General features: G+C 48.0%; 1 protein-coding gene across 1 annotated transcript; it reads right to left on the bottom strand.

Annotated features, from left to right (window-relative positions):
* Window positions 1-19,247: 19,247 nt before the first annotated feature.
* Window positions 19,248-63,305, bottom strand: KCNK16 (potassium two pore domain channel subfamily K member 16). The gene is made up of 5 exons (XM_056568640.1): window positions 62,104-63,305; window positions 32,980-33,094; window positions 31,137-31,303; window positions 23,765-23,930; window positions 19,248-19,702 (listed from the first exon to the last, which is right to left on the bottom strand). Exons 1-5 carry the CDS (start codon window positions 62,314-62,316, stop codon window positions 19,485-19,487), a joined length of 879 nt encoding a protein of 292 aa, XP_056424615.1. The 5' UTR covers window positions 62,317-63,305; the 3' UTR covers window positions 19,248-19,484.
* Window positions 63,306-72,089: the final 8,784 nt, after the last annotated feature.

The following is a 72,089-nucleotide window of genomic DNA, read 5'->3' as shown; positions in this document are numbered from 1 at the left end:
GGAGATTATGCGTGTGTTATGTTTTCTGTTGCTTGATTTATTTATTTATTTATTTTCCCAAGTATGGATCATTTTGAGTTATAGCCAGGTGGTGCTGAATTTTATGTTGGTTTATTTATTTCATTTAATTAGCCAAGTTGAGCTAATTAAATTTTTGTATATATAAATATTTTTTTTTAATTTTTTTTTTTTTTTTTTTTTATGTTATGTGTGTGAGTTTGAATTTCATAGTTTGCTTAGGTGTATAGGTATAGTATAGTTGTAGTTTGGTATATTTTAGAATTTATTAAAGCTGGGCTGGCCGGTTAGGCAGGGTTTTATTTTATTTTGCATTTCTGTTGTAGCTGGTTAAGCTTGTTTTGTGTTTTTGTTTTTTGGAATTGTTTTGTATTTTTATAATAAAAAAGAGTGTCAGCAGAGAGCACTGTAGACAGACTGGAAAGAACTACACAACTTCCTGTGGAGCATTCAGCAGCTGATATGTACTGGAAGGATTACGATTTTTATATAGAAGTAATTTCCAAATCTGTTTAACTTCATGGCACCAGTTGAAATGTTTTCCCCCAGAGTACCCCTCTAAAGTAACATTCCATATCCTAATTTTGTCTTCCCTCTGAATGTTTTCTGACCCTGAATCTGGAAACTGAAGCGGAGAAGTTACAGTTTGTGTAATTCCCCTTGACTTTAATGTTAGTTGTGCAGAGCTCCTTGCAGGAGGGGAGATGTCAGTAGTGCAGCCTCAGGATTCAGGCCTATAACTTCAGCCCATTGTATTTCCCTTCTTGTTCTCAGGCCGGGCCCCACAATAGGCGGAAGCTGCGGTGGAAGGAATGTGGCTGAACCCTCCATCATGGAGACCTCCGTCCTCCTATCTCCTCTATAACCCCCTCTCTGCTTCTGTAAACTGTGCATCCTGCTTCTATATACAGCAGCAGGTGGTCCTGTAATACACAGAGAACCCACCATATCTCCTCACAGCATGTGAGGGAGCAGGGGCTGTCCGTGTCACCGCTTATCAGACTATTTATATTAATAAATATAACACTATCCCTGAGGGATAAAAAATATATATATATATTTTTGGTGCCTAATGGGTTAATAAATAATAATAAATAATGAGTTAAGTTTTCTTACATGATACTTCTACTTCAACAGTGTTAATATCCTTAGTGCCTAGTGGGTTAATAATAATGATAATAATATCCCTGGTGTCTAGTGGGTTAATAATAATGATAATAATATCCCTGGTGTCTAGTGGGTTAATAGTGAATAATAATACTTCTAGTGTCTAGTGGGTTAATAATAGTGATAATTATATCCCTGGTGTCTAGTGGGTTAATAGTGATAATAATACTTCTAGTGTTAAGTGGGTTAATAATATTGATAATAATATCCCTGGTGTCTAGTGGGTTAACAGTTATAATAATGCCTCTAGTGTTTAGGGAGTTAATAATAATAATAATATCCCTGATGTTTAGTGGGTTAACAATAATAATAATAATGATATAATATAATGATATCATATAATATAATAATAATAATGATTAAAAAAAATATTAGTAGTAGTATTGTTAACCCACTAAACACCAGGGAAATAATTATAATGATTATTATGATGCTGATAATAATAATAACTAATAATAATAATGATAATATCATCCCTGGTGTTTAGTGGGATAACAATAATAATAATAATAATAATAATAATAATGATGATATCATCATCCCTTGTGTCTAGTGGGTTAATAGTAATAATAATTCTTCTAGTGTTTAGTGAGTTAATAATGATCATCTACAGTGATCCCTCAACTTACAATGGCCTCAACATACAATAGTTTCAACATACAATGGTCTTTTCTGGACCATTGTAAGTTGAAACAAGACTCAACATACAATGTACGGACAGTCCAGATCTGTGAAACGTGTCACAACTGGAGGAACCGACCAATCAGAATGGACATTCACTGGTAAAACCCCTGTATTACTGAAGTGCATGCACTGACTGGTGTCTGGTAGCGCCCCCTACAGTAAAGGGAGGTATTACATGTTCTGTACTCTTTACCTGTATTACTGAAGTGTATGCACTGACTGGTGTCTGGTAGCGCCCCCTACAGTACAGGGAAGTATTACATGTTCTGTACACTTTACCTGTATTACTGAAGTGTATGCACTGACTGGTGTCTGGTAGCGCCCCCTACAGTACACGGTGGTATTACATGTTCTGTACTCTTTACCTGTATTACTGAAGTGTATGCACTGACTGGTGTCTGGTAGCGCCCCTTACAGTACAGGGAGGTATTACATGTTCTGTACTCTTTACCTGTATTACTGAAGTGTATGCACTGACTGGTGTCTGGTAGTGCCCACTACAGTACAGGGAGGTATTACATGTTCTGTACTCTTTACCTGTATTACTGAAGTGTATGCACTGACTGGTGTCTGGTAGCGCCCCCTACAGTACACGGTGATATTACATGTTCTGTACTCTTTACCTGTATTACTGAAGTGTATGCACTGACTGGTGTCTGGTAGCGCCCCTTACAGTACAGGGAGGTATTACATGTTCTGTACTCTTTACCTGTATTACTGAAGTGTGTGCACTGAGTGATGTCTGACAGCGCCCCCTACAGTACAGGGAGGTATTACATGTTCTGTACTCTTTAACTGTATTACTGAAGTGTATGCACTGACTGGTGTCTGGTAGCGCCCCCTACAGTACAGGGAGGTATTACATGTTCTGTACTCTTTACCTGTATTACTGAAGTGTATGCACTGACTGGTGTCTGGTAGCTCCCCCTACAGTACAGGGAGGTATTACATGTTCTGTACCAGGGTTATTTGCTCCTTTGGACACCAGGTGAGGGCGGCTCCATGTTACTTTTTTAGGACATTGTGTACTGTACAGGACCCTGAAGAAGCTTCTGTCCTCTACATAGACCAGTGTTTCCCAAGTAGGGTGCCCCCAGCTGTTGCAAAACTACAACTCCCAGCATGCCTGGACAGCCGAAGGCTGTCAGGGCATGCTGGGAGTTGTAGTTTTGCAACAGCTGGAGGCTCCCTGCTTGGGAAACATGGACATACAGTGATTTACAGCTCCCAGCAGATCTTTCTTTTATATGTAAGGATTTGCTTTATCTCTATTATATTATCTACTTATTTTTCTTTAATCCTCACTTTTTCCTATTTTTGGATGACATTTTGGTGCCTTTAGAACCAATTACCAGGTTTCCATAGAGTTCTGGTCTCAACATACAATGGTTTCAACATACAATGGTCGTCCTGGAACCAATTAATATTGTAACTTGAGGGACCATTCTAGTGAGTTGATATTTATATTATCCCTGGTGTCTAGTGGGTTAATAGTAATAATAATTCTTCTAGTGTCTAGTGGGTTAATAATAATCATAATAATATTATCCCTGGTGTCTAGTGGGTTAATAGTAATAATAATTCTTCTAGTGTCTAATGGGTTAATAATAATCATAATAATATTATCCCTGGTGTCTAGTGGGTTAATAGTAATAATAATTCTTCTAGTGTCTAATGGGTTTATAATAATCATAATAATATTATCCCTGGTGTCTAGTGAGTTTATAATAATCATAATAATATTATCCCTGGTGTTTAGTGGGTTTATAATAATCATAATAATATTATCCCTGGTGTCTAGTGAGTTTATAATAATCATAATAATATTATCCCTGGTGTTTAGTGGGTTTATAATAATCATAATAATATTATCCCTGGTGTCTAGTGGGTTAATAATAATCATAATAATATTATCCCTGGCGTCTAGTGGGTTAATAATAACATTAAAAGAATAGGGGTCAGGTGCGGCACAGTATTCACTCGGAGCCTCCTGGGTGAACTACAATTATCAGCGACTCCAGGCAGCGCAGCTCGGGGGCTCGTACAGTAATCCGGTATATGAACAATCCTAGAAGACGGTCAGTGCCGGATTCTTCATTGTAACCGCGCGTTTATTCCGGAGTATACGGCGGAGCAGGTAACACAGACTCACAGGGGATACAAAGGCGACCGGCCGTTTCATGCTATGAATAGTACTTGGTTGTTACACCTGTGGGTGGGTTAAATACCCCTCTGGTTGCTATGGAAACGTCTGTATACGAAAAAAATAAGACGTGTGCACATCAACAAAGCATTAAATACAAAAGAATAAATCATCCAACACAGCGAGCGAATATTATTCACACAAAGAGCCGGGTCATGTGACGCTGCTCATTGTCCGTCCCCACAAAATCCCATCAATCCTCTAACCTGACAGAATTGTGGGATAGAAGAAGGAAAAGTTCTGAAACTCTACAAACAAAATCACCGAAAAAGATAACAAATAGCAGAAACTCTCCCCGCAATAAAACGATCGATATCGGAGGGAACAGGACACACAGGACACCGTCGCACGCAGCCCCATACAGAACACTGGGGGAAAGATTAAAAGGTAACACAAAACAAAAAAATGGGGAAAAAACAGGAGAACTCCGGGGCATGAACACCTATCCCTTATACAAAGGATACGGGATGAGTGTCTGATCTGGGGGGTCCGATCACTGGGACCCCCGTGATCTCCTGCACCCCGGCAGCCTCCAGAAAGGGGGTATGTGAGCCCCGCAGGAACCGGCGGCCCACACGCCCTCCCCCATGTATCTGTATAAGAGTCGGAGGTACAGCAGTTTCCATAACAACCACGGGGTTATTTAACCCGCCACTCTGAGTATGTAGGTGTAACAACCAAGTACTATTCATAGCATGAAACGGTCGGTCGCCTTTGTATCCCCTGTGAGTCTGTGTTACCTGCTTTGCCGTATACTCCGGAATAAACGCGCGGTAACAATGGAGAGCGCCGGCACTGACCGTCTTCTAGCTTTAGGATTGTAAATAATAATAGTATCCCTGGTGTCCAGTGGGTTAATAATAATAAAAATTCTAATAATATCTCTGGTGTCTACTGGGTTAGTAAAAATAATATCCCTGCAGTTTAGTGGGATAATAACATCAACAGAAATAATAACAATAACATAATAATAATAAAAAAAGAAATAATAATAACATAATAATAAGAAATAATAATAATTATAAAAATAAAAGAAATAATAATAATAAAAAAGAAATTATAATAACATAATAATAATAATAATAATAATAATAAATAATAATAATAATAAAAAGAAATAATAATAATAATAACATAATAATGGTAAAATAATAATAATAATAATAATAATAATAAAAAAGAAATAATAATAAATAATAATAATAATACTTTTATCCTTTGTTTGTAGAGGGTTCATGGTAATACCCCTGATGTCCAGTTGGGTGAGTAGTAATAATAGTTCCCTTGGTGGTCAGAGGTTAATAAGCCCCGCCCCTTGCAGGTCATGTAGCATCATACACGGCCATGTTGTATGGCTGAGCAGGTGACACAGTGTTGGGGTCATTCATTGTACTGGCTGCTCTATTGAGGGGCTCTGGCTCATACTGGGGTTCCTCACCCCTCCATTATCCTGCCCCTCTGTCCTCACCCCTCCATTATCCTGCCCCTCTGTCCTTACCCCTCCATTATCCTGCCTCCTCTGTCCTCACCCCTCCATTATCCTGCCCCTCTGTCCTCACCCCTTCATTATCCTGCCCCTCTGTCCTCACCCCTCCATTATCCTGCCCCTCTGTCCTCACCCCTCCATTATCCTGCTCCTCTGTCCTCACCCCTCCATTATCCTGCCCCTCTGTCCTCACCCCTTCATTATCCTGCCCCTCTGTCCTCACCCCTCCATTATCCTGCCCCCTCTGTCCTCACCCCTCCATTATCCTGCCCCTCTGTCCTCACCCCTCCATTATTCTACCCCTCTGTCCTCACCCCTCCATTATCCTGCCCCTCTGTCCTCACCCCTCCATTTTCCTGCCCCTCTGTCCTCACCCCTTCATTATCCTGCCCCTCTGTCCTCACCCCTCCATTATCCTGCCCCCTCTGTCCTCACCCCTCCATTATCCTGCCCCTCTGTCCTCACCCCTCCATTATCCTGCCCCCTCTGTCCTCACCCCTCCATTATCCTGCCCCTCTGTCCTCACCCCTCCATTATCCTGCCCCTCTGTCCTCACCCCTCCATTATCCTGCCCCTCTGTCTTCACCCCTCCATTATCCTGCCCCCTCTGTTTCACCCCTTCATTATCCTGCCCCTCTGTCCTCACCCCTCCATTATCCTGCCCCTCTGTCCTCACCCCTCCATTATCCTGCCCCTCTGTCCTCACCCCTTCATTATCCTGCCCCTCTGTCCTCACCCCTCCATTATCCTGGCCCTCTGTCCTCACCCCTCCATTATCCTGCCCTTCTGTCCTCACCCCTCCATTATCCTGCCCTTCTGTCCTCACCTCTCCATTATCCTGCCCTTCTGTCCTCACCCCTCCATTATCCTGCCCCTCTGTCCTCACCCCTCCATTATCCTGCCCCTCTGTCCTCACCCCTCCATTATCCTGCCCCTCTATCCTTACCCCTCCATTATCCTGCCCCTCTGTCCTCACCCCTCCATTATCATGCCCCTCTCTCCTCACCCCTCCATTATCCTGCCCCTCTGTCCTCACCCCTCCATTATCCTGCTCCTCTGTCCTCACCCCTCCATTATCCTGCCCCCTCTGTCCTCACCCCTCCATTATTCTACCCCTCTGTCCTCACCCCTAAATTATCCTGCCCCTCTGTCCTCACCACTCCATTATCCTGCCCCTCTGTCCTCACCCCTTCATTATTCTACCCCTCTGTCCTCACCCCTCCATTATCCTGCCCCTCTGTCCTCACCCCTTCATTATCCTGCCTCCTCTGTCCTCACCCCTCCATTATCCTGCCTCCTCTGTCCTCACCCCTCCATTATCCTGCTCCTCTGTCCTCACCCCTCCATTATCCTGCTCCTCTGTCCTCACACCGTCGGGGTTGTCTCAGTTGGATGGTTCCCTTCAGTATTTGGCGGTGACAATAATTTCTTATCTCTGTTTATCTGTAATGATAAAAAAATTGACAGAAGTAAAAATGTCAGGAACATAAACAACAGCAGATTATAATACCGCATATTGGACAGAGTTTATGTAAAGCACTCAGTGATGCCTAGTGCCGGGCCTGAGGGGCGGGGCTGACACAATGCATGAGAGGAGGAGCCTAACACGTGTCATGGGGGTACTTGGCTGTGCCATTGGGGGCACTTGGCTGTGTCATTGGGGGAGGGGAATTCAGCAGTAATATTGAGGGTCATTTGGCTGTGTCATTGGGGGCACTTGGCCATGTCATAGGGGGCACTTGGCTGTGTCATAGGGGGCACTGGGTTGTGTCATTAGGGGCACTTGGCTGTGTCAATGGGGGGGGGCATTCAGCAGTAATATTGAGGGTCATTTGGCTGTGTCATTGGGGGCACTTGGCCATGTCATAGGGAGCACTTGGCTGTGTCATAGGGGGCACTGGGTTGTGTCATTAGGGGCACTTGGCTGTGTCAATGGGGGGGGGGGCATTCAGCAGTAATATTGAGGGTCATTTGGCTGTGTCATTATGGGTACATGGCTGTATCATTGGGGCACTTGGCTGTGTCATAGGAGGCACTTGGCTGTGTCATAGGGGGCACTGGGCTGTGTCATTAGCGGCACTTGGCTGTGTCATTGGGGGGGGCATTCGGCAGTAATATTGAGGGTCATTTGGCTGTGTCATTGGGGGCCCTTATCCGTGTCATAGGGGGCACTGGCCATGTCATAAGGGGCACTTGGCCGTGTCATAGGGGGCACTTGGCCGTGTCATAGGGGGCACTTGGCTGTGTCATAGGGGGCACTTGGCCATGTCATAAGGGGCACTTGGCTGTGTCATTGGGGGGGGGGGCATTCGGCAGTAATATTGAGGGTCATTTGACTGTGTCATTGGGGGCACTTGGCCGTGTCATAGGGGGCACTTGGCCAAGTTATAAGGGGCACTTGGCTGTGTCATGGGGGGGGGGCATTCGGCAGTAATATTGACGGTCATTTGACTGTGTCATTGGGGGCACTTGGCCATGTCATAGGGGGCACTTGGCCATGTTATAAGGGGCACTTGGCTGTGTCATGGGGGGGGGGCATTGGGCAGTAATATTGAGGGTCACTTGGCTGTGTCATTGGGGGGGGGCATTCGGCTGTAATATTGAGGGTCATTTGGCTGTGTCATTGAGGAGGCCTCCCCTGTTCCTTAGACAGTTGCAGAACATTAGCCGCTCAGTGCCACCCCCTCTGGTGATTGATGGGGTCACACCTGTTAATGGTGGATGGGTGTTCAGTGCAGGAAGTATCATCGTGATGAATATTTGGCAGTGATATCCTCAGGGAGTCATAGATGTCTGTATTGTCTCTTTTCTCACAGCAGATTGCTTTACCTTTCCATTTACTTTTATGGGCGAACATTTAACCCCTTCTCTCCCACCCCTCACAAGTGACACGAGGATGTGTATGTATAAGAGTTTATTCATCTCTATAGATCAGAACATAAGGGAGGCAGCAGAGACAGAGTGTGATGTATCCAACTCCCACTACTAAGGGTTCGTTACAATGTATCAGTATAGATGAGAACTGTCCGACTGAAGTCCTGGACTGGATATGTGATGAGGGCAGATGGAATTACCCTAGGGGCAGATGGCATTAACCCCTTGTGCTTGTGACGCCAGGGCATGGTTTATCCTCTACACTACCTGAAGGTATACCGCTGGATCCTGGGCTAGGCACGGGGGCAAATGATGACTCCGACTCCAAGTTACGGAACAATGGCAGCTTTACTGAGTCAGACAGGTGTAACAGTCTATACAGCTTGGCTGGGCCCACGGAGGTGACCTGTGACTTCAGAAACCACAGGGCTTGCTGGGACTTATAGTGGACTTGGACAATTTGGATGCAGGTAACGCTGACTTGAGACAGGATGACTTGGACTGACTTGACTATGACAGACTATGACTGACTTCACTCCTTCTGTAGCTTACCAGGCTTTGACTTGACCTGTGGGGCAATGGACTTGGGAATCCGTGGGTGCTGGACTGACTTTAGGTCTCCTCTGGACTCCAGACACTCACCTAGGACCTGACCTCACTGCAACTCAGCTACAAGAGAGAGAGCAGAGGTTCCACCCAGGGCTTATATGGGGGAGACTAGAAGGGGTCCCATAGGTCACCCTTAGGTCACATGGTCACTGATACCTCACTGGGTTACAATCAAATGACAACAGGTTAAACACATGTCAACTATTCTTAAAGACATAACACTTTTATATACAATACACAGCATAAAGATAACTATACAAGGGGAACGGATGCAGAGGCCCAGGGTACACTGTATGGAGGCTGCCTGACAGGGCAACTAGGGTACAGGGGTGCAACTCCTGTACTGGGCCACCACAAACTCCCCCTCTGAACAACAGCTATCCTCGATGCCCAGTCCTGGAGGGTGGACAACAGAAATGGCCACTGGAGCCTAGTGATGACAACAGTTCCTGGGGCATTGATGTAGAATGTCCTTCACAGGTCTGGGGAAGTGAACAACTGGGGACGAGTCCATGTGGCATTAGATGGCAATGTCCTTACATGCTCCTTTGTTTAGGGATTAAGAACAGAGATCATGAACATGTGAGATTTGTGAGTTTTATACAACATACACAACACATTTTGGTGCGTATCGGGCTGCCAGACACTTTCTACACGAATACCTTAGCTGCTGGGGCCCTTTGGCACTAGCTACTTCTCCCCAGAACACTATACACATTTTTAGACAATTTATTCACGTTATTTACTTATGTTTCAGGGGAACCCTCTGGCCAGTAGAGTACCCTGTACACGTTAGACATTTGAGCATTTTGACATTGCTGACTATGGACTGGAATATATTTTTGTTAGCTACAGTCCTAACTAGGCATTATAGTTGACTAGTTTATGCACAATACACTATGTACATGACATTAGAGTTAACGTTACAAAATTACATTTGGCATAATCTATGCTAGAATGACTAAATATGACTGTACTTTAGACTGATAACTTTATACAAGGTACTAGGACTATTCTCTGTACCTGGCTGGTACTTGTCCCTGTCTTGACCTTTGGGATTTGCGTAGCACCACCTCTGGAGGATCTGGAGCTCTTGGGACTTCTGGAGCTGCAGCCGGCTCTTCTTCAGCGAACTCAGGAGCTGGGATCAGTTCAGGACTTGCTGGACTCAGAATAGCCGGCATTTGTGCTGGAGAGGTTGGAGACATGGTCGGCACTCGGGAGGCAAGTGTATAGGCCGGAGCCAACAGTGACAGGACTGGGACTGGTGTGGTGACTAACGTGGGTTGAACTAGTCCTGAGGTTGGAGACACACAGAAGATTGCCGGCTGGTTTGGAGAAAACATGGGAAAATCCATAGATGGGTGGATCCCCTCGCCAGGAACGTACTCCCTCGCAGGCCTGACATCTGGAAGAGGCGGTGCTAGGAACACAGGTAGATCCTCTTTGAGACAAAGCTTGATACGATTCCGATGGACGACTTGTGGCTCATACCCAGGTTTCTGCACTTTGTATATGTGATAGCTTGGGGGTGTAGGGTAAGTAGGGTGTAGCTGTGCAATGATGAAAGGGTGTTGGATTAACCCTTAACTGTCATGACGCCAGGGTATGTCCTACTGCCACCCGTCCCAGGAACGATAGGGAGGAATAAAGGATTGTCCACAACCAGAGTTTTAGTAAACTGAAGATAACTTTATTCCAGATTTTATGCAGGTTAAACGTAGTAACAGTCTTTACAGAGGACCGGACTTTAGGCTCCTCACAGGTTTGGTTGGGACCTTGTAGGGAATAAGCTTGAAGGATTTGCTTTACGCTGTTCCACTGGATTTAGGGGAATTGTTTAGGTCCAGCAGTCACGTAGGATTAGGATTGAGTTAGATTGAACTCACGGTTTTGTATTCGGCAGGCTTCAGGCCTAGATTTGTCTTGAAGGTAATCATGGAGCTTCTCTCTCTCTCTGCTAGTCCGGACCCCAAGAGAGCGAGGAGTGGATAACAGCGCACTTATATGGCAAGGGGCAGGCTCGAAGCTTATTGGACCCCCAGACCTGTCAGTCCTAATACAAAGCATTGTGGTACAACACGTGACATGAGCACCTTACCTAGAAGGTCCTTAACCTTAGCAGAACAATATAATTATTAATCAAGTGACCTAAGGTCCTGGAAGCAATATTTACACTATACATTATATATAATATATACACAAAAACTTAAAGAAAGAAGAGGTGACTAGGGGTTATCCCACTAAGAGCATCCTATCAGTATGGAGGAACTCTGACTTTGGGGACTTATAACACAAGGTACAGTACGAGTACAGTACCAGGACACCACATACACATCGGACTCAGGATAAGGTATGGCCGTCACCGTATAGGGTTCTGTCTCCCAGATGGAATCTAGTTTGTTAGTTCTTGGAAACTTTCGTAGCCAGACTTTATCACCCAATTGTAGTGGTTTGGCAGAGGCGTGACGGTTGTAGTCTTCTTGCTGCCTCTGTTGGGCCTCACCCATTTTTTTTTACTGACAATTTCTTTGGCTTCTTGGATCCTTCTCTGATGGTCAGAAACCCACTCAAGAGAGGCTTGTGGAGAGTTGTCAATCGGGGCCTGTAGCCCAAATGTCCGGTCTTTAGGCAACTGCCCATGTCGCCCCATCATCAAGTAGAAGGGGTTGTACCTCGTAGCACAATGGACTGTGTTGTTATAGATCTCTAGTAATTGGGCCAGCAGTCAGGGCCACTCTTCTTTTCTTGACACAGAGGCTGCTCGCAGCATATGAATAAAGACTTGATTGATGCGTTCACAGAGCCAATACCCCTGAGGGTGGTAGCCGGTGGTCTGAAGTTTCTTGCAGTCATGGAATTGACACAGCTCTTGGAAGAGTTGGGCCTCGTAGGTCGTTCCCCGGTCAGTTAAGACAGACTCCGGACACCCAAGGGTTTGCACCCATTTGGAGTAGAACATCTGGGCCGCTGTCTTGGCTGTGAGATCTTTGACGGGGACAAACGACAACCCATTTGGAGTAATGATCCACCATAGTGAGAGCATAAGTATACCCAGACCGGGTAGGAGACAGTTTGACATGGTCTAGCTTGACCAACTGGTTGGGCCTTTCACTATGTATAGAATGGAGGGGTGCTCTTGCGTCCTTGCACACATTCTTGGTGATGTTGCAGACTGCACACTCACTGCACCATTTCCCAATGTTGCTCCGCATTCCGATCCAATAGAATCTTCGCCTGACAGTAGCTTCGGTCTTGTGGACTCCAAAGTGTCCCAATTGCTCATGGTATGCGTTGAGAACCATCGCCGCGTCTCTTTGGGGAACCAGAATCTGATGAAGTCGATCACCAGAGACCCGATCCAAAGAATTAAGGTACAACAGTCCTTTGTGAACAAACAGTCACTTCCTCTGTCACCACAGATGTTTTAGTTTGTAGTCACACTGGGCACGGCGTAGTCGGGTTGGTACCTTTTTCGCTAGAAGGTAGTCCAACAGATCCCCCACGACTCTCCTTTCATCTTGAAGAGTCTTCCAGGTGTACAGGTCTTCTTTAACCTTTTCGGACCTGGGTTCACCATCCATCAGGGCGGTCACAACATTCTGGTTCACCAACCATTGATAAAATGGGGGCATCTCCATGTCTTCCCACACATTTTTGACAGGTGGTTCTTTGCCGGGAGTCATTCGAGATAGTACATCGGCATTGGCATTTGACTTCTGTACTTGATAGAGAAGCTGTAATTGGCCAATCTTGAAGCCCATCGCTGTTCAATGGCACCCAACTTGGCAGTGTTTAGGTGGGCCAACTGGTTATTATCCGTGTAGACAGTGAATGGCGTGGTGGCCAAATAGTCTTTGAACTTTTCAGTCACAGCCCAGACCAGGACGAGAAGTTCCAATTTGAATGAGCTATAATTCACATCATTCTTCTCTGCTCCTCGCAGGTTACAACTGGCATAAGCAATTACTCGCTCTTGTCCATCGTGGACTTGGAACAGGACAGCTACCATACCTTCAAAACTGGTATTAGTGTATAGCCAGAATTGCTGACTGTAGTCTGTATACGCCAGGATGGGTTGTTCTGTCAACAAATGTTTAAGAGCTGAGAACGCTGTCTCTTGCTCTTCGGCCCATTCAATAAGTAGTCTTCCATTATAATTCTCCTTCACCGAACCCCGTAGGAGAGCTGTGAGGGGTTCCGCAATCTGGGCAAAGTGGGGAATGAAGCGGCGGTAGTAGCCGGAAAATCCCAGGAAGCTCCTGACATCTTTCATCGTGTGCGGGGTAGGCCAGTTCTTGACAACTTCCAACATTTCAGGATTGGGTTGGACTCCCTCTACACTGACAACATGACCCAAGTAGTGGACCTGAGGTTTGAACAAGTGACACTTTGACGGTTTAATCTTCAACTCATGCTTGATCAGGACTTGGAAGATAGATGTCTGACAGATGACTGAGGTGTTCCTGGTAGGACTTGGAATACACAATGACATCGTCCAGGTACAATAGGACACTTTGAAAATTCAGATGGCCCAGGCACCTTTCCATCAGATGAAGGAACGTAGCAGTGGCATTACATAGCCCAAACAGCATACTTTTAAACTCAAACAACCCCATGGGTATCACGAAGGTGGTCTTCTCCCCATCCTCCACGGCCATGGGTACTTGCCAATATCCTCTGGTTAAGTCCAGGGTGGAGAAGTAAGCATCCGGCCCGAGGGCGGTGAGTGACTCTTCGATTCTTGGCAGAGGATAAGCATCCTTATGTGTGACATTGTTCAGCTTCCTGTAGTTGACACAGAAGCGCACGGTTCCGTCTTTCTTCTTGACGAGGACAAGTGGCTCCACCCAGGGACTCTGACTTTCTTGAATCACGTCTGCCTCTTTCATGTCGGCCAGCATATTCTTGACAGTCTCCCACCTGGAGTTACGCCCCACCAGGGTTCTGGAGGGCTCGCACTGGATCCTTCGGCCACTTGAGCTGCACGCTGTCAGGCCATCAAATGTTCTGTCACAATGTCCTTTGACTCTAGGAGGTGCAACTGAGCTACTGGAGTGTATTTGGGGAAGACAGTAGCAGAAATAGACAGGTTTAATAACCTCATCGGGACTCTCCTGTTGGTGACAGTGACAAGGCTTCTCACAGCTCGGACAAGAGGGTGGTCTTCTAATTGCATAGGTTCAAGCAGGGCTTGATAGTCCCTATTCTTGACTCAGGGACGTGGACAACACCAGATGATGGTCTTCGTGTTGGGTTGTAAGGTCATGGACTGGATATCTTGAATTCGTACTCTGCAGATTTCACCTTGCTTGTTGACAAACTTCTGCTCCGCCTGTAGAACTTTCAAGTGGTGCTGCGCAGCCCACTGACCTGAAGGGGAAATATGGGGGAGGAGAGGCATGCAAGGCCTCTAACACTTCAGTGAAACAAGTTTTCATAATGTTCATCCCCAATATAAACTCAGCAGACCCCTTATCTGTCACATTAGTTACAATCACTCCCTGCCCGGTAAGCACATGCTCTCCCAATTGAATGGTTGGCTCCCAGTATCCATGTCTGGTGACTGGTTGCCGCACCCCTACCCCTTAATTCCCTGGTTGAACTTGATGGACATATGTCTTTTTTCGACCGTACTAACTATGTAACTACTCTGAAGTTAACATTCTCCGGCTCACAAAAAAACTAGCATCCCAATGCTGATAGAAAACACTTTTAGGTATAGTAGACACTTGTGACCCTGTATCTATCAACGCCTCCAATGGCACACCTTCTACAATAACTTTTACATAGGGGCAGGAGGCGACATAAAGTGAGAGTCCTGACTGAGGTCGTTCAGGGGGTTGGACCTGATGACTTTTCCTGAGGGCCGGTCCGCGACCTCAGGGGAAATCCGTTTAAATCCCAGCACTGCATTTTCAAATGTCCTGACTTGTGACAATAGGTGAAGAAAGGTGGATTACGGTAATTGAAATTGCGGGGAGCAGGGGCAGGTCTTCTAGGTACAGACAGTTCACGATCAGGTGGAGTGGCCCAGGTGGCAAGCTCCTTCACAGCCTTAGTAAGTCATCAATGTCTTGCCTAACACTCTGTAAATCTGAGGCTGCAGTGACTGGCACTGGAGCGGGGGCTGGTGATGGTGATATAGATCTGGCTACCACCCCTAGTGGCTCTTGAACGGGTGTAAGGGGTGCACAAACTTCCTCTAACTCAGTCCCGGACTCAATCGCTTGGATAGCCAGTCTTTTGAAAGCGGGGAATGACATGTAGGGGTTTTGGACTGCTAACATTCGCAGCTGGGCCTTTATCCCACTTATTATAAGCTCCATCAATAAATCTGTCCATAAACACCTTGTTGCCCTGCTCGGGAGTTATACCATCTATTTTTTGGACAGTCTCTAGGGCATTCTGTAGGGCTACGGCATATGCTCTCAAGGTCTCACCTGGCTTCTGTCGCCTTTCATACAGCTGTAGACTTACCTCTGATGGAGAATGTGACTCAAATACCTGGTACAGTCCTTCAAAGATCTGCTCTACAGTCGCCTTCTCGGAGGCGGGCCAGGTGCGGACTTCCTCTAGCGCTGGTCCCTGGAGTTGTTCTGTTTGCAATTGCACCTGTTGATTAGGGGGGAAAGAGTAGAAGACAAACAAACTCTGGATCCTTTCTTTAAAATCCCTCAAGGTGAAGGGGTCTCCATTGTAGATAGGGAGGACAGGATTCCCCATGAATACCTGTGCAGACGCTGGAACACCAGGACTGTTGATGCTGACTGCAGGCAGGGGGGACAAGGCCCTGGCTACTGGAGCAGGCGACGACCTCGCTGCTGGAGATGAAGCGGCGCTGACGCCTGCTTGATCTGGAGAACTGGGTTCAGACATTCTGTTGATTTTTGAGTGCGCTGTCGCTTTAGGAGAAATAAGGTACGTTCCCCCTTAAGATGCTTGCTGAAGCGCTGCAGTGGCTTTGACTTGATTAATGGGGATACTGTAATGGATACTCTCCCTCTATTTTGCAGGCACACGGTTATGGATAGTCTCACGCGGGGCATAACGTGGTAATACTGATAGCTACTGGCACTGGAGACTTGATACTGACAATCGATGGTGTTTGCAGAGTTTGCGCTGCAGCGGGTGCTTGACAGATAACAGCGGAGATGAGCGCAGCAGCCGGAGCCTCCAATATGGCTGCGCCCAAGGAACTTCTGGTTTTGGTCCGGTCGGCAAAATATTCCTCTGTGCAACACAGGGCGGCTCTTTGGTTCCTCCTTGCAGCACTGAAGAGGCGTCACTGCTGGGGACTGACGGGGCTGAGCTGTGACCGCTCGCGCGCTCGGGAAACATTGGACCAAGTGAACCCTTTCAGGTACCGACTCTCTACAGTTCACAATGGCAAATAACAGTCCTCTCTTCACCACCCCCTCAATTTCACAAGCGCCTCGGGTTAAACACCTTTCACTGACAAAGTCCTGTACACTTTCTGGCGCAATTTTTGTCGTACGCTTGTGCGTTTTACTCTGAAATACTGGACACAGTTCAGACTGGTGGGGTACTTTAGGCATAAGGCACACACCCGTTTCCTGTTCGTAGGATGCCAAAAGTTGTGATGAGGGTGTGATGAGGGAAGATTGAACTACCCTAGGGGCTGATGTCAGTAACTACTTGTGTTCGTGACGCCAGGGCCTGGTTTATCCTCTACACCACCCGAAGGTATACCGCTGGATCCTGAGCTAGGCACAGGGGCAAATAATGACTCCGATGCCAAGTTACAGAACAACGGCAGCTTTACTGAGTTAGACAGATGTACCAGTCTATACAGCTTGGCTAGGCCCACAGAGGTGACCAGTGATTTTAGAGACCTTAGGGCTTGCTGGGACTTATAGAGGACTTGGACTATTTGGATGCAGGCCACACTGACTTGAGACAGGATGACTTGGACTGACTTGAATATGACAGACTATGACTGACTTCACCCCTTCTGTAGCTTACCAGGCTCTGACTTGACCTGTGGGCACTGGACTTCAGACACTCTAGCAGGACCTGACCTCACTGCAACTCAGCTACAAGAGAGAGAGCAGAGGCTCCACCCAGGGCTTATATGGGGGGGACTAGGAGGGGTCCCATAGGTCACCCTAAGGTTACATGGTCACTGATACCTCACTGGGTTACAATCACATGACAACAGGTTAATCACATGTCAACTATTCTTAAAGACATAACACTTTTATATACAATACACAGTATAAAGATAACTATACAAGGGGAACAGGTACAATGGGCCCATGGTTACACTTTATGGAGGCTGCCTGACAGGACAGCTAGGGTACAGGGGTGCAACTCCTGTACTGGGCCACCACAGATACATTGTAACAAACTGCGTTTTAAAGGGGCACTCCGCTGCCCAAGCGTTCAAAACATTTAGTTCCAAACAATGGGTGCGGGCTGCAGGGGTCATGACGTCACGGCCACGCCCCCTCAATGCAAGTCTATGGGAAGGGGGCACGATGGCCACCACACCCCCTCCCTTAGACTTGCATTGAGGGGGCATGGCCGAGACATCACTAGGGGCGTGGCTGTGACATTACGACCCCTGCAGCCCGCACCCAGCATTCGGAACCCATTCATGAAGCGCTCCCTAGGTCCTGCAATAGACAGTTTTAGTCCATTAAAAGGGATTTCCAATTAATAAAACCCATTGTCCTAAAACGATTAGTGAATTCAGGATTAAAGAGTCGTATCCAACCCCTTCCCTCAATTTGATTTTTAACTTATTTGTAAATCAATTCATCTACCAAAAATGACTCCTTACCCCAGGACAAAGCGGCTCTAGTCTTGGCTACTAGGTATCTCACCTCTCTGCAGTTCACTGCCTGTTGTTAGGGGAATTCTGTCTCCAGGGAGACCAAGACAGAACACATGAAGTGGGGGCGGGGCTTAGCTACAGTACAGATAGCGAGCCTGGGCTGTATACCTGCAATATGTGAGCCTGTCTGCCTCCTCCAGAGAGTCTACACCAGTGATTGTTAACCAGTGAGCTTTCAGATGTTGCTAAACAACAGCCGGAGGATCACTGGGTAGGAAACACTGGTCCGTACTGTCCTGTAGAGCTAAATCAAGGCTTCCTGTTCATCTCTAGTAACAAGAGTCACCATGTCCACCATACAGCATCAACAATACATATCATGAGACCCCAAGAAGTACACCCCAACCTTCATAATCCAAACCTTCTGTGACTTTCTGTATCTGTATAAGTCATGGTGCCCCCCGGGTCCCATTGGTACAGTAATAGGTGATGGTCTGGTGTTGGGGCGGGCACATGTCCTCTGCCATGGCTTCTCTATGGGGCTGGAATATTCTCCTTATTCAGGATCAGAGTTGTCCCACTAAAACAATAAAGACTCCATAATTCCGATGTAAAGGAATCTTGTATGATGTGATGTCATCAGATGGCAGAGCGGTGATGTCATCAGATGGCAGAGCGGTGATGTATCAGATGGCAGAGCGGTGATGTCATCAGATGGCAGAGCGGTGATGTCATCAGATGGCAGAGCGTTGATGTCATCAGATGGCAGAGCGGTGATGTCATCAGATGGCAGAGCGGTGATGTCATCAGATGGCAGAGCGGTGATGTCATCAGATGGCAGAGCAGTGAGGTCATCAGATGGCAGAGCGGTGAGGTCATCAGATGGCAGAGCGGTGATGTATCAGATGGCAGAGCGGTGAGGTCATCAGATGGCAGAGCGGTGAGGTCATCAGATGGCAGAGCGGTGATGTATCAGATGGCAGAGCGGTGAGGTCATCAGATGGCAGAGCGGTGATGTATCAGATGGCAGAGCGGTGAGGTCATCAGATGGCAGAACGGTGATGTATCAGATGGCAGAGCGGTGAGGTCATCAGATGGCAGAGCAGTGAGGTCATCAGATGGCAGAGCAGTGAGGTCATCAGATGGCAGAGCGGTGAGGTCATCAGATGGCAGAGCGGTGATGTATCAGATGGCAGAGCGGTGATGTCATCAGATTGCAGAGCGGTGATGTCATCAGATGGCAGAGCGGTGATGTATCAGATGGCAGAGCGGTGAGGTCATCAGATGGCAGAGCGGTGATGTCATCAGATGGCAGAGCGGTGATGTATCAGATGGCAGAGCGGTGAGGTCATCAGATGGCAGAGCGGTGATGTATCAGATGGCAGAGCGGTGATGTCATCAGATGGCAGAGCGGTGAGGTCATCAGATGGCAGAGTAGTGATGTATCAGATGGCAGAGCGGTGAGGTCATCTGATGGCAGAGCGGTGATGTCATCAGATGGCAGAGCGGTGAGGTCATCAGATGGTGATGTCACGGCTGCGGACCCCCAGTCCATCCCTGATGACCAGTTCTGTACATTGATATGTGGCATTGTCCTGTCCCCTTGTGGCCATAATACGGGCCGAACGTCCCACCTGAAGACCCTAGAACTGGACCCTGCGCTGGACATTTTGTTCCTCTGTCTTCTGCACCGCCGCCTCCTCCTTAGTCACGTGACTTCTGTGCATCCTCCGGTGGATTAACTTTTCCACCATTTCTGCTACCAGGTTAAAGACCATGGAGAGCCACGCCAAGCCGAAGATGATCCACAGCGCCGCCAGGCTCCGGTAGATGGAGATGTAGTGTTTACTGGGATCAGTACCTGGAAACGATGGGGAGAGACGTCATATATTGCTACAATTATCATCATTTCACATATGACATCATCACAGCCTATACTCCAATCACATCCAAAGCAGCATTTATTATTCTTACACTCCAGTCACATCCAAAGCAGCATTCACTATTCTTATACTCCAGTCACCTCCAGAGCTGTATTCACTATTCTTATACTCCAGTCACCTCCAGAGCTGCATTCACTATTCTTATACTCCAGTCACCTCCAGAGCTGTATTCACTATTATTATACTCCAGTCATCTCCAGAGCTGAATTCACTATTCTTATTCTCCAGGCACCTCCAGAGCTGTATTCACTATTCTTATACTCCAGTAACCTCCGGAGCTGTATTCACTATTCTTATACTCCAGTCACATCCAGAGCTGTATTCACTATTCTTATACTCTAGTCACCTCCAGATCTGTATTCACTATTCTTATACTCCAGTCACCTCCAGATCTGTATTCACTATTCTTATACTCCAGTCACATCCAGAGCTGTATTCACTATTCTTATACTCCAGTCACCTCCAGAGCTGTATTTACTATTCTTATATTCCAGTCACCTCCAGAGCTGTATTCACTATTATTATTATACTCTAGTCATCTCCAGAGCTGTATTCACTATTCTTATTCTCCAGTCACATCCAGAGCTGTATTCACTATTCTTGTTCTCCAGTCACATCCAGAGCTGCATTCACTATTCTTATACTCCAGTCACCTCCAGAGCTGTATTCACTATTCTTATACTCCAGTCACATCCAGAGCTGTATTCACTATTCTTATACTCCAGTCACCTCCTGAGCTGCATTCACTATTCTTATACTCCAGTCACCTCCAGAGCTGTATTCACTATTCTTATACTCCAGTCACCTCCAGAGCTGTATTCACTATTCTTATACTCCAGTCACATCCAGAGCTGTATTCACTATTCTTATTCTCCAGTCACATCCAGAGCTGCATTCACTATTCTTATACTCCAGTCACATCCAGAGCTGTATTCACTATTCCTATACTCCAGTCACCTCCAGATCTGTATTCACTATTCTTATACTCCAGTCACCTCCAGAGCTGTATTCACTATTCTTAAACTCCAGTCACCTCTAGAGCTGTATTCACTATTCTTATACTCCAGTCACCTCCAGAGCTGTATTCACTATTCTTATACTCCAGTCACATCCAGAGCTGTATTCACTATTCTTATTCTCCAGTCACATCCAGGGCTGCATTCACTATTCTTATACTCCAGTCACCTCCAGAGCTGCATTCACTATTCTTATACTCCAGTCACATCCAGAGCTGTATTCACTATTCCTATACTCCAGTCACCTCCAGATCTGTATTCACTATTCTTATACTCCAGTCACCTCCAGAGCTGTATTCACTATTCTTATACTCCAGTCTCCTCTAGAGCTGTATTCACTATTCTTATACTCCAGTCACCTCCAGAGCTGTATTCACTATTCTTATACTCCAGTCACCTCCAGAGCTGTATTCACTATTCTTATACCCATGTCACATCCAGAGCTGTATTCACTATTCTTATACTCCAGTCACCTTCAGAGCTGTATTCACTATTCTTATTCTCCAGTCACATCCAGAGCTGCATTCACTATTCTTATACTCCAGTCACATCCAGAGCAGTAGTCACTATTCTTATACTCCAGTCATGCCCAGAGCTGCATTCACTATTCTTATACTCCAGTCACCTCCAGAGCTGCATTCACTATTCTTATACTCCAGTCACCTCCAGAGCTGCATTCACTATACTTATACTCCAGTCAACTCCAGAGCTGTATTTACTGTTCTTATACTCCAGTCACCTCCAGAGCTGTATTCCCTATTCTTATACTCCAGTCACCTCCAGAGCTGTATTCACTATTCTTATACTCCAGTCACATCCAGAGCTGCATTCACTATTCTTATACTCCAGTCACCTCCAGAGCTGTATTCACTATTCTTATTCTCCAGTCACATCCAGAGCTGTATTCACTATTCTTATACTCCAGTCACCTCCAGAGCTGTATTCACTATTCTTATACTCCAGTCACATCCAGAGCTGTATTCACTATTCTTATACTCCAGTCACATCCAGAGCTGTATTCACTATTCTTATACTCCAGTCACCTCCAGAGCTGCATTCACTATTCTTATACTCCAGTCACCTCCAGAGCTGTATTCACTATTCTTATTCTCCAGTCACATCCAGAGCTGTATTCACTTTTCTTATACTCCAGTCACATCCAGAGCTGTATTCACTTTTCTTATACTCCAGTCACATCCAGAGCTGCAGTCACAGTCATGATTGTGCCCCCCGAGTTCTGTACAGTGCTATGGAATATGTTGGTGCATTATAAATAAAAGAATTACTACTATTATGGGTTTATATCTGAGGGGAATGTCTGTGGTGCCAACACATTCCAAATGGCAGCCTGCAGCATTGTGGTTGCAGCTCTGGAGGTGACAAGAGTATAAAAGTGGAGGTAACTAACATATCAATATATGGGAGGTGAACTGTGTCATGGACTCCGATCCTTTGTGTGTTACAATCAGAACATGTTTCCCTCCTGTCTCCCTGTTTGTTACAATGTATCAGTGCAGCTAAAATGTATTGTCCAGACTCGATACAATTGTAACTAATCTCCAGATTTGGCCCAATAAGATATAGAAAACTGATATTAATGCCCCCTAGTGGGACTTGGAGCTCAGCTGCAGGACAGAGAGGGAGCCTGGGCCGTGTACCTGCAACCTCTGAGTCTGTCTGCCTCCTCCAGAGAGTTCACATCAGTGTTTCCTAACCAGTGTGCCTTCAGCTGTTACATAAACTACAACTCCCAGCATTTCTATGTGATTCCTAAAAAAAAATTGTAAACTTAATTTTCCAACAACTTCCCCTGACCCAAGAAAAACAGCTACTAGGCATCTCACCTCTTTGCTGTTCACTGTCTGTTGTTAGGGGAATTCTGTCTCTTGTAACAGAAATAGTCAAGACATAACACCATAAGGGGTCAGGGCTTAGTTACAGGACAGAGAGAGAGCCTGATCTGTGTAACTGCAATCTGTGAGCCTGTCTGCCTCTCCCAGAGAGTCTACACCAGTGTTTCCCAACCAATGTGACTCCAGATATTGCAAAACTACAACTCCAAGCATTTTCCTCTGTGTAATGATCTATATGATTTATAAAATATCTATAAGATTCATTTTCCCAAAAACTACTCATTATCCCAGAAAAAAAAAAGAGCTCTATAGTCTTGGCCACTAGGTGTCTCACTTCTCTGCTGTTTAATACCCGTTGTTAGGGGAATTCTGTCTCTGGTAACAGAGCGGATCAAGACAGAACACATGAAAGAGGGGGCGGAGCTTAACTACAGGACAGATAAACAGCCTGGGCTGTGTTCCTGCAACCCGTAATTTACAGCCAGTTGGCGCAAAACGACTATTTCTGGATAAACTGGAAGCGCGCTGGTTAGGAAACACTGAGTTTTAGGATCCAAAACATTAAAGGGGTATTGCAGACCCTAAAAACGTATCATATGGGAGCAATGTACTTGGGTATCTCCAGAGCTCCCAAAGACAATGCATGAAGCACATGCTGATGTCCTCATGCCCCGGCGTCCCAATCCAGAATACCCCTTTAACCCCATACAGTATATAGGGAAATAGCAGCCAATGCCCCAAAAATGTAAAGGGGTATTCCACTGGAACATGTAGTTCCGAACACTGTGTGCACGCTGCGGGGGTCGGCCATGCCCCCTCATGCCGTCAGGCCACGCCCCCCCAATGCAAGTCTATGGGAGGGGGGCGTGACGGCCATCACGCCCCCTCCCATAGACTTGCATTGAGGAGGCGTGGCCTGGTGGCACAAGGGGGCGTGGTCAACCCTGCAGTGTGCACACAGTGTTCGGAACTACATGTTCTGAATTCTGGCCAGTAGAGTACCCCTTTAACTCCAGTCACATCCAGTCTGTAAGATGACATGTCCTAGCGCCCCCTGCTGGATCAGTGGCTCCTTGGCGTCTCCTGTAGCGGTGGTCTTCAGTGCAGTTACCTAATACGTACTCTCCGAACCCAATGGTGCTGAGCGTAATGAAGGCGAAGTAGAACCCCTCTCCGTAACTCCAGCCTTCCACATAGCTGAAGATCATGGGGGGAAAGACGAGGAAGAGGACGGAGCCGGTGGTGAGGAAGAGGCCCATCAGCAGCAGCTTCATCACCTGGGGGAGAAGGGTACGAGGTCATCACCACAGGTCACATTGACTTATATGGGGGTCATCACCACAGGTCACATTGACTTATATGGGGGTCATCACCACAGGTCACATTGACTTATATGGGGGTCATCAACACAGGTCACATTGACTTATATGGGGGTCATCATCACAGGTCACATTGACTTATATGGGGGTCATCACCACAGGTCACATTGACTTATATGGGGGTCATCACCACAGGTCACATTGACTTATATGGGGGTCATCACCACAGGTCACATTGACTTATATGGGGGTCATCACCACAGGTCACATGACTTATATGGGGGTCATCACCACAGGTCACATTGACTTATATGGGGGTCATCATCACAGGTCACATTGACTTATATGGGGGTCATCACCACAGGTCACATTGACTTATATGGGGGTCATCACCACAGGTCACATTGACTTATATGGGGGTCATCACCACAGGTCACATTGACTTATATGGGGGTCATCACCACAGGTCACATTGACTTATATGGGGGTCATCATCACAGGTCACATTGACTTATATGGGGGTCATCCCCACAGGTCACATTGACTTATATGGGGGTCATCGCCACAGGTCACATTGACTTATAAGGGGGTCATCACCACAGGTCACATTGACTTATATGGGGGTCATCCCCACAGGTCACATTGACTTATATGGGGGTCATCACCACAGGTCACATTGACTTATATGGGGGTCATCACCACAGGTCACATTGACTTATATGGGGGTCATCACCACAGGTCACATTGACTTATATGGGGGTCATCACCACAGGTCACATTGACTTATATGGGGGTCATCATCACAGGTCACATTGACTTATATGGGGGTCATCCCCACAGGTCACATTGACTTATATGGGGGTCATCGCCACAGGTCACATTGACTTATAAGGGGGTCATCACCACAGGTCACATTGACTTATATGGGGGTCATCACCACAGGTCACATTGACTTATATGGGGGTCATCACCACTGGTCACATTGAATTGTAGGGTGCGGTACACTTAAAGGGGTTCTCCGGTGAAAAACTTTTTTTTTTTAATCAACTGGTGCCAGAAAGTTAAACAGATTTGTAAATTACTTCTATTAAAAAATCTTAATCCTTCCAGTACTTATTAGCTGCTGAATACTACAGAGGAAATTATTTTCTTTTTGGAACACAGTGCTCTCTGCTGACATCACGAGCACAGTGCTCTCTGCTGACATCTCTGTCCATTTTAGGAACTGTCCAGAACATAATATGTTTGCTATGGGGATTTTCTCCTACTCTGGACAGTTCCTAAAATGGACAGAGATGTCAGCAGAGAGCACTGTGCTCGTGATGTCAGCAGAGAGCTCTGTGTTTCAAAAAGAAAATAATTTCCTCTGTAGTATTCAGCAGCTAATAAGTACTGGAAGGATTAAGATTTTTTTTAATAGAAGTAATTTACAAATCTGTTTAACTTTCTAGCACCAGTTGAATTAAAAAAAAAAAGTTTTTCACCGGAGTACCCCTTTAAAGGAGAAGTATCTTGCACAAAAATGTATCCACTATACAAAGGACCCCGATTCTCCCCAGGAAGAGAGGGTGACAACCCCTGCAGGAAGCAGCGGCCACCACACACCGTCCTATGGATCTCTATGGGGATAACGGAGATAGCCAAAAGCTGGATCTCTGGATCCCATATATGGAGGGGGCGTGTCAGCTGCCGCGTTGTGCGGGGGTGGACACGCTCCATTTCTGGGGAGAATCGGGGTCTCCAGCAGTCGGACCCCCAACCCCCTCCCCTGCAATGTAAAAATTGTCCCCTATTGTTTGGATGGGGGCTACGTTTTTGTGCACGATACTTCGGGGTACTCCAGTTGAATTTTTTTTTTTTATCAACTGGTGCCAGAAAGTAAAACAGATTTGTAAATTACTTCTATTAAAAAATCTTAATCCTTCCAGTACTTATCAGCTGCTGTATGCTCCTCAGGAAGTTCATTTCTATTTGAATTTCTGTTCTGTCTGACCACAGTGCTCTCTGCTGACACCTCTGTCCATGTCAGGAATTGTCCAGACTAGGAGCAAATCCCCATAGCAAACCTCTCCTACTCTGGAAAGTTCCTGACATGGACAGAGGTGTCAGCAGAGAGCACTGTGGTCAGAATGAAAAGGAATACACAACTTCCTCTGGAGCATACAGCAGCTGATAAGTCCTGGAAGGGTTAAGATTTTTAATTGAAGTAATTTTCAAATTTGTTTTGCTTTCTGGCACCAAGTGATTTAAAAAAAAAAAAAAAAAGCTTTCCACTGAAATACCCCTTTAAGCAGTCATAGAAAGGAAATGAAGCATAATTGCCAATAGCCAAACCGTTTTATGTATACAGCACATCCGCAGAATTGTGCATCTCCATGGTTACACACTACAAATAAACTCTGATCACGTGTTACTCTCACTTTTCTGTAGGTTGTTAAAGGGGTTATCCAGGAAAAAACTTTTTTTATATATCAACTGGCTCCAGAATGTTAAACAGATTTGTAAATGACTTCTATTAAAAAATCTTAATCCTTTCAGTACTTATGAACTGCCGAAGTTGAGTTGTTCTTTTCTGTCTAAGTGCTCTCTGCTGACACCTCTGTCTGTCCCATAGCAAACCTCTTCTACTCTGTGCAGTTCCCGAGACAAGCAGAGATGTCAGCAGAGAGCACTGTTGCCAGACAGAAAAGAACAACTCAACTTCAGCAGCTGATAATTATTGGAAGGATTAAGATTTTTTTAATAGAAGTAATTTACAAATCTGTTTAACTTTCTGGAACCAGTTGATTTATATATATATATATATATATATATATATATATATATATATAAAGTTTTTCCTGGAGGGGCACTCCGCTGCTCAGCGTTTGGAACAAACTGTTCCGAATGCTGGAGCCCCCTCAATGCAAGTCTATGGGAGGGGGCGTGACGGCAAAAATAAAAAAATACGGAATTTGCCGCAATGGTTAAATTCTGTAGCAAGATCTGGAAGATAAAATGAGAGCAGCTTCTCCTAGGACAGTGCGTCCGCTTCAGTGTCGTAAACAGGTAACAGATGCCTTACACTCACCTTGTGGGGTTGTGTATTAGACACGCCCCTCTGTCACGCCCCTCCCATAGACTTGCATTGAGGGGGTGTGGCCATGATGTCACGAGCCTCCGGCACTGCACCCGACGCTCTAAACGAATGCCGGGTGCAGCAGGGAGATCATTGGGGGCCCCAGAAGCGGGACCCCCACGATCAGACATCTTATCCTTTGGATAGGGAATAAGATGTCTAGGGGCGGAGTGCCCCTTTAAATTCAGTCCCCATTGAGTTCAATTGGATTCTACCAGCAATTCCCCATAATCCAATGTAGGATGACTGAGGTAAAGGAAAATCCTGGGTTCTCCCGGTGCGAACCACCACACATTGGCCGGATAAGTAGAATCATTAATAGAACACAACGCGTTTCGAGGCTTAGGAGTCTCTTTTATTCACGCTATACCACTTGAAAAAGAGACTCCTAAGCCTCGAAATGCGTTGTGTTCTATTAATGATTCTACTTATCCGGATTTTCCTTTACCTCAGTCATCCTACATTGGATTATGGGGAATTGCTGGTAGAATCCAATTGAACTCAATGGGGCCTGAATTTAAAGGGGCACTCCGCCCCTAGACATCTTATTCCCTATCCAAAGTATAAGATGTCTGATCGTGGGGGTCACGCCGCTGGGGCCCCCAGTGATCTTCCTGCTGCACCCGGCATTTGTTTAGAGAGTCGGGTGCAGCGCCGGAGGCTCGTTATGTCACGGCCACACCCCCTCAATGCAAGTCTATGGGAGGGGGCGTGACGGATGTCACGCCCCCTTCCATAGACTTGCATTGAGGGGGCATGGCCGTGACATCTTGAGCCTCCGCCCCGCATCGCCAGTTCGCTCCGTGCACCGAATGTCTGGGGTGCCGCAGCCGAGATTGTGGGGGTTTCCATAAGCGGGACCCTCCGTGATCAGACATCTTATCCCCTATACTTTAGATAGGGGACAAGATGTCTAGAGGTGGAGTACCCCTTTAAGAAGAATTCTGTGTTTAGAGAAGGCTGAATTCCACCAAAACTTTGTTGAACGGAATTTCTGCAAAATTTCCTACTGACTTCTCGTTGCATCATTTATGGTCCCCCCCAAAAATCTTTTCTTTACAAAAACACTGTGTCCACTTCTAGCCTTAGAGTAATGTATATAACTCGGCACTTCTGTAAATGGTGGACGGGCAAGTGGTAAAGAAGTCCTAAGTATAAGCAGGGCCGGTTCTGCCTATAGGCAAAATAGGCAGCTGCCTAGAGCGCCCTCTTAATGGGGGGCGCCGCTCTGCACGCTGCAAGAAAGTTAGTAACCAGCCACCATCTGAAGCACCCGCTCACCCAGAACCGCCTTCACATGAGGAGGGGGTTTGTTACAGTGTGTCACCCCAGTAGTAAGGAGATTACATGAGGAGGAGGATTGTTACAGTGTGTCTCCCCAGTAGTAAGGGGATTACATGAGGTGAAGGTTTGTTACAGTGTGTCTCCCCAGTAGTAAGGAGATTACATGAGGAGGAGGTTTGTTACAGTGTGTCACCCCAGTAGTAAGGAGATTACATGAGGAGGGGGTTTGTTACAGTGTTTCACCCCAATAGTAAGAAGATTACATGAGGAGGAGGTTTGTTACAGTGTGTCACCCCAGTAGTAAGGAGATTACATGAGGAGGAGGTTTGTTACAGTGTGTCACCCCACTAGTAAGGAGATTACATGAGGAGGAGGTTTGTTACAGTGTGTCACCCCAGTAGTAAGGAGATTACATGAGGAGGGGGTTTGTTACAGTGTGTCACCCAGTAGTAAGGAGATTACATGAGGAGGAGGATTGTTACAGTGTGTCACCCCAGTAGTAAGGAGATTGCATGAGGAGGAGGTTTGTTACAGTGTGTCACCTCAGTAGTAAGGAAATTACATGAGGAGGGGGTTTGTTACAGTGTTTCACCCCAATAGTAAGAAGATTACATGAGGAGGAGGTTTGTTACAGTGTGTCACCCCAGTAGTAAGGAGATTGCATGAGGAGGAGGTTTGTTACAGTGTGTCACCTCAGTAGTAAGGAAATTACATGAGGAGGGGGTTTGTTACAGTGTTTCACCCCAATAGTAAGAAGATTACATGAGGAGGCGGTTTGTTACAGTGTGTCACACCAGTAGTAAGGAGATTACATGAGGAGGAGGTTTGTTACAGTGTGTCACCCCACTAGTAAGGAGATTACATGAGGAGGAGGTTTGTTACAGTGTGTCACCCCAGTAGTAAGGAGATTACATGAGGAGGGGGTTTGTTACAGTGTGTCACCCCAGTAGTAAGGAGATTACATGAGGAGGAGGATTGTTACAGTGTGTCACCCCAGTAGTAAGGAGATTGCATGAGGAGGAGGTTTGTTACAGTGTGTCACCTCAGTAGTAAGGAAATTACATGAGGAGGGGGTTTGTTACAGTGTTTCACCCCAATAGTAAGAAGATTACATGAGGAGGAGGTTTGTTACAGTGTGTCACCCCAGTAGTAAGGAGATTGCATGAGGAGGAGGTTTGTTACAGTGTGTCACCTCAGTAGTAAGGAAATTACATGAGGAGGGGGTTTGTTACAGTGTTTCACCCCAATAGTAAGGAGATTACATGAGGAGGAGGTTTGTTACAGTGTGCCACCTCAGTAGTAAGGAGATTACATGAGGATGAGGTTTGTTACAGTGTGTCACCCCAGTAGTAAGGAGATTACATGAGGAGGAGGTTTGTTACAGTGTGTCACCCCAGTAGTAAGGAGATTACATGAGGAGGAGGTTTGTTACAGTGTGTCACCCCAGTAGTAGGAGATTACATGAGGAGGAGGTTTGTTACAGTGTGTCACCCCAGTAGTAAGGAGATTACATGAGGAGGAGGTTTGTTACAGTGTGTCACCCCAGTAGTAAGGAGATTACATGAGGAGGAGGTTTGTTACAGTGTGTCACCCCAGTAGTAAGGAGATTACATGAGGAGAGGGTTTGTTACAGTGTGTCACCCCAGTAGTAAGGAGATTACATGAGGAGAAGGATTGTTACAGTGTGTCACCCCAGTAGTAAGGAGATTACATGAGGAGGGGGTTTGTTACAGTGTGTCACCCCAATAGTAAGGAGGTTACATGAGGAGGAGGTTTGTTACAGTGTGTCACCCCAGTAGTAAGGAGATTACATGAGGAGGGGGTTTGTTACAGTGTGTCACCCCAATAGTAAGGAGGTTACATGAGGAGGAGGTTTGTTACAGTGTGTCACCCCAGTAGTAAGGAGATTACATGAGGAGGGGGTTTGTTACAGTGTGTCACCCCAGTAGTAAGGAGATTACATGAGGAGGAGGTTTGTTACAGTGTGTCACCCCAGTAGTAAGGAGATTACATGAGGAGGGGGTTTGTTACAGTGTGTCACCCCAGTAGTAAGGAGATTACATGAGGAGAAGGATTGTTACAGTGTGTCACCCCAGTAGTAAGGAGATTACATGAGGAGGGGGTTTGTTACAGTGTGTCACCCCAATAGTAAGGAGGTTACATGAGGAGGAGGTTTGTTACAGTGTGTCACCCCAGTAGTAAGGAGATTACATGAGGAGGGGGTTTGTTACAGTGTGTCACCCCAATAGTAAGGAGGTTACATGAGGAGGAGGTTTGTTACAGTGTGTCACCCCAGTAGTAAGGAGATTACATGAGGAGGGGGTTTGTTACAGTGTGTCACCCCAGTAGTAAGGAGATTACATGAGGAGGAGGTTTGTTACAGTGTGTCACCCCAGTAGTAAGGTCGTGCGTGTGAAAAGGTGGCGCCAATAGGTGGGGTCAAGGGGTGGCAAAAATCCTTGCACCAGTCCTGAGGATAAGTAAAGTAGAGCTCCGGCACTCACCACATATTCTTGAAGAAGTATTTGGTTTATTTACATGACAAGGTAAAGGACAGGACGCGTTTTGGCGTAAGCCGTCCTCTCTGTCTCCGGTCTTAGGCCGTGTTCACACAGCAGAATGCTGTAATTCCGCAGTTCCGTTTAGGAAGCTTTGCTGAACGGAATTTGTTCGGAAATTCCAGTATGAACGCGGCCTGAGAGCGGTTTTCTCATAGTTGTAATGTCAGACAATCAGACACAAGACACGTAGAGGCGGATTACCCCCGAGCCTTCTGCGTCCTGCGAGCATCTGCTGAGGATGATGAGGTGGGGGTTCAGGCCTTTACCGATCTGGTTCAGGAACGCCACATTGAGGGGGATCCCGAAGATAGCGTAGAAGACGCAGAACACCTGACCGGCCGTCGTGCTCGGGTACAAGTGACCGTAACCTGGAGATCAGGGAGGGAAGAATTAGTATAGAGCACAACATCTAAGTCAGTGAGTCGTTAATGGGTTAATACGTCATATAAGATATTTTTGGAGTAACGCCCCCTTTAAGGAGAAGCACCGCCTTTTATTAATGTGATCTTACACTGTAGCAAACACCCAGCTTTTTTAAACCCTTAAAGGAGTACTCTGCGCCTCTTATCCAAAGGATAGGGGATAAGATGTCTGATCGCGGGGGTCCCGCCACTGGGGTCCCCCGCGATCCCCCTGCTGCACCCGGCGTTCATTTAAAGCGTCAGGTGCAGCTCCAGAGGCTCGTGATGTCGCGGCCACGCCCCCTCAATGCAAGTCTATGAGAGGGGGCGTGACGGTTGTCACGCCCCCTCTCATAGGCTTGCATTGAGGGGGCTTGGCCGTGACATCATGAGCGAGGCGTGACTGTGACATCACGAGTGGGGCGTGACTGTGACATCACAAGCGGGGCATGACTGTGACATCACGAGGCTCGGCCCTTCATCGCCAGTCATCCGACACGGAGCGAAGTTCGCTCTGTGCTCCAGATGTCTGGGGTGCCGCTGCCGAGGTCACGAGGGTCGCCAGCGGTACATACCCCCGCGATCAGACATCTTATCTCCTATGTGGTGTCAGGTGAGGGTAATGTGTGTAATAAACCTTTTCGTGACGCCACGGCATGGTTGACCTATACACCACCCGAGGTAGACCAGCTTCTCCTGTGCCAGGCACGGGGCAAATAATTACTCCGACCCAAGGTTACGGATAACTGGCTTTACTGAGGTTGGAAAGATGGTACAATCCGTTACAGCTCAGATTAGCGTGAGGGAGATGCAGGGTGAACTTTGGGAAGCTTATCGGCTTGCTGGGACTTATAGTTGATTGTGCTGTATATAATTGACTTGTATGTAGTCCACGCTAGACTGGAGTTACTTGGATTTGACTAACTTGACTTGAATTGATCCCCGGACTGTAGTGCTTACCGCCAGGCTTTGACTTTCACCTCGGTCGTGGGGTTAACTGGTAGTAGACGCGTGGTCCTGGACTAGGCCTCACTCAGAATCACCTCACAGACAGACTCCTCACTTCTCTCAACTGTACCTCAGTATAAGACCGCAGAACTGAACTCTGATTATATATGGGAGCAATTTAGAGAGATCCCATTGGGCAGATAAGTCACATGGTTCACCTCTGCATACTCCCCTAACAACAAGGTCCATGACAACAGGTTTCTTAAAGTAACAGGTGCATAGAAAATACCAATACATTAACCATTGCATAGCTTTGTATAATACTGTGAAATATAGTTCTGAGGAGAGTGGGTCCAAGATGGACATTGAAGCAGAATCTGCCCCACAGGATGGGCTGAAGTACAGAAGAACACGTGAGTCTGTACTGGGTCACCACACCTATCCTTTGGATGAGGGATAAGATGTCTAGGGACGGAGTACAGCTTTAAGATATCTTTAGTAGTGGTGGCCATATTTGTTGTCATTCAACTTTCCCTGGAACTGAAATTAACCTAAATAGATTTGGAAGGAGGAACCTCATGGCTTCTATAGTCATTGCATTGGACCCGTGGCCATGTGGTGCCTTCTGGGTAATCAAATTATTTTAGCACATTTCGGTGACTTCCCATAAAATACTTTTGCATCCATAGATTTACCTATCGTAGTGATGACGGTTCCAGCAAAGAAGAAGGAGCTGCTGAAGTCCCAGTTACTGGGGTTGGAGATGTTCCCTTTGGGGTTCAGCCCATTCTCCCAGGCCTCTGTGATGATCTGTTAAGGGGATAAGAGAAGTCACAAGCAGAGATTTGTCCCATTAAGTCTGATCAATCCTCCTGCTGACCACTGCCTGGTGTTAGGAGAATTCCATCTCTACTAACAGAGAGACCAGGATGGAACACAGGAAGTGGAGGGCAGGGCTTAGATCAAGTGTAGGGTTGAAGGACATAGTGACCTCTGAGGAGGGAGGGAGCCTTCTACCATAGAGGAATAGGACCTCCCGGAGCAGAACGTCTTCCCTCCAGGGGTCTGTTTTATCTTTTTTCTAATGCAGGAGGGTAATGTGAGTAGATTAGATTGTCAGCTCTGATGAGCAAAGCCCAATATAACAGGGTGGGCTATGACATGGGGGGCTGAGGGTAATATAATGACTAGTTCCGGATATATACGGTAAGCGCCATGTTCATCTCCTGTCACCGATCCTGTTGCCCTATATACTGCTCTCAGCAGCCCCTCCACTACCCCGTCCATGGACCCTTGTTCTGTAGGTCAGACCACCATAAAGTGTGACTGGCTGAGCTCCTTGCTAAGATGTTTGGTGGGGAAGGGGTGCAGTTTGTATGTGATTCCATGTGCCATTAAAGGGGTACTCCGGCTCCAAGACATCTTATCACCTATCCGAAGGATAGGGGATAAGATGTCTGATCGCGGGGGTCTTGCCACTGGGGACCCTCAAAATCTAGCATGCAGCACCCACCTGTAAGCCCTGCCGGAAGCGCTGGAGGCTCTCAGTCTTATGCCTCCCGACCACGGGGACGGAGTATCGTGACTTCACAACTCCGCCCCCATGTGATGTCATGCTCCGCCCCCTCAATGCAAGTCTATGGGAGGGGGCGTCACGTATCGTGACTTCCCGACTCTGCCCCTGTGTGATGTCATGCCCCGCCCCCTCAATGCAAGTCTATGGGACTGTGGTCGGGAGGCATAACACTGAGAGCCTCCAGCGCTTCTGGCAGTGCTTACAGGTGGATGCTGCATGCTAGATTGTGGGGGTCACCAGCGGCGGGTCCCCCGCGATCAGACATCTTATCCCCTATCCTTTGGATAGGGGATAAGATGTCTTGGGGCCGGAGTACCTCTTTAACGGGGAAGCAATATTCTCTATGTCATGGGGGAAGGGGAGTCCTGTCATTCCCTTCATCCTACAGTCCGAAAAGTATCAATAAACAGTTGTTTAGAAGTCAATGAGAAAATTCACGTATTATCCCAGGTGGTCTAGGGCAGCTTAGAAGCTAATAGCGAGTATCCCTGGTGGTCTAGGGCGGCTTAGAAGCTAATAGCGAGTATCCATGGTGGTCTAGGGCGGCCTAGAAGCTAATAGCGAGTATCCCTGGTGGTCTAGGGGGATGAAGGGCTTAATATTGTTAATCTATATAATTTTTTGCAACGAATCGAATCATCACAAACGCATTTTGCTACAAATTTTCCTCCCAGTTTTTGGGGATTTACTTTGGTGAATCACGTACAGGAGCAGAGTTTCCATTTAAAGACAGGAGTCCCTGCTCTTGTAGACTGAATCATACATTAGATTTGTTGCCACACAATGGCCCAGATTTAATTCCCCGAATTGGACCCCTGTCAAAGATAGGAGTCCCTACTCCTGTAACATTTATCTGTCTTAGATCAACCAATAATGAAAAATATTAAAGGAGAACTCCGGGAGTACAAAACTTATAACCTATCCTATGGATAGGGGACAAGTGTCAGAATGCAGGGGTCCGACCGCTGGGACCCCCGCCCCCCCGCGATCTCCTGTGCGGGGCCCCAGCCCTCCACCAAAATGGGGCGTGTCAAATACACCCCCCCCCCCCCCTTTCAATGCAGCTCTATGGGAGAGTCGGAGCGCTGCACTCGGCAATCTCTGGCTCTCCCATCGTATAGGGGATAAGTTTTGCATCCCGGAGTTTTCATTTAAATTGTTAACTAATCCAAATATATGACATTTGAACTAAAGATGAGCAAACTTGCCAAAATTCCTTTTGAGAGGGTTCACTCGATTAGGCGGTAACATTTGAGAATCAACAGCCCAATCAGATTCATACAGGACCAGGGACTCCTGTCAAAGATAAGACACCCTGCTCCTATATGCATGTGCAGTGAAGCTGACATTATATACATCACTGCTCCGTTAACATTCAATGGACGGCTGCATATAAAGGCCCAGCCCTATCAATCTGCCTCAAACCGAAAAAAGTCAGGTTTTGCCCAACCAATCACATCTCGGCTTTCATTCCTTAAAAAGCTCTGGTAACATAAAAGTTTTGGTTTCAGGCAGATTGATATGTCTGACCGCCCAGGGGTAAGCAGTGAACTGATTGTTAACTGAGCACAGAGGCATACAATGTTAGCTTCACCGCTCAGTATACAGGAGCAGGGACGCCTATCTTTGATCGGTGTCCCTGCTCCTGTATGAGTCCGATTGGGCTGTTGAATCTGAATAAAATTTGACAGCCGAATCCAGCGAACCTTCTGAAAATAAATTTTGGGGGGTTTGCTCGTCTATAGTTTACATCTCATAACCCTGGAATAGTTAATTATTTAATAGTATATAATATACAGTTTATTATTAGTTGATAAAAGTGTCTAAAAAAAAGTGTCTTAGAAGTCTGAGCTGTTTTTCTAATTATCTTTTAGGACAGTGTATCTCAACCAGGGTGCCTCCAGCTGTTGCAAAACTACAACACCCAGCATGCCCGGACAGCCAACGGCTGTCCGGGCATGCTGGGAGTTGTAGTTTTGCAACAGCTGGAGGCACCCTGGTTGAGATACACTGCTTTAGCACTGAACCCAATATTACAAAAACAATTGCTCAGTCGACAATCACTTATGCAGCATTTCACATTTCTAATAAAGTTCCCAAATCCCTCCAGATGTTGAGCCGGTGGCCGGGATCAGCTCTCACTCGGATTCTGTGTTTTCCGGGTCTGGAATCTTATTTGTCTTTGATGTTTACAGATTCGTTGCTACCTGATTTGTGGTAATTACCTCCTGGCACCCGGCGGGCTCTGCTGGCAGCCATTGTGTTTATCTCAATGACCTTTGTGAAGACTCCGCAGGGAAATGTCACCTACAGGGGCGGCGGGAAGCTGCGTGCGAAGGATGGTTCGCGCTATCAGATCGTCTTTATCACAAAAATACAGTTTATTACAAGGAAATATTTTTGATTATTAAATTGCCGTAATTTTTATGGAAATGTTTTGTTTCCCTTCCTGTTCTATTATACACAATATACTCAAAAAAACATAAAGGGAACACTAAACAACACAATGTAACTCCAAGTCACTGACACTTGTGTGAGATCCCACTGTCCACTCAGGAAGAACACTGATTGACAATCAATTTCACATGGAACAGACAACACGTGGAAATTATAGGCAATTAGCAAGATACCCCCAATAAAGGAGTGGTTCTGCAGGTGGTGACCACAGACCACTTCTCAGTTCCTATGCTTCCTGGCTGATGTTTTGGTCACTTTTTAATGCTGGCGGTGGTTTCACTCTAGTGGTAGCATGAGACGGAGTCTACAACCCACACAAGTGGATCAGGTAGTGCAGCTCAGATCAATGTGAGCTGTGGCAAGAAGGTTTGCTGTGTCTGTCAGCGTAGTGTCCAGAGCATGGAGGCGCTACCAGGAGACAGGTCAGTACATCAGGAGACGTGGAGGAGGCCGTAGGAGGTCAACAACCCAGCAGCAGGACCGCTACCTCCGCCTTTGTGCAAGGAGGAGCAGGAGGAGCACTGCCAGAGCCCTGCAAAATTATCTCCAGCAGGACACAAATGTGCATGTGTCCACTCAAACGGTAAGAAACAGACTCCATGAGGGTGGCATGAGGGCCCGATGTCCACAGGTGGGGGTTGTGCTTACAGCCCAACACCGTGCAGGACGTTTGGCATTTGTCAGAGAAAACCAAGATGGGCAAATTCGCCACTGGCGCCCTGTGCTCTTCACAGATGAAAGCAGGTTTACACTGAGCACATGTGACAGAGTTTGGAGACACCGTGGAGAACGTTCTGCTGCCTGCAACATCCTCCAGCATGACCGGTTTGGTGGTGGGTCAGTAATGGTGTGGGGTGGCATTTCTTTGGGGCTGCACAGCCCTCCATGTGCTTGTCAGAGGTAGCCTGACTGCCATTAGTTACCGAGATGAGACCCTCAGACCCCTTGTGAGACCATATGCTGGTGCGGTTGGCCCTGGGTTCCTCCTAATACAAGACAATGCTAGACCTCATGTGGCTGGAGTGTGTCAGCAGTTCCTACAAGAGGAAGACATTGATGCTATGGACTGGCCGCCCGTTCCCCTGAATCCGATTGAGCACATCTGGGACATCTCGCTCCATCCACCACAGACTGTCCAGGAGTTGGCGGATGCTTTAGTCCAGGTATGGGAGGACATCCCTCAAGAGACCATCCTCCACCTCATCAGGATCATGCCCAGGCGTTGTAGGGAGGTCATACGGGCACGTGGAGGCCACACACACTACTGAGCCTCATCCGGACTTGTATTAAGGACATTACATAAAGTTGGATCAGCCTGTAGTGGGGTTTTCCACTGTGATTTTGAGTGTGACTCCATATCCAGTTCATACATTTGATTTCCATTGATAATTTTTGTGTGATTTTGTTGTCAGCGAATTCAACTATGTAAAGAGGAAAGTATTTCATACCATTAGTTCATTCATTCAGATCTAGGATGTGTTATCGCAGTGTTCACTTCATCTATTTGAGCAGTGTATTTGCAACGTGTAGTTCACTTTTCATGAGCCCCAGGAGGTCGGCTATAGAAGGACTGATTAGGAATCTCCATAAGCCGTTGTACTGTTTGATGCAGGTTTATAATGTGAATTGTTTTATACATTGTATCTTTAATAACATGTATTGGAGTAGAAGAAAGGAAAACAGCACAGGAGACTATCCTCCACCATGCAGGCGACCTTCCACACTGCCAGTCCAGGCCTAATTGCAAATGCATCCAGGGTCACAGCAAGAAAGGGGGCGGCTCAGAGTGCTATTCACTGTGTGTACTCTATTTGTCCTCTGTTAAGGTGCAATATTTTTGCTAAAACTTTTTAAAGGGAAACAAATAAAGAAAACAGTGTCAATCCCTCTCTGAACCCCCTGGCTTGCTGTGACCTTGGATGCATTTGGATCCCTAATGTATTATACATAAAGGAGTACTCCAGTTTCGTAAAAAATGTATCCCCTATCCAAAGGATAAGGATAAGTAACTGATTGCGGGGGGTCCGACCACTGGGACCTGTCCGGCGTCCCGGCTTTCCCCATGCCCAGAGCTATGCACAAAGTGGTGGTTGATGGGTGTCTTCCATGTATCTCTATGTGAGAGCCGGAGATACAAGAGTACAGCACTTTGGCTCTCCCATAGAGATGCATGAAGTGGTGGTTGATGGGTGTCTTCCATGTATCTCTATGTGAGAGCCGGATATACAAGAGTACAGCACTTTGGCTCTCCCATAGAGATGCATGAAGTGGTGGTTGATGGGTGTCTTCCATGTATCTCTATGTGAGAGCCGGATATACAAGAGTACAGCACTTTGGCTCTCCCATAGAGATGCATGAAGTGGTGGTTGATGGGTGTCTTCCATGTATCTCTATGGGAGAGCCGGAGATACAAGAGTACAGCACTGTTACGCTATCTGACCTCTGCCCCTGCACTCCCCTGCCGGATCTTGTTGCCTTAGAGCCTAGTGAAAGCGTTACTGTGTTGTCCTTACTGTGTACTTGACCTCCTGCTATTACCTTACTGACTACGATCCTTGCTGCCTGCCCCGACCTTCTGCTACGTCCGACCTTGCTTTTGTCTACTCCCTTGTACCGCGCCTATCTTCAGCAGTCAGAGAGGTTGAGCCGTTGCTAGTGGATACGACCTGGTCACTACCGCCGCAGCAAGACCATCCCGCTTTGCGGCGGGCTCTGGTGAACACCAGTAGTGACTTAGAACCGGTCCACTAGCACGGTCCACGCCAATCCCTCTCTGGCACAGAGGATCCACCTCCTGCCAGCCGGCATCGTGACAGTAGAAGGGCCATGGATCCCGCTGAGGTTCCCCTGCCTTCTATCTCTGATGTCACCACGGTGGTCGCCCAGCAATCCCGACAGATCGCCCATCTAACCCACCAGTTGTCGGAAGTGTCCACCACGGTGCAGCAACTTCTGCCTCTGCTACAGCAGCAACCATCTCCTCCGCCAGCTCCTGCACCCCTTCCGCAGCGAGTGGCCACTCCTAGCCTCCGCTTGTCCCTGCCGGACAAATTTGATGGGGACTCTAAGTTTTGCCGTGGCTTTCTTTCGCAATGTTCCCTGCACTTGGAGATGATGTCGGACCAGTTTCCTACTGAAAGGTCTAAGGTGGCTTTCGTAGTCAGCCTTCTGTCTGGAAAAGCCCTGTCATGGGCCACACCGCTCTGGGACCGCGATGACCCCGTCACTGCCTCTGTACACTCCTTCTTCTCGGAAATTCGAAGTGTCTTTGAGGAACCTGCCCGAGCCTCTTCTGCTGAGACTGCCCTGCTGAACCTGGTCCAGGGTAATTCTTCCGTTGGCGAGTACGCCATACAATTCCGTACTCTTGCTTCTGAACTATCCTGGAATAATGAGGCCCTCTGCGCGACCTTTAAAAAAGGCCTATTGTCACGATGCCGGCTGGCAGGTAGTGGATCCTCTGTGCCGGAGAGGGATTGGCGTGGACCGTGCTAGTGGATCGGTTCTAAGTCACTACTGGTTTTCACCAGAGCCCGCCGCAAAGCGGGATGGTCTTGCTGCGGCGGTAGTGGCCAGGTCGTATCCACTAGCAACGGCTCACCTCTCTGGCTGCTGAAGATAGGCGCGGTACAAGGGAGTAGACAGAAGCAAGGTCGGACGTAGCAGAAGGTCGGGGCAGGCAGCAAGGATCGTAGTCAGGGGCAACGGCAGGAGGTCTGGAACACAGGCTAGGAACACACAAGGAAACGCTTTCACTGGCACGATGGCAACAAGATCCGGCAAGGAAGTGCAGGGGAAGTGAGGTGATATAGGGAAGTGCACAGGTGATCAGACTAATTGGAACCACTGCGCCAATCAGCGGCGCAGTGGCCCTTTAAATCGCAAAGACCCGGCGCGCGCGCGCCCTAAGGAGCGGGGCCGCGCGCGCCGGGACAGGACCGACGGAGAGCGAGTCAGGTACGGGAGCCGGGGTGCGCATCCCGGCTGGAGGCGGTATCGCAGCGCCCCGGGTCAGTGGATCTGACCGGAGCGCTGCAGTGAGGAGAGTGTAGCGAGCGCTCCGGGGAGGAGCGGGGACCCGGAGCGCTCGGCGTAACAGTACCCCCCCCTTGGGTCTCCCCCTCTTCTTAGAGCCTGAGAACCTGAGGAGCAGACTTTTGTCTAGGATATTGTCCTCAGGTTCCCAGGATCTCTCTTCTGGACCACAACCCTCCCAATCCACTAAAAAAAAGGTTTTCCCTCTGACCTTTTTGGATGCTAGAATCTCTTTGACGGAGAAGATGTCCGAGGAGCCGGAAACAGGAGTGGGAGGAACAGATTTGGGAGAGAAACGGTTGATGATAAGTGGTTTAAGAAGAGAAACGTGAAAGGCATTAGGAATACGAAGAGAAGGAGGAAGAAGAAGTTTGTAAGAGACAGGATTAATCTGGCACAAAATTTTGAAAGGACCAAGATAGCGTGGTCCCAACTTGTAGCTAGGGACACGGAAGCGGACATATTTAGCGGAGAGCCATACCTTGTCTCCAGGGGAAAAAATGGGAGGAGCTCTTCTTTTCTTATCCGCGAACTTCTTCATGCGTGATGAAGCCTGTAAGAGAGAATTTTGGGTCTCTCTCCATATGATGGAAAGGTCACGAGAAATTTCATCCACAGCGGGCAGACCAGAGGGCAACGGGGTAGGGAGGGGGGGAAGAGGGTGACGGCCGTACACCACGAAAAATGGAGATTTGGAGGAAGATTCAGAGACTCTGAAGTTATACGAGAATTCGGCCCATGGAAGAAGATCTGCCCAGTCATCCTGGCGGGAGGAAACAAAATGCCGTAAATAATCACCCAAGACCTGGTTAATTCTTTCTACTTGTCCATTGGATTGGGGATGATATGCAGAAGAAAAGTTTAATTTAATCTTGAGTTGTTTACAGAGAGCCCTCCAGAATTTAGACACGAATTGGACGCCTCTATCCGAGACGATCTGTGTAGGCAACCCGTGAAGACGAAAAATGTGTACAAAAAATTGTTTAGCCAACTGAGGCGCTGAAGGAAGACCAGGAAGAGGGATGAAATGTGCCATTTTGGAGAATCGATCAACGACCACCCAAATAACAGTGTTGCCACGGGAAGGGGGTAAATCAGTAATAAAGTCCATACCAATCAGAGACCAAGGCTGTTCGGGGACAGGCAGAGGATGAAGAAAACCAGCGGGCTTCTGGCGAGGAGTCTTATCCCGGGCACAGATAGTGCAGGCTCGCACAAAGTCCACAACATCCGTCTCCAGAGTCGGCCACCAATAGAAACGAGAGATGAGTTGCACAGATTTCTTGATGCCCGCATGACCTGCGAGATGGGAGGAGTGACCCCATTTGAGGATTCCGAGGCGTTGGCGTGGAGAAACAAAGGTCTTTCCTGGAGGAGTTTGCCTGATGGAGGCTGGAGAAGTGGAAATCAGGCAGTCAGGAGGAATGATGTGTTGCGGAGAGAGTTCAACTTCAGAAGCATCCGAGGAACGAGAGAGAGCATCGGCCCTAATGTTCTTATCGGCAGGCCGAAAGTGAATTTCAAAATTAAACCGGGCAAAGAACAGAGACCACCTGGCCTGGCGAGGATTCAGCCGTTGGGCAGACTGGAGGTAGGAGAGGTTCTTGTGATCGGTGTAAATAATAACTGGAAATCTTGATCCCTCCAGCAGATGCCTCCATTCCTCAAGTGCTAATTTAATAGCTAGAAGCTCTCGATCCCCGATGGAGTAGTTCCTCTCCGCCGGAGAGAAGGTCCTAGAAAAAAAACCACAAGTGACAGCATGCCCGGAAGAATTTTTTTGTAGAAGGACAGCTCCAGCTCCCACTGAGGAGGCATCAACCTCCAATAGGAAGGGTTTGGAAGGGTCAGGTCTGGAGAGCACGGGAGCCGAAGAAAAGGCAGACTTGAGCCGTTTAAAGGCGTCTTCCGCTTGAGGAGGCCAAGACTTGGGATCGGCATTTTTTTTGGTTAAAGCCACGATAGGAGCCACAACGGTAGAAAAATGTGGAATAAATTGCCTGTAATAATTGGCGAACCCCAAAAAGCGTTGGATAGCACGGAGTCCGGAGGGGCGTGGCCAATCTAAGACGGCAGAGAGTTTGTCTGGATCCATTTGTAGTCCCTGGCCAGAGACCAAGTATCCCAGGAAAGGAAGAGATTGGCATTCAAACAGACATTTCTCTATTTTGGCATAGAGTTGATTGTCACGAAGTCTCTGAAGAACCATACGGACATGCTGGCGGTGTTCTTCTAGATTGGCAGAAAAAATCAGGATATCATCCAGATATACAACAACACATGAGTATAAAAGATCACGAAAAATTTCATTAACAAAGTCTTGGAAGACGGCAGGGGCGTTGCACAGGCCAAAGGGCATGACCAGATACTCAAAGTGTCCATCTCTGGTGTTAAATGCCGTTTTCCATTCATCCCCCTCTCTGATGCGGATGAGATTATAAGCACCTCTTAAGTCCAGTTTGGTAAAGATGTGGGCACCTTGGAGGCGATCAAAGAGTTCAGAGATGAGGGGTAGGGGGTAGCGGTTCTTAACCGTGATTTTATTAAGACCGCGGTAGTCAATGCAAGGACGTAGGGAGCCATCTTTTTTGGACACAAAGAAAAATCCGGCTCCGGCAGGAGAGGAGGATTTACGGATAAAGCCCTTTTTTAAATTTTCCTCGACGTATTCAGACATGGCAAGAGTCTCTGGGGCGGACAGAGGATAAATTCTGCCCCGGGGTGGAGTAGTGCCCGGGAGGAGGTCGATAGGACAATCATAAGGCCTGTGAGGAGGTAGGGTTTCAGCTTGTTTTTTGCAAAAAACATCCGCAAAGTCCATATAGGCCTTAGGGAGGCCGGTTACAGGGGGAACCACAGAGTCACGGCAAGGGTTACTGGGAACCGGTTTTAGGCAGTCCTTGGAACAAGAGGGCCCCCAACTCTTGATCTCCCCAGTGGACCAATCCAGGGTTGGGGAATGAAGTTGAAGCCAGGGAAGTCCAAGGAGAATTTCAGAAGTGCAATTGGGGAGGACCAAAAGTTCAATCCTCTCGTGATGAGATCCGATGCACATTAGAAGGGGCTCCGTGCGGAAACGTATGGTACAGTCCAATCTTTCATTGTTTACACAATTGATGTAGAGGGGTCTGGCGAGACTGGTCACTGGGATGTTGAACCTGTTGACGAGAGAGGCCAAAATAAAATTTCCTGCAGATCCGGAGTCCAAGAAGGCCATAGTAGAGAAGGAGAAGGCAGAGGCAGACATCCGCACAGGCACAGTAAGACGTGGAGAAGCAGAGTAGACATCAAGGACTGTCTCACCTTTGTGCGGAGTCAGCGTACGTCTTTCCAGGCGGGGAGGACGGATAGGACAATCCTTCAGGAAGTGTTCGGTACTAGCACAGTACAGGCAGAGGTTCTCCATGCGGCGTCGTGTCCTCTCTTGAGGTGTCAGGCGAGACCGGTCGACCTGCATAGCCTCCACGGCGGGAGGCACAGGAACGGATTGCAGGGGACCAGAGGAGAGAGGAGCCGAGGAGAAGAAACGCCTCGTGCGAACAGAGTCCATATCCTGGCGGAGCTCCTGACGCCTTTCGGAAAAACGCATGTCAATGCGAGTGGCTAGGTGAATGAGTTCATGTAGATTAGCAGGGATTTCTCGTGCGGCCAGAACATCTTTAATGTTGCTGGATAGGCCTTTTTTAAAGGTCGCGCAGAGGGCCTCATTATTCCAGGATAATTCTGAAGCAAGAGTACGGAATTGTACGGCATACTCGCCAACGGAAGAATTACCCTGGACCAGGTTCAACAGGGCAGTCTCAGCAGAAGAGGCTCGGGCAGGTTCCTCAAAGACACTTCGGATTTCCGAGAAGAAGGAGTGTACAGAGGCAGTGACGGGGTCATTGCGGTCCCAGAGCGGTGTGGCCCAAGACAGGGCTTTTCCAGACAGAAGGCTGACTACGAAAGCCACCTTAGACCTTTCAGTGGGAAACTGGTCCGACATCATCTCCAAGTGCAGGGAACATTGGGAAAGAAAGCCACGGCAAAACTTAGAGTCCCCATCAAATTTATCCGGCAAGGATAGGCGTAGACCAGAAGCGGCCACTCGCTGCGGAGGAGGTGCAGGAGCTGGCGGAGGAGATGATTGCTGAAGCTGTGGTAGTAACTGCTGTAGCATAACGGTCAGTTGAGACAGCTGTTGGCCTTGTTGCGCTATCTGTTGTGACTGCTGGGCGACCACCGTGGTGAGGTCAGCGACAACTGGCAGATGAACTTCAGCGGGATCCATGGCCGGATCTACTGTCACGATGCCGGCTGGCAGGTAGTGGATCCTCTGTGCCGGAGAGGGATTGGCGTGGACCGTGTTAGTGGATCGGTTATAAGTCACTACTGGTTTTCACCAGAGCCCGCCGCAAAGCGGGATGGTCTTGCTGCGGCGGTAGTGACCAGGTCGTATCCACTAGCAACGGCTCACCTCTCTGGCTGCTGAAGATAGGCGCGGTACAAGGGAGTAGACAGAAGCAAGGTCGGACGTAGCAGAAGGTCGGGGCAGGCAGCAAGGATCGTAGTCAGGGGCAACGGCAGGAGGTCTGGAACACAGGCTAGGAACACACAAGGAAACGCTTTCACTGGCACGATGGCAACAAGATCCGGCAAGGAAGTGCAGGGGAAGTGAGGTGATATAGGGAAGTGCACAGGTGATCAGACTAATTGGAACCACTGCGCCAATCAGCGGCGCAGTGGCCCTTTAAATCGCAAAGACCCGGCGCGCGCGCGCCCTAAGGAGCGGGGCCGCGCGCGCCGGGACAGGACCGACGGAGAGCGAGTCAGGTACGGGAGCCGGGGTGCGCATCGCGAGCGGGCGCTACCCGCATCGCGAATCGCATCCCGGCTGGAGGCGGTATCGCAGCGCCCCGGGTCAGTGGATCTGACCGGAGCGCTGCAGTGAGGAGAGTGTAGCGAGCGCTCCGGGGAGGAGCGGGGACCCGGAGCGCTCGGCGTAACACCTATCCAGCAACATTAAAGATGTTCTGGCCGCACGAGAAATTCCTGCTAACCTGCATGAACTCATTCATCTAGCCACTCGCATTGACATGCGTTTTTCTGAGAGACATCAAGAGCTCCGCCAGGAAAAAGACTTAGATCTCTGGGCACCTCTCCCACAGTCTCCGTTGCAATCTACGCTTAGGCCTCCCGCCGAGGAGGCCATGTAAGTGGATCGGTCTCGCCTGACCCAGGAGGAGAGGAATCGCCGTAGGGAAGAAAATCTTTGTCTGTACTGTGCCAGTACCGAACATTTTTTGGTGGATTGCCCTATCCGTCCTCCACGTCTGGGAAACGCACGCTCGCACCCAGCTCTCGTGGGTGTGGCGTCTCTTGATGCTAAGTCGGCTTCTCCACGTCTCACGGTGCCTGTACGGATTTCTCCTTCAGCCAACTCTTCCCTCTCAGCCGTGGCCTGCCTGGACTCTGGTGCCTCTGGGAATTTTATTCGGGAGTCCTTGGTGAATAAATTCCGCATCCCGGTGACCCGTCTCGTCAAGCCACTCTACATTTCCGCGGTCAACGGAGTCAGGTTGGATTGCACCGTGCGTTACCGCACGGAGCCCCTCCTAATGTGCATCGGACCTCATCACGAAAAAATTGAGTTTTTGGTCCTCTCCAATTGCACTTCCGAAATTCTCCTTGGACTACCCTGGCTTCAACACCATTCCCCAACCCTGGATTGGTCCACAGGGGAGGTCAAGAGCTGGGGTACCTCTTGTTTCAAGGACTGCCTTAAACCGGTTCCCAGTACTCCCTGCCGTGACCCTGTGGTTCCCCCTGTATCCGCTCTCCCTAAGGTCTTTATGGACTCTGCCTGCCATAAGAAGTGCCTCTCCCCCCCTCCCAGTCCAGTCAGGCAAGCCTCGGTGCCTCCTCATGGCCCCCGTCCTGGTCTCACACTGCCCCGTGCCAGGCCTCGCCCTCTGCCCTCCCTCCCCATTCCCACTCCTGCTGTACTGCCTGCCGTTGAGGAATCCCTCCATACTTTCCCGGTGTCCTCATCCCAGGGGAGGCAGTTACCGGACAAAGAGAAGGGGAGACCTAAGGGGGGGGGTACTGTTACGCCTAGCGCTCCGGGTCCCCGCTCCTCCCCGGAGCGCTTACGGACGGCGTCTCTCTCTCCGCAGCGCCCCGGTCGGTCCCGCTGACCGGGAGCGCTGCACTGTCATGGCCGTCGGGGATGCGATTCGCACAGCGGGACGCGCCCGCTCGCGAATCGCATCCCAGGTCACTTACCCGTTCCCGTCCCCTGCTGTCATGTGCTGGCGCGCGCGGCTCCGCTCTCTAGGGCGCGCGCGCGCCAGCTCCCTGAGACTTAAAGGGCCAGTGCACCAATGATTGGTGCCTGGCCCAATTAGCTTAATTGGCTTCCACCTGCTCCCAGACTATATCTGACCTCTGCCCCTGCACTCCCCTGCCGGATCTTGTTGCCTTAGAGCCTAGTGAAAGCGTTACTGTGTTGTCCTTACTGTGTACTTGACCTCCTGCTATTACTTACTGACTACGATCCTTGCTGCCTGCCCCGACCTTCTGCTACGTCCGACCTTGCTTTTGTCTACTCCCTTGTACCGCGCCTATCTTCAGCAGTCAGAGAGGTTGAGCCGTTGCTAGTGGATACGACCTGGTCACTACCGCCGCAGCAAGACCATCCCGCTTTACGGCGGGCTCTGGTGAACACCAGTAGTGACTTAGAACCGGTCCACTAGCACGGTCCACGCCAATCCCTCTCTGGCACAGAGGATCCACCTCCTGCCAGCCGGCATCGTGACAAGCACTTTGGCTCTCCCATAGAGATGCATGAAGTGGTGGTAGATGGGTGTCTTCCATGTATCTCTATGTGAGAGCTGGAGATACAAGAGTACAGCACTTTGGCTCTCCCATAGAGATGCATGAAGTGGTGGTTGATGGGTGTCTTCCATGTATCTCTATGTGAGAGCCGGATATACAAGAGTACAGCACTTTGGCTCTCCCATAGAGATGCATGAAGTGGTGGTAGATGGGTGTCTTCCATGTATCTCTATGTGAGAGCCGGATATACAAGAGTACAGCACTTTGGCTCTCCCATAGAGATGCATGAAGTGGTGGTTGATGGGTGTCTTCCATGTATCTCTATGTGAGAGCCGGATATACAAGAGTACAGCACTTTGGCTCTCCCATAGAGATGCATGAAGTGGTGGTTGATGGGTGTCTTCCATGTATCTCTATGTGAGAGCCGGATATACAAGAGTACAGCACTTTGGCTCTCCCATAGAGATGCATGAAGTGGTGGTAGATGGGTGTCTTCCATGTATCTCTATGTGAGAGCCGGATATACAAGAGTACAGCACTTTGGCTCTCCCATAGAGATGCATGAAGTGGTGGTAGATGGGTGTCTTCCATGTATCTCTATGTGAGAGCCGGATATACAAGAGTACAGCACTTTGGCTCTCCCATAGAGATGCATGAAGGGCGCGTGTCGACCCCCAATCGGTGCACAAGTAGAGCCGGAGCAGCGCGCAGGTGATCGCCGGGGGTCCCAGCACTTTGACCCTCCGTGATCAGACATTTATCCCTTATCCTTTGGACAAGGGATACATTTTCCTAAACTGGACTATCCCTTTAAATGGTGAAATTGTAAAAATGAATGAAGAGAAACAAAAGTGAGTACAGTCTCTACCTAGGCCCCTATAAATGGGTGGTACCCGAAAGGTTCTAATTCTCTCTATGGCTGAAAGCAGGATATCCTGTGTTACACAGGGACGATTTAGTCCTGGCATTAGTCCCTAGTAGTCAGCAGTTGTGAGTAGTGAAGATCTGAAATACCCTGGTCACATGGGCACATACCCCAGCGGAGAAGCTGACTAGCCAGGTATGACCAATCTCATTTCATGGGGCTTGCTTTCTTTGTATCCACTTATAACTTAAAGGGGTACTCCGGCCCTAAGACATCTTATCCCCTATCCAAAGGATAGGGGATAAGATGTCTGACCGTGGGGGCCCGCCGCTGGGGACCCCCGCAATCTTGTATTCGGCACCCACCTCTTTGAGCTGCACACCACGCTGCCAGCTCACAAACTGCCGGGTGCCGACCACGGGGTCGGAGTATCGTGACATCATGACTCCGGCCCCGTGTGACGTCACCCCCGCCCCCGCTATGCAAGTCTATGGGAGGGGGCGTGACGGCCGTCACGCCCCCTCCCATAGATTTGCATAGCGGGGGCGGGGGGTGATGTCACACAGGGGTGGAGTCGTGACCCCGCGGTCAGACATTTTATCCCCTATCCTTTGGATGGGGGATATGATGTCTCAGGGCCGGAGTACCCCTTTAAGTTTACCAAGGATCAAATAGTCAGCAAGGATAAGACAGAAAATACTCTTGTTGATTTCTGGGACCTGAAGGAGATTCTGCCCAGGCCTAGTCTAGTTCAGTAGATGAAGCTACAATGTCCGTCTGCCCCCCACACGGCTGTTGGGAACTGTAGAGAATTCTGACAAGTAACAGCAGTATTCTGTGGGGAGCAACTCATGAAACAGACTGTGCCCATCATCCCACTGGGCCTCTATGTCCCACACAACTGTGCGGTGATTGACTTCCATAGTTGGCAGCACATCCCGTGTATATAGGATGAAATACGCTACTGATAAACAATGACTTGTGAGCCAACATGAAAGATGTGATCTGCCAACGTGACACGGGGCAATAATCGTAAATGAATGTTATTACAAATGCTCCTTTGGCCCATAGTCCCCTGTGTAAAGGACCTTACGGTTGATTCTAGAGGACTTTCTACTGTCTTTTGTTTGTTGGCGATAACAGAAATGCTGCAGTATTCCTGTTGGGGTCACTTAGTTTTCTTTATTAATCATGTTCCATGACCAATCAGGTACAATGCATTCAGTGACATTTCTGCCATTCTTCTCTATAGATCCTCTCAGGTCTGTCAGGTTGGATTCGGGGACCGTCAGTGAAGCCATTTTCAGGTCTCTATGGAGATGTTCCATTGGGTTCTGGTTGGGCCAATCAAGGACCTTCACAGAGTTGTCCTTAAGCCGTTCCTGTGTTGTCTTGGCCGTGTGCTCAGGGTCATTGTCATGTTGGAAAGTGAATGACCAGCCCAGTCTGGGGCCCAGAGCTCTGGATGAGGTTTTTATTAAAGGGGTACTCCGGTGAAAACCTTTTTTCTTTTAAATCAACTGGTGGCAGAAAGTTAAACATATTTGTAAATTACTTCTATTAAAAAATCTTAATCCTTCCAGTACTTATTAGCTGCTGAATGCTACAGAGGAAATTCCTTCCTTTTTGGAACACTGATGACATCACGAGCACAGTGCTCTCTGCTGACATCTCTGTCCATATTAGCAACCATGCATAGCAGATGTATGCTAAGGGCAGCATGGTGGCTCAGTGGTTAGCACTGCTGCCTTACAGCGCTGGGGACTTGGGTTCAAATCCCACTAAGGACAACAATAAATAAAGCTTTATTATTATTATTATTATAATAACGTCAGCAGAGAGAACTGTGCTTGTGATGTCATCAGAGAGCATTCCAAAAAGAAAAGAATTTCCTCTGTAGTATTCAGCAGCTAATAAGTACAGGAAGGATTAAGATTTTTTAATAGAAGTGATTTACAAATATGTTTAACTTTCTGCCACCAGTTGATTTAAAAGAAAAAAGGTTTTCACCGGAGTACCCCTTTAAGAATATATCTGTGCTGCCCCCACCATGATCACTGTAGGGATGGTATTGGGCAGGTGATGGGCAGTGCCTGGTTTCCTCCAGACATGATGCTGCCCCCACCATGATCACTGTAGGGATGGTATTGGGCAGGTGATGGGCTGTGCCTGGTTTCCCCCAGACATGATGCTGCCCCCACCATGATCACTGAAGGGATGGTATTGGGCAGGTGATGGACAGTACCTGGTTTCCCCCAGACATGATGCTGCCCCCACCATGATCACTGTAGGGATGGTATTGGGCAGGTGATGGGCAGTGCCTGGTTTCCCCCATACATGATGCTGCCCCCACCATGATCACTGTAGAGATGGTATTGGGCAGGTGATGGGCAGTGCCTGGTTTCCCCCAGACATGATGCTGCCCCCACCATGATCACTGTAGAGATGGTATTGGGCAGGTGATGGGCAGTGCCTGGTTTCCCCCAGACATGATGCTGCCCCCACCATGATCACTGTAGAGATGGTATTGGGCAGGTGATGGGCAGTGCCTGGTTTCCCCCAGACATGATGCTGCCCCCACCATGATCACTGTAGGGATGGTATTGGGCAGGTGATGGGAAGTGCCTGGTTTCCTCCAGACATGATGCTGCCCCCACCATGATCACTGTAGGGATGGTATTGGGCAGGTGATGGGCAGTGCCTCGTCTCCCCCAGACATGATGCTGCCCCCACCATGATCACTGTAGGGATGGTATTGGGCAGGTGATGGGCAGTGCCTGGTTTCCCCCAGACATGATGCTGCCCCCACCATGATCACTGTAGGGATGGTATTGGGCAGGTGATGGGCAGTGCCTGGTTTCCCCCAGACATGATGCTGCCCCCACCATGATCACTGTAGGGATGGTATTGGGCAGGTGATGGGCAGTGCCTGGTTTCCTCCAGACATGATGCTGCCCCACCATGATCACTGTAGGGATGGTATTGGGCAGGTGATGGGCAGTACCTGGTTTCCTCCAGACATGATGCTGCCCCCACCATGATCACTGTAGGGATGGTATTGGGCAGGTGATGGGCAGTGCCTGGTTTCCTCCAGACATGATGCTGCCCCCACCATGATCACTGTAGGGATGGAATTGGGCAGGTGATGGGCAGTGCCTCGTCTCCCCCAGACATGATGCTGCCCCCACCATGATTACTGTAGGGATGGTATTGGGCAGGTGATGGGCAGTGCCTGGTTTCCTCCAGACATGATGCTGCCCCCACCATGATCACTGTAGGGATGGTATTGGGCAGGTGATGGGCAGTAGATGGTTTCCTCCAGACATGATGCTGCCCCCACCATGTTCACTGTAGGGATGGTATTGGGCAGGTGATGGGCAGTGCCTGGTTTCCTCCAGACATGATGCTGCCCCCACCATGATCACTGTAGGGATGGTATTGGGCAGGTGATGGGCAGTAGATGGTTTCCTCCAGACATGATGCTGCCCCCACCATGTTCACTGTAGGGATGGTATTGGGCAGGTGATGGGCAGTGCCTGGTTTCCTCCAGACATGATGCTGCCCCCACCATGATCACTGTAGGGATGGCATTGGGCAGGTGATGGGCAGTGTCTGGTTTCCTCCAGACATGATGCCGTCCCCACCATGATCACTGTAGGGATGGTATTGGGCAGATGATGGGCAGTGCCTGGTTTCCCCCAGACATGATGCTGCCCCCACCATGATCACTGTGGGGATGGTATTGGGCAGGTGATGGGCAGTGCCTGGTTTCCTCCAGACATGATGCTGCCCCCACCATGATCACTGTAGGGATGGTATTGGGCAGGTGATGGGCAGTGCCTGGTTTCCCCCAGACATGATGCTGCCCCCACCATGATCACTGTAGGGATGGTATTGGGCAGGTGATGGGCAGTACCTGGTTTCCTCCTGACATGATGCTGTCCCCACCATGATCACTGTAGGGATGGTATTGGGCAGGTGATGGGCAGTGCCTCGTCTCCCCCAGACATGATGCTGCCCCCACCATGATCACTGTAGGGATGGTATTGGGCAGGTGATGGGCAGTGCCTCATCTCCCCCAGACATGATGCTGCCCCCACCATGATCACTGTAGGGATGGTATTGGGCAGGTGATGGGAAGTGCCTGGTTTCCTCCAGACATGATGCTGCCCCCACCATGATCACTGTAGGGATGGTATTGGGCAGGTGATGGGCAGTACCTGGTTTCCTCCAGACATGATGCTGCCCCCACCATGATCACTGTAGGCATGGTATTGGGCAGGTGATGGGCAGTGCCTGGTTTCCTCCAGACATGATGCTGCCCCCACCATGATCACTGTAGGGATGGTATTGGGCAGGTGATGGGCAGTGCCTCGTCTCCCCCAGACATGATGCTGCCCCCACCATGATCACTGTAGGGATGGTATTGGGCAGGTGATGGGCAGTGCCTGGTTTCCTCCAGACATGATGCTGCCCCCACCATGATCACTGTAGGGATGGTATTGGGCAGGTGATGGGCAGTACCTGGTTTCCTCCAGACATGATGCTGCCCCCACCATGATCACTGTAGGGATGGTATTGGGCAGGTGATGGGCAGTGCCTGGTTTCCTCCAGACATGATGCTGCCCCCACCATGATCACTGTAGGGATGGTATTGGGCAGGTGATGGGCAGTGCCTGGTTTCCCCAGACATGATGCTGCCCCCACCATGATCACTGTAGGGATGGTATTGGGCAGGTGATGGGCAGTGCCTGGTTTCCTCCAGACATGATGCTGCCCCCACCATGATCACTGTAGGGATGGTATTGGGCAGGTGATGGGCAGTGCCTGGTTTCCTCCAGACATGATGCTGCCCCCACCATGATCACTGTAGGGATGGTATTGGGCAGGTGATGGGCAGTGCCTGGTTTCCTCCAGACATGATGGTGCCCCCACCATGATCACTGTAGGGATGGTATTGGGCAGGTGATGGGCAGTGCCTCGTCTCCCCCAGACATGATGCTGCCCCCACCATGATCACTGTAGGGATGGTATTGGGCAGGTGATGGGCAGTGCCTGGTTTCCTCCAGACATGATGCTGCCCCCACCATGATCACTGTAGAGATGGTATTGGGCAGGTGATGGGCAGTGCCTGGTTTCCTCCAGACATGATGCTGCCCCCACCATGATCACTGTAGGGATGGTATTGGGCAGGTGATGAGCAGTGCCTGGTTTCCCCCAGACATGATGCTGCCCTCACCATGATCACTGTAGGGATGGTATTGGGCAGGTGATGGGCAGTGCCTGGTTTCCCCAGACATGATGCTGCCCCCACCATGATCACTGTAGGGATGGTATTGGGCAGGTGATGGGCAGTGCCTGGTTTCCTCCAGACATGATGCTGCCCCCACCATGATCACTGTAGGGATGGTATTGGGCAGGTGATGGACAGTGCCTGGTTTCCTCCAGACATGATGCGGCCCCCACCATGATCACTGTAGGGATGGTATTGGGCAGGGGATGGGCAGTGCCTGGTTTCCTCCTGACATGATGCTGCCCCCACCATGATCACTGTAGGGATGGTATTGGGCAGGTGATGGGCAGTGCCTGGTTTCCTCCAGACATGATGCTGCCCCCACCATGATTACTGTAGGGATGGTATTGGGCAGGTGATGGGCAGTTCCTGGTTTCCCCCAGACATGATGCTGCCCCCACCATGATCACTGTAGGGATAGTATTGGGCAGGTGATGGGCAGTGCCTGGTTTCCCCCAGACATGATGCTGCCCCCACCATGATCACTGTAGGGATGGTATTGGGCAGGTGATGGGCAGTGCCTGGTTTCCCCAGACATGATGCTGCCCCCACCATGATCACTGTAGGGATGGTATTGGGCATATGATGGGCAGTACCTGGTTTCCCCCAGACATGATGCTGCCCCCACCATGATCACTGTAGGGATGGTATTGGGCAGTTGATGGGCAGTGCCTGGTTTCCTTTATACATGATGCTGCCCCCACCATGATCACTGTAGGGATGGTATTGGGCAGGTGATGGGAAGTGCCTGGTTTCCTCCAGACATGATGCTGCCCCCACCATGATCACTGTAGGGATGGTATTGGGCAGGTGATGGGCAGTGCCTGGTTTCCTTTATACATGATACTGCCCCCACCATGATCACTGTAGGGATGGTATTGGGCAGGTGATGGGCAGTACCTGGTTTCCTCCAGACATGATGCTGCCCCCACCATGATCACTGTAGGGATGGAATTGGGCAGGTGATGGGCAGTGCCTGGTTTCCTCCAGACATGATGCTGCCCCCACCATGATCACTGTAGGGATGGTATTGGGCAGGTGATGGGCAGTGCCTGGTTTCCTCCAGACATGATGCTGCCCCCACCATGATCACTGTAGGGATGGTATTGGGCAACATACAGTAAAAAGTGCATATCTGTACAGAAAGTAATTACTGTAGGAATGTGGTTAGCAAAATGGTGGCTGTAAAGAACCTAACTTTGTAGATTTACTTTCTCTTTATACATTTTTGATCTTTCTGACATTGATTTTTAGAAGAATCTAATGAAAAGTGAAGTTTTAAGTCTCAATACATTTTTCAGAGCCTTGTTCTTAAAGGGGTACTCCGGTGAAAAATGTTTTCTTTTAAATCAATTGGTGGCAGAAAGTTAAACATATTTGTAAATTACTTCTATGAAAAAATCTTAATCCTTCCTGTACTCATTAGCTGCTGAATACTACAGAGGAAATTATTTTCTTTTTGGAATTCTCTCTGCTGACGTTATAATAATAACAACTCTTTATTTATTGTTGTCCTTAGTGGGATTTGAACCCAAGGCCCCAGCACTGCAAGGCAGAAGTGCTAACCACTAAGCCACCATGCTGCCCTTAGCATACAGCTGCTATGCACGGTTACTAAAATGGACAGAGATGTCAGCAGAGAGCACTGTGCTCGTGATGTCATCAGTGTTCCAAAAAGAAAGGAATTTCCTCTGTAGCTTTCAGCAGCTAATAAGTACTGGAAGGATTAAGATTTTTTAATAGAAGTAATTTACAAATATGTTTAACTTTCTGCCATCAGTTGATTTAAAAGAAAAAAAAGTTTTCACCGGAGTACCCCTTTAAGTCAACTATATAGACAGGGAACATTATTGTTTAGTTATTGTGCTTGGATGAGCAGGATATATTTAGTATTTTTATGCCCAGAGGTTTATTTTTTGTATTGAGCTAAAAAATAGAGACAGGAGAAGCCCTGTATGAACTTTATGAGTATGAGTCTGAGTCTCTGACTGCTGTTTTGCCGTTATTTGTCTGGCTCCACAGAGCTAATCTCCCAAAGCATGTATGCTGGAGCTTTTCCCTGGTATTTTTTCCCCCATTAAATTAGAAAACCATAAATTATTTAAGGATCACATGACTTGACAGGGGATAAAATGACAAACAAATAATGCCAATAGTAATACACACAATTTTTGGGGGAAAAAACATCACAAAAACGGCATAATTGAGAAGATAAACGAGGGGCAGTTCTCTGAAGTTCTCTTGGACACTGGATGTGAAAATCTTGGTTGAGAAACATCTCAAAATGCTCAATAACCCCCCCCCCCCCACCTCCATTCATGTTGATCATGTTGTGGGATATGCCGAACATAGACACCTTATCCAAAGCATATGGGATAAGATGTCTGATCGCGGGGGTCCCATCGGCGGCGTGACGTCACAAGGGGGCGTGACATCAATGTGATAACAAAACTCCATTAACCAACATTTAGCTGATTAACAAATTAAGAACAAAATAAGTGAATGCAAAATTATTGACACCCGTGAGTATGAAACGCTGGGAATGCCGACTGGTATTAGGTCGTGAACAGACACAACTTTTTTTTTCAGTTTTCTTCTCCGTGATGCAGTTTTTGTGGAATTTTTTCCCCTCCAAAAATAGCTTATTTTAGTATAGGCTTTTTTTTTTTTTATTTGGCATTTTATCCCCTCCGTTTTTCTCATTACATGTGATCCTTTCATCATGTAGAGAGAGGAGGTAGAAAAAAGCTATCCCAACTAGCCGCTATCTCCAGAGAAAAAGATAAAAGTGAGGAGAATCCTCTTAATCCAATAAAACTTGTTTATTAAATAAACTAAAATAAAATAACAGACTACATCAAGAGCAAGACGCGTTTTGGGTGTTGTACCACCCTTCCTCAGACACATCTGCAACTGAGGAAGGGTGGTACAACACCCGAAACGCATCTTGCTGTTATGTTTTATTGGATTTAGAGGATTCTCCTCACTTTTATCTTTTCCTCTGGAGATAGCGCCTAGTGGGGATAGCTTTTTTTACCTCCCCTCTATGCATACTCCTTACTGGTTCCACGCATTTGGCGCCGGTCGAATCCCAGACAGCTTGCCAGTTTGATGCAGCTTTTGGCTTCAGTTTTGGGAGTCACTGTCAGTAGTGGGTAGTAGAGGGGGGGACTATACAGGAAATATTTGGATTTCTGTGTTTTTTTAACCCAATATAAATGTAATCTGTAAACTGCATCAAAACTGCAAGTGGATAAAACAGCGCCCACATGTGGTGGCCAATTGTCTTTGGGAAATACTGAAAAAATCCTGAGCCTACTGGCTTCTATATGTGGGCGTGATGTTGTCCATATACATCAGCTTTAAAGGGGTACTCCGGTGGAAAACATTTTTTATTTTTTATTTTAAATCAACTGGTGCCATAAAGTTAAACAGATTTTTAAATTACTTCTATTTAAAAATCTTAATCCTTCCAGTACTTATCAGCTGCTGTATACTACAGAGGAAGTTCTTTTCTTCTTTAATTTCCTTTCTGTCTTACCACAGTGCTCTCTGCTGACACCTCTGTCCATGTCAGGAACTGTCCAGAGCAGGAGAGGTTTGCTATGGGGATTTGCTCCTTCTCTGGACAGAGGTGTCAGCAGAGAGCACTGTGGTCAGACAGAAAAGAAATTCAAAAAGAAAATAATTTCCTCTGGAGCAAACTGTTAAGCTGATAAGTACTGGAAGGATTAAGATTTTTAAATAGAAGTAATTTACAAATATTTTTAACTTTTTGGCACCAGTTGATTTAAAAAAAATGTTTTCCACTGGAGTACCCCTTTAATGGAGGAGGACGCCCTCACATATCACGTAATAAGAAATGAAGGACACCTCAAGGTCATTCGAATGCTGAGTAGTCAGATCCTGGTCTATGTAAAACCCAATGAGGACAAAGGAAAAAGCCAAACAAAGTGTCGATCTGAGGACAGACAAAGAAAACATCACTGGCCGAGTCCTGGAAAACCAAGGAGCCAGTGATTTAAAGGGGTACTCCGGTGGAAAACTTTTTTTTTTTTTTTTTTAACAACTGGTGCCAAACAGTTAAACAGATTTGAAAATTAAATAGAATATATAGCTTATGCCTCTAGGACCTCACCAATGGTGCATAATGATGTGGGTAATAATGAATTATGGCAGCGTTAGTCAAAAATTATTTTAATTCAGATTATAAAATATAAATATAAAACAATGACAAAGTGACACATTAAACTGGCAATGTCTAGTGATAATCCCACTGGGCCCTAGTGGGATATCCAAAATATAAAATATAAAAATGATGGGTTAGTGATCCAATAAGTCCATAAATCTGCAAATAGAAAATGGAATCCGCAAAAAATAAGATGAATGGATATTTGGTTTTGTGGCAGAATCTGCTTGTAACATAAAGTCAATAATCAAAAGAATGAATGATACAAAGTATCTCTCACCACTGCTTCTGGCTCGATGGATTTATTACAATGGATCGCAGCCTTATGTTCCTCGCATGCCCCAATATGGAGAGGGGGGGCACTGGTTTTCACGTCTCCCTAGCAGCCCCGATGGCAGGGGGGGGGGGGGCACTGGTTCTCACGTCTCCCTAGCAGCCCCGATGTGGAGAGGGGGGGGGGGGCACTGGTTCTCACGTCTTCCTAGCAGCCCCGATGGCAGGGGGGGGGGCACTGGTTCTCACGTCTTCCTAGCAGCCCCGATGTGGAGAGGGGGGGGGGGGCACTGGTTCTCACGTCTTCCTAGCAGCCCCGATGGCAGGGGGGGGGGGCACTGGTTCTCACGTCTCCCTAGCAGCCCCGATGTGGAGAGGGGGGGGGGGGCACTGGTTCTCACGTCTTCCTAGCAGCCCCGATGGCAGGGGGGGGGGCACTGGTTCTCACGTCTTCCTAGCAGCCCCGATGGCAGGGGGGGGGGCACTGGTTCTCACGTCTCCCTAGCAGCCCCGATGGCAGGGGGGGGGGCACTGGTTCTCACGTCTTCCTAGCAGCCCCGATGGCAGGGGGGCGCAAACAGATGTTACGTACCGTTGGCTCCGGTGTCAGAGGAGCGTGCAGCAGTATTCTGCGCTGGAGACCACGCTCGCTAACCGGCTTGCTACAGATGTCACTGTTCTGACCCTCCGGCAAGAGTGTCAGTCAACTCGGGAGCAACAATAGGTCTGGTGGTGATGGTACGTATGGGAGCCGTGGGTAGTCCGGGGATGGCGTCCCACGTGGGAGCTTGAGTAATACACATTTCTACTGAGGAAGGGGTCGGAGGTTCATGTTTCCCAGCACCCCGAAACGCGTTTAGGAATCTGTCACTGTTCACACAGTCAGTACTAGTGTCCATCTGCAAACTTACATGTTTCGGCAACAGAGGAGTTAATTCAGCTTCATTCCGCCCTGCCTGGCCGTAACCACACTTTCAACCACATCGCACAGCCTTTACTTCCCGCTACTCAAGCTTCCACGTGGGACGCCATCCCCGGACTATCCACGGCTCCCATACGTACCATCACCACCAGACCTATTGTTGCTCCCGAGTTGACTGACACTCTTGCCGGAGGGTCAGAACAGTGACATCTGTAGCAAGCCGGTTAGCGAGCGTGGTCTCCAGCGCAGAATACTGCTGCACGCTCCTCTGACATCGGAGCCAACGGTACGTAACATCTGTTTGTGCCCCCCTGCCATCGGGGCTGCTAGGGAGACGTGAGAACCAGTGCCCCCCCCCCCCCTGCCATCGGGGCTGCTAGGAAGACGTGAGAACCAGTGCCCCCCCCCCCCTGCCATCGGGGCTGCTAGGGAGACGTGAGAACCAGTGCCCCCCCCCCCTGCCATCGGGGCTGCTAGGGAGACGTGAGAACCAGTGCCCCCCCCCCCCCTGCCATCGGGGCTGCTAGGGAGACGTGAGAACCAGTGCCCCCCCCCCCCCCTGCCATCGGGGCTGCTAGGGAGACGTGAGAACCAGTGCCCCCCCCCCCCCCCTGCCATCGGGGCTGCTAGGGAGACGTGAGAACCAGTGCCCCCCCCCCTGCCATCGGGGCTGCTAGGGAGACGTGAGAACCAGTGCCCCCCTGCCATCGGGGCTGCTAGGAAGACGTGAGAACCAGTGCCCCCCCCCCCCCTTCTGCCATCGGGGCTGCTAGGGAGACGTGAGAACCAGTGCCACCCCCCCCCCCCTGCCATCGGGGCTGCTAGGGAGACGTGAGAACCAGTGCCCCCCCCCCCCTGCCATCGGGGCTGCTAGGGAGACGTGAGAACCAGTGCCCCCCCTCTCCATATTGGGGCATGCGAGGAACATAAGGCTGCGATCCATTGTAATAAATCCATCGAGCCAGAAGCAGTGGTGAGAGATACTTTGTATCATTCTTTCTTTTGATTATTGACTTTATGTAACAAGCAGATTCTGCCACAAAACCAAATATCCATTCATCTTATTTTTTGCGGATTCCATTTTTTATTTGCAGATTTATGGACTTATTGGATCACTAACCCATCATTTTTATATTTTATATTTTGGATATCCCACTAGGGCCCAGTGGGATTATCACTAGACAGTGCCAGTTTAATGTGTCACTTTGTCATTGTTTTATATTTATATTTTATAATCTGAATTTAATAATTTTTGACTAACGCTGCCATAATTCATTATTACCCACATCATTATGCACCATTGGTGAAGTCCTAGAGGCATAAGCTATATGTTCTATTTGATATTTATTAGTGTTGCCGGTGGGGTCCGGCTTTAGCTTTGATTGCCTCGGTCCTTCTGTTGTGAGCTGCACCTAATTTTAAGATTTGTAAATGACTTCTATTAAAAAATCTTAATCCTTCCAGTACTTATTAGCTGCTGAATACTACAGAGGAAATTATTTTCTTTTTGTAACATAGAGCTCTCTGCTGACATCATGACCACGGTGCTCTCTGCTGACATCACGGGCACAGTGCTCTCTGCTGACATCATGACCACGGTGTTCTCTGCTGACATCATGACCACGGTGCTCTCTGCTGACATCTCTGTCCATTTTAGGAACTGTCCAGAGTAGGAGAAAATCCCCATAGCAAACATATGCTGCTCTGGACAGTTCCTAAAATGGACAGAGATGTCAGCAGAGAGCACTGTGCTGGTGATGTCAGCAGAGAGCTCTGTGTTCCAAAAAGAAAATAATTTACTCTGTAGTATTCAGCAGCTAATAAGTACTGGAAGGATTAAGATTGTTTTATTTTTTATTTAATAGAAGTAATTTACAAATCTGTTTAACTTTCTGGCACCAGTTGATAAAAAAAAAAAAAAAAAAGGTTTCCACCGGAGTACCCTTTTAAGGGTCTACGGCCCAGTTGTAAATTCAGCTAGTCGACCATCAATAACTGAGTGACTGGTCAAGTAGAAGACCTACGACAACTCTTTAGAGGCTATGGCTGAGATTGGATAGACCAGTGGTCTCCAACCTGCGGACCTCCAGATGTTGCAAAACTACAACTCACAGCATGCCCGGACAGCCAACGGCTGTCCGGGCATGCTGGGAGTTGTAGTTTTGCAAAACCTGGAGGTCCGCAGGTTGAACACCACTGGGATAGATGGTGCGCATAACATCTCATCCCTTGAGCTCCTCTTCTCCCTCCTTTATGGTAGAAAGCCAGGAAGAGTGGTTGACCCTTGAAGATTTGGTAAAATGAATATACAGTGGTCCCTCAAGTTACAATATTAATTGGTTCCAGGACGACCATTGTATGTTGAAACCATTGTAAGTTGAGCGATCATGGTACTGAGGAAAACCGGCTGCAGTCTACAAGAGAGCGGTGACGGGAGAACATTTACTTTCCTGTAAGATAATGACCTCAATACAAAGCTAAAACCTATGTGGGCTCTAAGGGTACGTTCACCATGGGACTTCAATGGGTAGGAAAATCAGCAGCACAATACACAGCTAAATAGGCAGGTGTGAACGAACCCTAAAGCAGCAACTTAAAGGAGATATCCAGTGGTGAAAAATGTATCCCCTATCCTAAGGATAGGGGATAAGTTTCAAATCACGGGGGATCCAACCGCTGGGCCCCCCCGCGATCTTCTGTACGGGGCCCTGACAGCCCGCGGGAAGGGGGAGTGTTGACCACCGCACGAAGCGGCGGCTGACATGCCCCCTCAATACATCTCTATGGCAGAGCCGGAGCGCTCTCCGGTTCTGCCATAGAGTTGTATAGAGGGGGCGTGTCGGCCTCCACTTCGCTATCTGGCCAGCGAGCCGGGGCCCCGTAAGGAGATAGCGGGGGGCCCCCAGCGGTTGGACCCCCAGCGATCTGAAACGTATCCCCTATCCTTGGGATGGGGATACGTTTTTCACCACTGGACTACCCCTTTAACGGCCAAATACTATTACGTGTAAAGGTGAGTAGTAAAAGAAACACACAGGATTAAAGAGAAAATCTAGAAGAAAACCTGCTGCAGTCCTCAACAAGGCAGATTTATCCTCAGCATTAGGAAGCTCCATGGGCTCCAAACCAACAATGTTTAATGTCTTGGAGCGGCCAAACTCACGTTCTCTCACCGCCCTCATGCAACTCGAACAATTTTGCCAAGAAAGCGGAGAACTGCAGCGGTAGAGACAAAGTGTCAAGGTTTGCTGTAAAATCCTGACATGGGGGTGAAAACTTATATAATCGACTCATTTTATTGTCGATGGCTCCGTAGAGATCTGCTGTCTCCCAATTAATTGTGCTTGGTTAATACCTACCAGAACTATCAGCCTAACGCATCAGTCATCCTACCTGTACAAATTGTTCAAGCGCTCGAGCATCTAGGCAGGTGTAGTTCTGGAGGAACCCTAACTTGGCCAGCTGGAACTTGTCCCTGGAGTTGGCCTCGGCTTGTTTCTCCAGCATCTGGAACATCACGGCTCCCATAAAGAGGTACATGAAATATCCCAAAGACAAGGCAATGGCCAACATGGTCTGCCGGCTGCACCAGAAGAGCTGAGACATGGCTGGAGACTGTGAGGCAGATCATAGGCTAGAGGTTCATCTCTGAAGCGAGGTGAAGCAGCGATCCTCGGGGATGGTAGATCTATTCCACATACGAGGCATGAATGGAGTCCTGGAGAACGTGTCACCTTCTCATCCCAATGGTTCCTCTTTAGGAGTTGTTATGAAACCCAAGAAGCTCCATCATGATGTTCTCTAAGGTCTCACCATGACTCTCGTGACACGTTGCGATCATGTCTTGTGTCTGGTTCCCTCAGAAGATGTGCCAGATGCAGGTCTGTGTCCTCTTCTGCTTGCCTGGATTCATGAGTGTCCTACTGATAATGGGGAGAATCATCTGCCCAAGAGATAAGAGACCTCCTCCAGCACCACTCAGCTGATCGTCAGGAAGGAAGCTGGTTAATTTTTACCTACTAAAAGTCATGGCATATAGCTCAGCATAGGTAAGAGTCGCCACTCAATGCACATCTACAGATAAAGGGCCACATCCACAGTGAGGTGACATCTCAGCTTCTGAAGGGAAGACGTCTCTATAACCAAGTGTGGATTCTCATTCAGCCGGCACTTCACAACATATATATGACAAATGTATTAATAACAACCCCCATAAGTGGAGTCAGCAGAATACAGGCTACTGCTCAACTAGAATCGCTCTGTGCACTAAATCTGTTCACCACTAGGTGTGCTGTAGAGCATTGTACTACCTGTGCCTGAAGGGAAGCGGACTGTGCTTCCTGTTGCACACTGTCATGTTTTCTAACAGCGCTCCATGTGGTCAACGGTGGTATTGCAAGTATAAATTCATCGTTTTTTATTAAGGACATATTTGGAGGAGGGTGGGATTGGAAACCTCATTGGTTTGGAGCCTCAATCCATCCAAATTTATTTGCTAAATACCAACTTTTCAAGTTAAATTTTGTAGGAATCAAATCGACTATAACAAACATGGTTGACACATTCCAGTTCCAAAGAAGTTAGAAATTCTATGATTATAAAAATAGTATAAATTCGGGTAGAAAAACAGACATGGTCGCACATCTACAATCTTGTCTAATGATCTGATTGCTTCTCAGCATAATATCAAAAACTAACAGGTTGTTATTATACATTTTTGATCAAAAAGTACAAGCCCACTCGCCACGTCAAGGCCACCTATCCAGAGTGGGTCCCTAACGTCCCTAGCATAAAATGGCGCAGCACCGGGCGGCGACCACCACCGCCGCGACGCCAATGCCCACAGGGGGGAACAACCCACTGGCAGAGCAGCCCCAATGCCACTCAAACCAGTCTATGGGCCGCACCCTCCAGCAGACACGGCGCCACGGCAGCAACGGACACCGCACAGCACCACACCAGTGTGAACAAGGTGTAATGGCTCACTTACCATGCTCTCCCAGTCAGACTGGGAGGCAGCTGGGAAAGAAATGGCCCAGGTGTAGCTAACTACTACCTATATAGGGTTGGGCTGAGGGGGTGGGGAAGAGTGCAGCACATGTTGCGGGGGGGTGCGGCCCATAGACTTGTTTGAGTGGCATTGGGGCCGCTCTGCCGGTGGGTCGTTCCCCCCTGTGGGCATTGGTGTCGCGGCGGTGGTGGTCGCCGCTCTGTGCTGCGCCATTTTATGCTAGGGACATTAGGGACCCACTCTAAATAGGTGGCCTTGACGTGGCGAGTGGGCTTGTACTTTTTGATCAAAAATGTATAATAACAACCTGTTAGTTTTTGATATTATGCTGAGAAGCAATCAGATCATTATACAAGATTGTAGATGTGCGACCATGTCTGTTTTCTACCCGAATTCATAAAAATAGTATAAATTGTTTTTTTTTTTTTATAATATTTTTTTTTGTAGGAATAGTATTTTTATAAAATGAATATTAAGTTACAGAATTTTGAGACATCAGTTTGTGCCTCATTAACTGCTCTCCAGTGACTCCTCTGTCCTGAAAGACAATCGAGGGGTCGGATGATGTCACATAATTTCTGCAAACGGGAGGGGGGGGGGGGGGGGTATTTATAGTGTTGAGAGTTTTCTGTTAAGATTTTGGAAACCCCACTGTGTTTTCCTTTGTATTTATCATTTTGGCCACATTCCAGGTTTTCTTTTTTTTGGCATATGTGACTTAGAGAATAACTCTGGTAATGTTTTGTCAATTCAAACAATTCTGACATTGTTTTTGGCCACAAGTTGTACTACAAGTACATGGTAAAAGTAGGATAATATAATTTGTATTTAAAATGCAAAAATCACAGAAAAAAAAATATATATATAGAGGAAGAAAACACAGAAGGTAGCAGCACACCAGGTTGCATGAAGAGTTGGGTGCAATATATATACTCCCCCTCCCCCCATTTTTTCACACAATATATTGCATATATTAATACATACTGTGGAAAGCATTGATGAAATGTATACTTTTATATGTCTACTTTATACTGACAGCTATAAAAAAAAAATCCTAACATTTTAAATAAATTAGGAGCCTAACAAAAACTAATTTTTTGCGCAATGATCTGAAGTTTTTATTGGTACCATTTTTGCATTGATCGGACTTTTTGATCGCTTTTTATTCATTTTTTCATTATATAAAAAGTGACCAAAAATACGCTATTTTGGACTTTGGAATTTATTTGCGCGTACGCCATTGACTGTGCGGTTTAATTAACGATATATTTTTTATAGTTCGGACATTTACGCACAGTTTTTTTTTAAATGGGAAAAGGGGGTGATTCTTACATTTATTAGGGAAGGGGTTAAATGATCTTTATTAATATTTTTTTTACACTTTTTTTTTTTTTGCAGCGTCATAGCTCCCCCTAGTGGCTATTACACTGCACATACCGATCTCATACACAGATCATTGCTGTGCATTAGCATGGCAAAGATCAGTGTTATCGGCGGTTGATTGCTCAAGCCTGGATATCAGGCTTGGAGCAATCAATCGCCGATTGGACGTGACAGAGGCAGGTTAGAGACCCTCCTGCTGCGTCCTAGCTGATCGGGACATCGCGATTTCACTGCGATGGTCTCGATCAGCCTGACTGAGCTGCCGGGAAGCTTTCACTTTCATTTTAGATGAAGCGATCAACTTTGAACGCTGCGTCTAAAGGGTTAATAGTGCGCGGCCCAACGATCGGTGCCGCACGTTGTTAGCCCAGGGTCCCGGCTTTCATTAGCCGCCGGGACCGACTCGGTATGACGTGGGGTCCCGGCGTGACCCCGTGTTATATACTGGGACCAGGCGCAGGGCGTACAGGTACACCCAGTGTCCTTAAGAGGTTTAAGGGGTACTCCGCTGCTCAGCGTTTGGAACAAACTCTTCCGAATGCTGGAGCCGGCAGCTCGTGACATCATAGACCCGCCCCCTCAATGCAAGTCTATGGGAGGGGGCGTGACAACCATGACGCCCCCTCCCATAGACTTGCATTGAGAGGGCGGGGCTATGATGTCACAAGCTACCGGTGCCAGCTCCAGTGTTTGGAACAGTTTGTTCCAAACAATGAGCAGCGGAGTGCCCCTTTAACATTTATGCTCTGTTCACTATCATGTCTACACTACTGTTGGATAATTGTAAAATGTTTTTTCTTGCATAAATATACAGTTTATATATATACACAAAAAAGAAACTCATTGTAAAAGTTAGACCCCTGAAGGTATGCAATCCCCCTCTCGGCCTCTAACTCCTCCCTGGGCACAGACGGAGCTGGATTTTCAGCCCGAACACAACTTGCAATAAAGAGAGGCCGTCCAGTCCATATATGTTACATCAATGATCCTTTATATAGAGGTATGCAGACACGGACGTGCACAGGTTGAGCCCCTGTCTTTTTGATGTTCCTCCTATTAGTGCCCCGGGCAGTCTGGCATCATTACGTGGGCATTTATATAAATAATTATAAGAAGTGCTCTTTTTTTTTAGTTCGGCCCCAGCCCCCAAAATGATGTGTGCACGTCCCTGTATGCAGAACAGCACTTGGCTCTACGGGTTTCTGTAGTAGATATCACCTCCTTACTCATGGTGTCACATGACATCCCAGACCAGGCTTTATGGGTGTTTAAATGCCAGATAATAAAGCATAAACCAAACACAACAAACAGCAAAGAAACAACATATGTGAGAAAATGACAAAATACCCGGAAATAACATTTTGGTTTCCAATCATTGCATCAGATGCATAATCTGTATTGTGCCTTTACATTAACCCTTATATAGAATTTATATATTCCCAAATGTGTAGACGTGAGTGCGGACAAATATTCTAGTGACTGCACAGAGACCTTATATTCTTCAGCCTAAACATATGGCCAGATTTTATTTATTTTTTAGGTAATTTTTTAATTATTATCCCAGATGTTTTTTTTTTTTATAATTTTTTTACAACTGTGGAGATTCTATCAACAACATATACAATTATAATAAAGTCTACACCACCCTAAGAAGGACATATTGCATTAACAAACAAAAAGGTTTTTTTTTACCTTTTTTTTTTTTTTTAAATATCTTATTGTTTAATAGTACAGCATCAATGCCCTCTTAAAGGGGTATTCCAGCCAAAAACATTCTATCGTCTATCCAGTCTGCTCCAGTCTCGGAAACCTCTGTGTTGTCAAGCCACGCCCCCTCCATTCATGTCTGCGGGAGGGGGAGTGACGGCCGTGAAACATAGAGGTTTCCGAGACTGTAGCCTGACATAGGATGTGGGTGCTGCATGAAGATTCCGGGAATAAGATGTCTTTGGCCGGAATACCCCTTTAAGTTTGAAGCCATTAGGGATGGTAGTGTCAGACTGGTACATCTGAAAAGCCTAACGATCTCTATGTTTTTTAGCCACATTCCCTTGATTAGACGCCATCCTCTCAATGGCCCAGGCATTGGCGGAGTCTACCTGTCGATCATGACATCGGATAAGATGCCTTGAGGCGTTTGACACGTTGCGGTCTACTAGGCTAACAATTTCCTTTACGTATTTCAGAATTCTAGTTTTCAGTCTCCTTGTGATTCCACCCACATACATGAGACCGTACAGAAGTCTATGCAGAGAAACAAACGGATGTCTCGGCTGGTCTGGGAGTGAAGCACAATGCCGCCTGGCTAATAACCCATGATCACAGCGGGTCTCAGGAGTGATCGGTCTCAGGAGTGGTCTGTCTCAGTGGTGATCGGTCTCAGGAGTGGTCTGTCTCAGTGGTGATCGGTCTCAGGAGTTTCGGGAGTGATCGGTCTCTGGAGTGATCGGTCTCAGGGGTGATTGGTCTCAGGAGTGATCGGTCTCAGGACTGATCAGTCTCGGGAGTGATCGGTCTCGGGAGTGATCGGTCTCAGGAGTGATCGGTCTCAGGAGTGGTCGGTCTCAGGACTGATCAGTCTCGGGAGTGATCGGTCTCGGGAGTGATCGGTCTCAGGGGTGATTGGTCTCAGGAGTGATCGGTCTCAGGACTGATCAGTCTCGGGAGTGATCGGTCTCGGGAGTGATCGGTCTCAGGAGTGATCGGTCTCCGGAGTGATTGGTCTCGGGAGTGATCGGTCTGAGAAGTTTCGGGAGTGATCGGTCTAAGAAGTTTCGGGAGTGATCGGTCTCTGGGGTGATTGGTCTCAGGAGTGATCGGTCTCAGGAGTGGTCGGTCTCATTAGTGATCGGTCTCTGGAGTGGTCGGTCTCAGGAGTGATCAGTCTCAGGAGCGATCGGTCTCATTAGTGATTGGTCTCGGGAGTGATTGGTCTCAGGACTGATCGGTCTCGGGAGTGATCGGTCTCCGGAGTGATCGGTCTCGGGAGTGATCGGTCTGAGGAGTCTTGGGAGTGATCGGTCTCTGGAGAGGTCGGTCTCATTAGTGATTGGTCTCAGTGGTGATCGGTCTCAGGAGTGGTTGGTCTCAGGAGTGATCGGTCCCATTAGTGATCGATCTCGGGATTGATCAGTCTCTGGAGTCATCTGTCTCCGGAGTGTTCGGTCTCTGGAGTCATCTGTCTCCGGAGTGTTCGGTCTCCGGAGTGATTAGTCTCAGAAGTGATCGGTCTTGGGAGTGTTTGGTCTCGGGAGTCATCGGTCTCAGGAGTCATCGGTTTCGGGAGTCATCGGTCTCAGGAGTAAACAGCGGAGTCACTACTATTTTTGCTTTAATCTTGCGCTTCTGTGCCTACTGTACATGCGCGGGTGGCCATTTTTCTGAAATCTTAACTATTCAGCTGCCTCTTGCGACCAGCAGACGGGCGGTATATGTCATCTCTGGCCACATGTTCCTACATGGCGCTCTTTTCTCCTGCAGTAATATAGTGTGTTATTATCTTCATGGCTTCCCTGGTGCATTTCTGTTTTTTATTGGTTCTCCTATACATACATACATATTTATCGGGGTATACCACGCACCGGCCTATAACACGCACCCTCATTTTACCAAGGATATTTGGGTAAAAAAAGTTTTTTACCCAAATATCCATGGTAAAATGAGGGTGCGTGTGTGTATACCCCGATACACCCCCAGGAATGGTAGGGGGAGAGAGGCCGTCGCTGCCCGCTTCTCTCCCCTGCCTTTCCTGGGGTCTAGAGCCCTGCTGCCGCCGCTTCTCTCCCCCTGCTATCGGCGCCGCTGCCCGTTCTCTCCCCCTGACTATCGGTGCCGGCGCCCCATTGCCGGCGCCGATAGCCAGGGGGAGAGAAGCGGCGCCAACAGCCAGGGGGAGAGAAGGGGCAGCGGCACCCCCCCATCCCCGGTTGCATAATTACCTGTTGCCGGGGTCGGGTCCGTGCTGCATCAGGCCTCCGGTGTGTGTCCCCTGCACGTTGCTATGCATTGCACGGCGCACTGATGTCATGCGCAGCGCCGTGCATAGCAACGACGCAGGGGAAGCACACCGGAGGCCTGAAGCAGCGTGGACCCGACCCCGGCAACAGGTAATTATGCAACCGGGGATGGGGGGAGGCAACAGGGCAGCGGCGCCGGCAATGGGTGCCGCTGCCCCTTCTCTCCCCCTGTCTGTCGGCGCCGCTTCTCTCCCCCTGGCTATCGGCGCCGGCAATGGGCACAGATAGTCAGGGGGAGAGAACGGGCAGCTGCGCCGATAGCCAGGGGGAGAGAAGGGCCGGCAGCAGGGCTCTAGACCCCAGGGCAGGCAGGGGCAGAGAAGCCGGCAGCGACGGCTGTCTCTGCACCTGCAAAGCCGCTGCAGTTCATTGATTTAAAGCGCCCGCTTTAAATCATTGAACTGCAGCGGCTTATCGGCGTATAACACGCACATAGACTCTAGGCTAAAAATTTTAGCCTAAAAAGTGCGTGTTATATGCCGATAAATACGGTATATACTTTCTCACACCAGTTGTCCACCAGTCCTGGTCAAAGCCTGTTGGCAAAACACGTCGGAGATGACCACATCTCTGGGTAACTGGAATGCTATATTTTGCACATATATACACTTTATCTTTATTATTTGCACACTTGTACTCTGTGACACTATTAGTCAGGTACACGGAGTATTGGTGATATTCAGGTGTGTTACTTATGACTGATACCATACGGTGACATTAATATAACTTTGCCCGTGCACACACAACTACTGTTACCTTTTCCCTGTTCTTTTCTTTTTTATGTTTATTTTCCTTTGCTCCCTACTTGACACCTTCTAGCTGTAGCTCTTTGTTCGATTCCCTCCCCATTACCCTCCCTTGTTTGTCTTTCCATACCATTTGTGTGATGCGTTATTGTGATTTATGACTACATACTGTCAAGTCAACGCCTCAAGAGTGCGCAACATCAAAACTATACAAAATATTTATCCAATATTCTATCACTACACGGCCACTTTGGCACGTTCACCCTCGCCTCCCTTGAGCACATTCTGCTCCCTCCTAAACAGACGCATCTTAAAGGGGTACTCCACTGGCCAGCGTTCGAAAGTAAATGTTCCGAACGCTGTTTTCCTGCTGCCGGGGGGCGGCCACGCCCTCGTGACATCACGACCATGCCCCCTCAATGCAAGTCTATGGGAGGGGGCGTGACGACCGTCACGCCCCCTCCCATAGACTTGCATTGAGGGGGCGTGGCTGTGATGTCACGATGGGGGTGGCCGACCCCAGCAGTGCGAAAACAGCCTTCGGAACATTTACTTACGAACACTGGCCAGTGGAGTACCCCTTTAAACCCACACTGTTCGTAGGTCCCCCTGTCCTCTCTGCATACGTGACCTCGGCTGTGGCAGTAAAGGGGTACTCTGCTCCCACACTCACTTTCAATCATACCTATCGCAATAGGCACTAAAAATGAGCTACACCCCCAAATCCAGTCCACACACCAAACGCTGCCACCACCTATCAGTCAGTTGACAGGACGCCTCCGATCACACATAGGTTCTTACACTCTATGACAATAAAACCATGGTAACCGGCACAAGTCGTACACATATATACGACTATAGGTTCATTAGAGCATTTATTCGTCATTCAGTCGTCATTACAAGTTATACAATAAATTACAATCACACAAAGCATGACAGTACAATATACAGCACAGGTTCCCTAAGATATACACCGTACCACATGCTACGCTAACACTCCGCCCCATAATTCAATATCAAAGAAACACAGTCGAAAAACAACAACACATTACAGTCTGTGATCGGGGAGGGGCATGGGGTCAATGGGGGTAGGGCGGATCACAGGGTCGAACTACTAGGCAAATGTATGGGGGGGTAGAGGAAGCAGAGGGGCGATAATCCTCTTCTTCATCGATGTATGGACAGTCCAAGATGGATTAGTCTCTAAGCCCCCTGTGGACCAGCCTGCGGCAGTCCTGGACAGACATGTCCTCCCTGTTATAGATGAGAAGGTTCCTGGCCAACCATATAGTGTCCTTAAACCAGTTCATAAGGCGCCAGGCCTCCCGGATGGCCTCCACGTCATGAACCCCAGGAAAGAGTCCGTACAGCCCCAAATGGTACGATAGGTTGTTCCTGGGTACCAAGTTCAAGTTCCAGGATTCATTAGAGCATACAAAGCGACGCGTTAAAGTTATTGGGGGGTATTTACGAATAATGGCCTCGGTATGTGTTTTTTTTTTACTCCTTTTTTTCATGGGGGGCTTTTTAACACTGCACAAAATTTACAAAAAGTGAGTGTTACTGCAGCTTCATTGTGGATGTCCTTTATTTACATTTCATTATTTTACATCTTTCCATTAGCCAACAGGGTTATAAATCCCATGAGGGGAAGGGGGCGTGAAACAATATATAGTGTAACAAACATATTACAAAAGGGGTCTTCGTTTTCATCCGGAAAAACCTATTCATTTTAAAGTAATAATTTGGATAAACATGTAAACAAGTGTGGTTTGTAAGCTTAAATGTACCAAAAATCCAGACTTTTAACATGTTCATCCTAACCATATTGAAAATTTTTTACAAATTTCAATTTTATTTTATTTTTATGGAAAAAAAATTATATATATAAATGGATCCAGCATGTCACCCAGTCAGAGGCCGTATGCCCAGCAGAGGTGAGTTGGTATCTGAGTGTCAGGCTCAGAATTTGTGTTAGGGTCCCATCCTAAATGAGGCCACCTCCCCGTGGTGGATGGGGGACACGTTTTGATCAAAAAGTGCGCTAAGAGCCTCAATTTTTTGACCAATGTGTGCTGCTGCAATCCTCTTTTTTTGTATACTATATATATATATATCTGAAATAACAAGGAGATCTGCTTATATTAATGAGTAATTTCAACATATTTTTGTAATGCGTTTTTTATGTCACTTTTTTTATGGGGTTGCGCCAAATTTTACCCC

This window comes from Hyla sarda, chromosome 3 (assembly GCF_029499605.1).
Source record: "Hyla sarda isolate aHylSar1 chromosome 3, aHylSar1.hap1, whole genome shotgun sequence".
NCBI lineage: Eukaryota > Metazoa > Chordata > Amphibia > Anura > Hylidae > Hyla > Hyla sarda.
Note: the sequence above shows the minus strand (reverse complement) of the source record. Positions and strands in the feature narration are given on the sequence as shown.

Excerpts from the sequence above, each read along its gene's own strand:
- KCNK16 (XM_056568640.1), bottom strand. The coding sequence starts at position 62,316 with ATGTCTCAGCTCTTCTGGTGCAGCCGGCAGACCATGTTGGCCATTGCC. Across the intron at positions 33,095-62,103 it reads CGCTTGAACAATTTGTACAG|ATCATCACAGAGGCCTGGGA; the intron begins GTAGGATGACTG and ends TCCCCTTAACAG. Across the intron at positions 31,304-32,979 it reads AACCGTCATCACTACGATAG|GTTACGGTCACTTGTACCCG; the intron begins GTAAATCTATGG and ends CCTGATCTCCAG.